Source organism: Gallinula chloropus, assembly GCF_964237585.1.
Source record: "Gallinula chloropus genome assembly, chromosome: 4".
In the NCBI taxonomy this organism is placed as follows: Eukaryota; Metazoa; Chordata; class Aves; order Gruiformes; family Rallidae; genus Gallinula; species Gallinula chloropus.
Window position 1 is genome coordinate 26695107 of NC_140088.1, and position 71304 is coordinate 26766410.

General features: G+C 44.4%; 1 protein-coding gene across 1 annotated transcript; it reads left to right on the forward strand.

Annotated features, from left to right (window-relative positions):
* The first annotated feature begins 4330 nt into the window (after positions 1 to 4330).
* On the forward strand, positions 4331 to 48818 carry RRAS2 (RAS related 2). The gene is made up of 6 exons (XM_084262845.1): positions 4331 to 4502; positions 35851 to 35938; positions 36673 to 36775; positions 39110 to 39218; positions 46971 to 47089; positions 47567 to 48818. The coding sequence occupies exons 1-6, from the start codon at positions 4398 to 4400 to the stop codon at positions 47652 to 47654; spliced, it is 612 nt and encodes a 203-aa protein (XP_084118971.1). The 5' UTR covers positions 4331 to 4397; the 3' UTR covers positions 47655 to 48818.
* Positions 48819 to 71304: the final 22486 nt, after the last annotated feature.

Here is a 71304-nt window from a genome sequence, read left to right on the forward strand (position 1 = left end):
GGGGCATGACCAGCATTTGAGGGAATGTGTGGGGCTCACCAGCCTCTGGGGAATGCTCTGGTGTCATCTCATGCTGAGAGTAAGATGGGTCAGTGGTGACCACAGTAGATGGAAAGAGGTTAACAATGTAAGAGATTGAGGCACCACACTTCACGGTGCAGCACGGACATGGTTGCTAAGCTCTGAGGGCCCTTGCATCTGCTCCAAACTTGCTTTCCACTGCATATTATAACTAGTGGTTGTACCCCTAGTTACTCACTTTATCTGGAAAGAGACCAGAAAAGGCACAGTATCCTTTTCTTGAGCCCAGTAGCATTTACTCAACTAGAAACTGGTGTGTCTGTGGAGAAATAGCTTATCTTTTCTTTCAGTTTCTGGGTGCTCATTGTAAGTGTAAGAAATAGTTCAAATTTTTTATACAGAGGAAACATTACTGCCCATATTATTCTGAATTAGGTCTTACATTCCTATCCCAAGGAAAATCAAATTGTTTATGTCTCACAAGCTTCTCATTTTATGGCTTTGAGAAAGCTGGTTTCCTCCCATCTTAGAGTCGGCGGTGGGACTCACAGCGCATGGATCTCCTTAGGTCACAGTATGCACACTGTGCAAGGGGTGATGTTTAAGGCTCTTTGAGCAAGGTAAATAAACAAGTGCCAGCATTAGGTACACAGAGTCCTAAATTAGTGGAATAACTCAGTGTTAAAATTACCTACTGTGCTGACTCATGTCACAAAGATTTTGTAACTTTTTTTTTTTCTGTGATAAGCCTGGGAACAAGTTTTCTTTTAATTAAGCTATTGTGTTCTCACAGAGCACTTTTTAGCTTTCAATATGTCATGTCTTCTAACCTTCCAAACCCACATCTTTGCCAGGCTGCCAATGTAAAATAAAGTTCTGGATCTTCCCCCCAAGCACTTCCTGAAATCTTTTTTTCCCTGTCATTATATAAAGCGCTATGGTGCTCTTTCTTTTAAGCTTGCCATCTGGATGTCATTCTTGATTTTGCCTCTTTTTAAATACACATATTCAGGCTAGACCTGAAATGACGCAGCTTCTTTCTATGTAACGGTTCTAAAAGCCATACTTTCTTTCCCAGGCATTTCATCAAACCTTTGGTCATGTCTTCATCATCTCAGGTCTTGGTATTTCAAGTTCTTCCTCCCTGTTACGAAACCTTGTGTTTTATACCTCCCCAGGGATATGCAAAATGGTGCTGCAAAATCTGTTTTCCTGACTGCATGGACTGTACAAAGCCTCTTTTGAATCATCTTTCCCTGCTGGGGGTGGGGGAAAGACTTGTATCGGTCACAAGTTTCTTGCCTTCACCTTTTCATAGAATCATAAAATTGGTTTTGTTGGAAAACACCCTTAAGCTCATCAAGGTGCCTCACCACTCAGCCTGTCCTAGGTTAGCTGATCTTGACATGAAACATGGCACATGTTGCATGACATCTCCATGACTCTATTCACATGTAAACCTCCTTGTCTCCTGAAACCATGGCTCACAGCAACAGTGAGTTGTTGGGAGCTTTTTATTTTTTTAAGTAACAGAAGATTGTGTTAATTGTTTTAATCCTTCAACGTATCTGCCAGTGTTGTTTAAAACCCCTGATTTTCTTGTGGAACTCAAAAGATTGGATAGCCACATCTGTAAGAATAGCTGTTTAAAAGGATGTGTAATGAAACAGGAAACTAAAAATAAGATAAGGGAAAATAAAAACGATTACTTTTCTATGCATCTTTAAACCAAGAAATCAGATACCCTGTTGCAATAATTTCCATAGACATTACTGTGTGGTTAAAACTCACTTACAATCTGCTGTTCATGTCGCTGCCATTCCTGACAGGGGAGTTCACAGGTTACTGTATAAACAGCCAACTATGAGACTGTAACTGTATTTTTATGTTCACAACATCCAATACTTGATAAACTATCAGCAGTTCAGTTTCTGATTTCACTTCATTGTAGCCCGCGCTTCGTTTTTTCTTAAGTTGGAGAATGTAATTAAGAATTCGGAGAGCAGACTTGCCCTGCTGGGTCAGCACTCACAGGGGTCCCGACCCCAACCGAGGCCAGTAAGCCATTCGTGGGCGAGAGCAGCAGAACTGGGATGTATGGAAAGTAACTCTCTTCTTGCATCCAACCCATCTTTGGGCTGCCAGCGTTTCAGAAACTTCCCGAGTGAAAACTGCGCTCCTGATCGCCGTGCTCATTAGCTGCTTTAAGCCCAGTGACTCTCATGGCAGTGACTTCCACGGCTCCACGATTGTGTCTGCAGAAAGCAATATCCTTTTTGGTTTTCTCTGTTTAAACTTGTTTCTTCATACTATCCCTGAGTGTTCCTTAGTTCTCCTATTTTGAGACTTTCTCTGTTCAACTTCCTCTGTGCTGCTTAGGGCTTTACAGACCTCTGTTATATCTCCCACTCACTTATGTCTTTTCCGAACTGGAAAATATTAGGCTATGTATTCTCTGCTGTGTGAGTTGTTCCTTATTTCTGAACGACCAGGGCAACAAGGAAATGGATGTGAAGAAGCGGCATATCGCTACAGGAGAATACCAAATCCAGGGCACCTGAGTCCTCTTCTGAAATACTGTTGTCTATCCCAGTGGCAATGTGCATCCCTCATCGCCAGCTCATCCAGTTGCCCCATGAACTCAAAAGGGATCTGTTTGTTTCCTTTGTGTCGAACGCTCCTGCCTTCCACTGAGCCAGAATGCATGTTGAAGGATTTTATTTATGATGTTGGTCTTGGTTTAACAGTTTTGCTTTTTTTAAGCAGAGAAATCCACTGCGAGACCTGCTAAATTCAGCGTGACAGATTAGGAAATGGTAGAATTAAGATTATGGGTACATCATTGATTTACCCCATGTGTGTGTGGTACCATGTTGGTTCTTAATTAGCTCCACAATACGTTATTGCTCTGTTAGTCACTGCATCAAGCAGACAGCAGGTCTGTACAGGGAAGGAGGCTCCTGCCTGTGGGACCTCACCTCATTTGTCGCCGAGCCAAAACATGCATCGAATACAGAAATTCTGGATTTCGTGGGTGAATGAGGGGAAGGGTTGCTGTCCCTGCCTCCCCACACAGTTCTGGTGCAATTTCCTTTGGCAAAGGTTGCATACAAAGCCTCTGCTTCTGTTGGTGTTATTTTCCAGGTGGGAGGGCTGTGCCTACAGTACAGACACATTGGTGTGGGTATGATGTTCAGCACCGCAGTCCCAACTAACTGTCATTCTGTGGTCACAAGAAGCTGTACATGTGTTTCGATACGTAAAAGCTCACAGGACTTTGCCGCTGTATTTCTTTTCTGAAAGGGGAGAGGGACAGCGAAGAGGAGGAATGACCTGGATCTAGGTCTGCCAGCGAAAGTTCTGCTTCCTTCTCATGTGCGCAGGGCCCACTGCCCTAGTGTTTGGGATGTCTGGAAACACGTCGGACAGTAAAGTATTACCAAAACCAGCAGGTGACTGCTGAAAGCAGCAGCCTGCCCTCATCAGAGGTAGTAGAGATGTCAAGGACCAGGGTGATTTTACCCCAGGCTGTGGCCAGAGTGCTCTGACCATGTACGGAGAAGGACGGATGTGGGACTGTGACACTTGGGGGAGAGGGTGGCCTTGGCATGGGTGGGAAAGCCATGGATGCGTGTGGTCCGAGGAGATCCCAGGAGGAACCGGGAAGGGCTCAAGGCTCTGGCTTTTCCCCTCCTGGGGAATCTCCGCCTGAAACCGACGGTGCCTCGGCTCTAAACCCCTCTGTGCCGCGGCTCGGCATCCGTACGCAGGGGCAATGACACCCCCCCTTCCCACCTCGTGGGGATTCGGAGAGGCTCATTAACGCTGATGAAGCACTCGGCGGCGGGAGGACGGGCGCCCCAGAAAAGCCCGTGGGGACACCAGTAATTACTTCTTCAGCGCTGCGTTCGGAGGCAGAGCGCGGGAGAGAGGGCTGGCCCGCGGGCCGCCACAGCCCGCACGTTGCAAACAAAGAGGTGTGGTGCCCAGGAGGCGGATCCGGCCACTCCGCTGCTTGCCAGCGTCTCTCGCACGGCCCCGCCGCCGGGCCGGGCCGGGCCGGGCGCAGGAGCGCGGCGCCGGGACGGTGAGCGGCAGGCCCCGCCCCCTCATGCATATTCTCATTACCATGCCATGACGGGGCCCCGCCCCCCGGCGGCCATTTGTAGCCGCGGCGCCCTGGCTGTGGGGGCGGGTGTTGCTCCCTCCCCTCCGATCCGTGCTGCCGCACCGCACGGCGGGGCGCTGCCGGCGGCGCACAGGGGCGGCGGGGCCTCGGGTTGTTCAGCCCCGGCGAGCTGAGGAGGAGAGCGGGAGGGAGAGAGACGCCGGGCTCGGCGGCGGCGCTGCCGCGATCGGCTCCGCTCGGCTCCCCCATGGCCGCGGGCTGCAGGGACGGCCCGGGGCAGGAGAAGTACCGGCTGGTGGTGGTGGGCGGCGGTGGCGTGGGCAAGTCGGCGCTCACCATCCAGTTCATCCAGGTGAGGGGCCGCGGCGCCTGAGGGGTAGGAACCGGTCCGCCTGGCCGCGGCGCCGGGGCCTGGGCGCTGCCCGGCGCGTAGCGCGGGGGAGGGGGGAGCCGGGGCTGTCGCGGCGGGCGGCAGCTCCCGGAGGCGCCGCGGCCGGCGGCGGCGGGTCTCGCCGCGCTGCCGGGCGGGGAAGCGGGAAGCTGGGGCGGGGTGGTGGCGGCGGCGGCGTGACCTTGAGGGGTCCGGGGCGGCGGTTGAGTTGCGGCGCCCCGGGGCGGTGCGAGCCCCCGGGAAGGTTCTGGAGGGCGGGAAGGGGCGGAACGCCGTCCCCGGCCCGCCGGGCGCCTCCGCCGGGCGGAGGGCTCCGCGGCTCCGGCGCCGCTGGGGTGGGGTTGCGCCGGGTCGGGTCGGGCCGGGCGCGCAGGGGCGCCGGAGGTGCCGGGTGGTCGGGGCCGCTGGGGCCGGCGGCCTCCCGGCGGCGGCGCGGGCGGGGTCCGGCTCCGCGCTCCGCCCGGGAAGAGGCAGTCGCGGTAACTCAGCCGCGACCGCGGGAGCAGTGACACTTGGCGTCCGGCTCCGAAATAGCTGCCCCGGGGCTGCGTCTGGGCCACCGGAGCCGACCCAATAAGGTAGCTCCGGCAGCCCCGCGGTGTCGGAGGGGTTTGCGGGCGGGGGCACGCTGCGCTAGCCCCGGCCGGCGACCGCCCGCCGCCCCTTGAGCTCTTGCTGGTGATGCTGCAACTTCTACATAATTGAACTTTCCTCCCCACCCCCCAATTCATTTTAAGGGAAAAAACAAATTAAACGCAGGATGGAATAGGTGGTACAGAGCGCGTGTGTCGGTGGGAGGGTGCTGTTCCCCTCCCTGGCGCGGGTGCAGCCGTCCCCCCTCTATTTCTTCTGCCCTGTTGCTGTTGGCGTTTCTGCCGCTGGCAGGGCAGCGTTACGAACCCACCTCTCTCCGTTTATGGTGGAAGGAGGAGGCAACTGCTTGCGTTTGCCTTGCTGGTATTTCTGACGGCCGATGAGCAAATCTGGAGAGAATGACTTTTTGTTTGCTCTCCTTAATCCCGCCGAGGAGAGGCAACCCCTAAAATGGGCTGCTTGACAGCAAGGCGGACTTGTCCTTTAATGCTCGGGGCAACGATATTCTCACATAATGGTTTGTTAGAACAGGTGATCTGGTAGCAAATAGACTGTTTCTTTATTTTGGATTTTCTTCGCTAATGTGCACATCCACGTGTTCGTTAGCTGCGCTGTTCTGTGGAGAATTTCAGCTCTGCATCATGGGTGTTGGGAGCTGTGTAGAAAGCCAGGCTTTCAAAATCTGGGTGCCAACTGGATAACTGAATGCTTAGAAGATCCCCTATTGTACAGGAACCTTTAAGGAGAATTAGTTCTTTGGAAAATAGTTTAAACAGTACATTTGAGATGGGATTGAAATCTATGTGGAGCAGGTACCTTGTTTGTCGTGCTGATAGCTGGTAAGATACTGACTCGCTGCTCTGTTTGAAGGTGATGGTCCTCTCTGTGTGGATTAAATTTCTCATTGCTTGTGTACAGAGATAATTTCTGTCATTGACTGAAGCTGGTCTAGAATGCCTTTCACTGTGTGCAGCCTGGATGAGTTTAGGTTCAGTTCTGAGATACTGCTGTCTTGGAAAATGCTGCTGGATGGATCTCTGGAGTCCCTGGTTGCATTAAAGGATTTTGGATCATTTTAACTTCACAAAACCACCAATACCACCACCAACAAAAAATCGTAACATCACAACTGTATTTTCTAGTAAAGTTTTAAAGAGAAGAGAAGAAAGTGAAGCTCACACTTGATGATGCCTTGGTATATCCATTTTAATAGCCATAAGGTTCTACAGAGTAGTAAGTAACCTCAATATACGGGTGCTGGCAGAAGCTCGTTCTTTAAAGTAAAAGCTTAAGCTACACCCCTATAGAAATAAGTTCTGGCTCAAGTGCTGTGAGTGACACTTCCAATGAATATCTGCAAAAGAGGAACCTTTGTCACCACATATATGGATCTCTTCAAATTAATAGCAGAAAAAGAGTGGTAAAGGAACAGCACTGTAACGGTGAACTTTTCAAAATAACTTACTGTCAGATTGTATTAAGTTATCTACATCTTCTTGCCCTCTTGGCTGCTTTATCTTGAGATAAACACTTGCCACCACAAAGTGATGTTTAGCAGAAAATTCAGCCTTTGGAAAAAAAAAACCAAGATAAATAGCTGGGAAACAAAAGACCTGAGCAGAACCTCAGGTGCCTTAAGGAGAGTTTTGTATTGTTTCTGTGCTTGCTAGGTATTTACAGTCTGCGTAGAAATGAGGCTTGGTTAGATACCAAGAGTATCTTCCTGAGCTCTTGGCTCTTAAAGGTTATGATGTTATCAAGTGCGTGCAATGCCATGCAACTGCTTCTGTAGTTTCTGTATGACAAGTGTATTGCTAAATACTTTATTTGTCTTTTTAAGACTGTGTAGAAGCTCCTCCAGATTGTTTTAAAATTGATTATAAACAAGTCACGTGCTTCATTTTTGGAATATTTTTAGGGTTAAGTGACAAGCTTGTAGTTGCCTTCACTAAAACATGGAATAGTACTCATGCTTGCCACACGCCAGATCTCTATGTCAGTGAAGGATTTAAATGCTCTTTTGCTTCTTTACTACTTGTGTTTAAAATACAGTTGTCAACAGCTCAGTTTTGAATCTTAAAAAGGAAAGTTTCTTCTTACTGATACTAGCAAATACTTCCATACTTGGTGTTGTTTTCCTATAATCCAGTATTTGGGTTTTGGTAGATCAGGGTTCGGGTACACTGTTGCTTTTACTTTGGTTGTGCAGATTCCTTTCCAGTAAACCAAACTGTTATGGTGATGGGGTATCATGGGGAAGCACATTCAGTGATTTATGCCCTATCTTTGAAAGGCTAAGGAGGATTCATGTTTGAAAATGGGAAAGCTTTTTTTTTCACATGAAAATAAATGAGAAAAAGAGTAAGGGAAGATGTGGGGAGAACCAGTTCATCGTCCTCCTTTTGCCAGCTTTCTAGGATTTGTGTACAGCATGGGTGTTGGTGGAGAAACAGGTCGCGTTTGTTCTTACAAGAGTAGCAGCGGCTGAGGTTGGGCTCTTATTATGGCAGTGATTGGTGTGTAAAGTGCTCCTGGGCACGGTGTCCTGTGCAGGAGAGTATCAGTTCCTGGAGGTTGTTGTGCCTCAATCTGTGCTGAAACAACAATGTTTTTGTGAGGAGCCAGAGTGAACAAACCCGTGTCATACAATAGAAGCTCTTTCACATACTGGGTTCGGCATCGTTGTGCTAATTAGTGCAGTAGGAATGGTATGTGAGATGTAGCTGGTTGCTTGCATATAACTGCTTGTGATCTTGTGTTGGCTTTTCAGGAGTTCTTTGAACAACTTGGAGAAACTTTAGAGTACAGATTGTCAGGTCAAAGCTTTCGGCTGTTACGTGAGCAGTGTGTTCCTCAAAATTCTTCCTTTGGGGAGATAAACAGAGCTTGGCATTGCTCTGTTGGTGGGCCAGGATTTCATCCTGGAAATATAAAATCATTTCCTTTAAATCAGGATATGATATATGAATTTAGTGCTGTTTAGCCCATGACTGTTAAGACAGGAAGACAAGACGTTTTAATTGTAGAGAGTTGATGGGATCTGTTGTGGCTATAAACTGCAGCAAGACAGCAGTGAGTGATAGTTCACCATTACACCACAGGATTCTGTAAAACTCTCAGTGCTAGAACTAAGCATTCCTTCTCTTATTTAAAACATACACAAATAATCCATCATGCTTGCATCCCAAGAGGCAGAAGACTTCTAAAATGCGTTGCAGGCGGTTAACTGGCCTCTTAGCAGGGTGAGGTATTTGGGAGTATGAGCTGTGCAGAGCACACAGCTGTTGCCACAATAGCTTTTCTCCAGCTGTCATGCAGAGGTCTGTCACAGAATACCCCACATTCCCTTCTCACTCAGCCCTTTGTAATATTCAGGTTTCCTTGCTCAAAGGGAGTACAGCCTAGCAAATACCTAATCACCCTCTGCATGGGTTTTTTTCCATCCTGCAGTTGCCATTTACTTCATGTTGAGGGTGGTTTTTTTTCCTGGTTATAGCTACTTTTAGCAGTATACAGCAAGAAGGCCACTAACGTCTTAATTCTTTAAAATCTGCTCTGCAAAGTAGAGGATGCCTTTGTTCAGAGTTGTTAAAGATACCTGCCATACTGTTTATCCTCTTCAAAAAACCTATAGCTCTTCTTTTGTGACAATGATGTGTCTATTTTTTGCATACTGAGTAGACTTTGGTGGCTTACAAGAACATCTTGGTTAATAAATGTCTCTAGAACCTTCAGATGGTATGGACTGGATGTAATTCAGTCTTGCTGAGTTGAACTTAGTCAATCAGCTTAATGTTGGCTATGGTAATGCATGAATGTGTTTAAGTCTACTAAAACACTTGATGTAATATAACATATATATAGGGGTCCAATGTTTGGGGGTCTCTTTCTGTTTGCTTACTGACTTCACACTGTATTTACAAGCTTCATTCTTACTGCCAAATTTGTAAAATAAAATATTTTTCCTGCTGCTCTTAAAATGTCAGTAACAAGTTCTGATTGGAGCTGTGCTTACTGTTTTACCGAGTAAAAGGAGTTGGATGTAGATTCGTTGACTTTAATGTTAATATCAGACACTTGTCTGAAAGCAAGCATATATGACTTGCAGATGGGTGGTAAGCAGCTGTTCAGATTTTTCTTTTTCTTTTTCTTCCTTTCCTTTTCCAAACTGCTACTTTAACAAGACTGTTAGCTCTCATTGACCAGCAATAAAGCTAAAGGTGGGTTATCTCAAAGTGTCTTCTGTCCCTGATATAGCTGCTGGGTGAGAAAATAGCTTGTGTTGAATTTTATGGTAAAGCTCTAAAAGAGGGTAGTAAAGCAGATTGAAATGCAACAACTGAAAATGCAGCTGGTGTTGGAGCCGGCGTGCTGGATGTTTGACAGACCCCGGTGTTTAGTGTACCACTCTGCCATGCTAGGCTGGGGGGATGTGCAAATCCCCCCCACAGCTTCTGGGTATTCTGAGGAACTGTTGCTGACTGTCACCAAAAAAAAAAAAAAAAAAATAAGGCCTTAAAGTGAGAGCAAAAGAAAGTCAAAGGAATAAAATGCCATGAATTCCAGGCTGCAGATTCATGCAGGGCTACGTGGGGACTGGTATGCTTACATTTTGATAAAGCGTGGGGCCTTCTCACGGTGAGTAGTGCGGTGTAAAAGCAAGGTGACAAAATAGAGTTTAGGAGAGAGCAACTGATCTTTGGCATCTATTGGAGGTTAAAGGTGGGAAATGCAAATCCCCATCAAAACGAAGCACTTGTGATGCAGGTTGTTGCACTTCGTGTGAAACACGAACTGCTGGGCTCCTTGCTTCCTAGAGCACTGCTAACAAACAAAAGATTTGTCTCGCTCGGTTTAGCTTTAGATCAACGGCCTGGGAAAGGTGGTAGATGGCTTCAGGCTTAACTTGCAGGTAGGTGTTGGTTTGCATGTTAGTGGTCTGGTGTAGCTAGCAAGAGTATAATGCAAAGGCATTTAGCCATCGGGGCTGCTGTGTATTACATACTTACAGGGTAGACCTGAGCTTGGTTCAAAAGCTGGCGTAAATTTGCAGCAATGCTTAAATTTTGATATGCTGATCATTTTGGTTTTGAGGCATTTACAGTCCTTTTCCCAGAGCGAAATTCCTCTGAGAGAACTTAAACCATGCTGCAGTCAGAAAGCACCTTTCCATGTGTTAACCCCTCACAGCAGTTGCCTATAGACCAAGTAAATATTGACGTACCTTTTGGTTATCAGGTTGTATTCTGCTGCCACTTGCACAAGGAGTACTGGCACAGCTTCCTGGATTTTATTGGCCGGCATGCCCTTTGCACTTGGGGATGAATAGGCAGCCGCTGGCACGTAGCCCCGTTCCTCCTTCCCGTGCTAGAGGGAGAGGCTCCTGGTTTTGGCTGGAGCTCTGAATTCCAGTATTCAGTAGTGGTGGTAAAGGATGGCTTTTCTAAGTAGAGCCCTTATATTGAGAGAACTTTGAGGGACCTGGACAGCTCATGTTTATATACCTTATGCAACCTGTCTGCTTTTACCGAAAGTGTTACCAGCACTGAAAATGTTGTGACTGAGCTCTTTGACATACATTTCACTTCATGAAGCTGTTATTCGGGTAACAGTCTTCTGGCTAGCTGGTAGGAAGCTAGGTCTTTTGTAGACCTTCCTAAATGAGTCACTCTTTGGGTCTAGACTGGGGTGACACAAGTGGATAATTTTGCCGTTGGGTTTGACGATTCAGGTGGCTGAACTCTACTGGTTTGGTTGGTAGTCTTGTCTTCAGTTACTGCCATAAGCACTGCTAAAGGAAAATGTGACATCCAGGTAAATGCAGTACTTGCATGCTTCTTGAAATAGAACGCATTTATAATAATGCCAGCATCAAAACTGAAATTACAGCTGTAATTGCTCCTTTTTAAAGAAAAAATAAATTGACTATATGTTTTTCATATAATATGTCCAAAGATTTTTGGATGCAACTTTGATCAACCAAGACAGATTTCTGATGAAAGGGATAGAGTGAATGGGATCCAGATTGTAAAGCTTAATCGTAAACAGTGTCAGTAGGCAGAGTTTGACTGGCCAGTGGCTTGCCTTACAGAGTTCATTGGAGCTTTGCTGGAAATGCTGACAGTAGCAGTAGCCTGTTGCTACAAATTTAGAGAGTTGAACGGGATCCCAGGTGAATGGTTTCTGTCTGAGCAATGAGTGAGGCCCTGTTTGTCTTGAACTCTGTCTTTCTGTACTAAGAGAGCTATGCTCTGTGATCAAGAACAATTTATCTTTTTTCTGTATTCTTTACCTTTCTTTGGTGGTTTTGTGTCCTGTCTCACAGCTTAAGTGTGGTTGTAGCTTGGGTTCAGGATAGCCTGTAAGCCACTTTCTTTTTTAGTACCTATTTTAGTACTATAAAATATTTTTTCCTCTCTTTATAACTTAATGACTTGGAGCAGATAGCAGACAAAAAGGATGTTTACATAATCTGTTTGCCTTGTCTTTTCTTACTCTTGTCTGACAACATACCATGCATGTACTTCAGCTAGCCACATCTCAGTGTATAAGCTGCCTGCTACGTAGCACTGCTTCTAGATGGAACTCCCATGAGGAATCCCTTTATTTTTTTTTGTTTATAGATTGCTTGTTTTTACTAGGCTACTTCCAGGAGGGCTGTCTGGAATGCAGTGCATGGAGCTGTTCAGGGATAAGTTAGAGGGCACGCATTCACATGTGAAGTGCTTGATCGTGCAACTAATGAAGCATTGTGCACAACTGCTGCCTGTCATTAAAGTGGGGTCAGGGTTTCTTATCTGCCACTGGAAAGGGAAAGGCTGGAGAATTTGCACTTTGATGTCCTTAAGTATACACAGTCTCAAACCTGGGTGGGGGGTGGTGGGTATTGAGGAAAACTGAAGTTCACTTCTCTAGTTACATGGAGAAGTGTGGTGAGCTCTGCTTACGGATGGAGATCGTGCTGGATGATTAAGTTCTGTGGTGTACAGACATGCTCACACAAAAGCTCACAAAGGGGTGAAAAGGAGAAGATGCATTTCCAGGGGCTTGTGCAGAGCTCCCCAAGACTGCAGGGGAAGGCAATGGCTGACTTTGGCTGTGCTGAAGCTCCTGCAAGTTAGAGCGGCGTTCTGGTGCAGCTGGAGGAGTTGAAGGGCTTTCAGAGTGAGCACAAGTTGATCATGTGTTTGCTTTTTGGAAAGGATGGCCAGAGGGAAGGCATAGGGCTAGGGAAGTGATTTTGCTCTTCAAGCCTGAAGGAACAGGGCTTTGCTGTAGGTGAAGGCTTAATTTCATGAGCTAGTACTACCAGTGAGGAAAAATGCTCAACAGGTCCCTGTGCTGCCACAGCAATTTACCTCTATAGCTATTTACTCCATCCAGTTCACTGAAACTTCAGGAGTGATCAAAGTTAAAAATAACCAGGGAATGTTTTTACCCAGGATCGGTTACCCCATCTGGTTCCCTCTGCAGCTCTGCAAACAACTTCGTCTGGCAGTTGTGCTTGTTTAACCAGACCTGCACCAGCTTCTCAGCCGTGTCCTGAGAATAAACTCTGGTTTCTGGTGAATCTAGATAGGAGTGAGTTCAGACAGTAGGAATGTGTGCAGAAGGGTGCTATTAAAGGTAGCAGAAAGTACTAGCTGCTAGGACCAGTGGACGTTAATAATTAACGAGATGTTGGCATCGACACACAAAAATGCTAGTTTAAGAAAAAAATTAGTGTAATGCTGATAACCAAAATATTCTACAAAGATTTTTTTTAATGCAGAAGACCTATAAGAAGTATTACTTCTCAGCATATTAAGTACACATATTCATAACTACCATGTGTGTCACTTTACTCTTCTAAGCCAGAAAATAAACTTGAGCTTCCATACAACTTCCAAGCAAATTATTTTTCCAGTCCTGTTCTGAATGTTCTGTAATATAATGAGTCACTAGTTATATTTGCTTGGAAAAGGAGAAATTTTAAAATCATTACAGTTACTCTTGTGAGTTTTTTTCTGACAGGACTAACTTGCTCAGCTTATATCACAGAGCATCTTCAGTATTTCTCATTTAAACAGATATAAACCTGCATGCAAATCTGAAAATTTTGCTGCTTATGTGGCAAGCAGACCATTAAATGGTAGGATGCTTGTGATGAATCTGTGTGAAAAATCTGACACTGTTGGGGTGGAAAGAGATCTGCTACATTTCTTCTGTTATTAGACTTACTCTCTGTAAGGGAAGTAAGTGGAATTACAGTAATACATAGTGCTTGAGGTTGGGGGTTTCTAAGTTGCATTTTTCTAATAGTATTTCTGTGTTTATCTTTTTATGAAGTTCCTATATAATGGATAAAAAGCAGTTCTTGATAATACACTTGTATACGTGCAACCAACAGTACTACTGACAAAGATACTGTTAAAAATGTGTAAAATGTTTTCCTCTGAAGACTTTTCACTAAAAAACCTTTGTTAGCAAAGCCTGATAAAGTAAAGGATTCTGGCTTTGGATGACCCAGTATTACTAAGAATGGAGTTATGGAGTTAACTCTGTCTTGCAGTTTCAGTTGCTCTTTAGGATTTTTTCTATCAGTTTGTCTTTGAAGTCCTTCAGAAAAGCACTATCCTTGCCCTTGCATCTTATTCGCCTGCCTCCCCCCAGACCGCAAACAATGTTATGTGAGTCTTGACCACGTGTCCTGACAGAGATTTCCAAGATGGAAATACATGTGCTGTATCATTTTGATTTCCCCTGCTTTGACTTTCCTTTAACTGATGTTTCTCCTCCCTGCTGGGAGTTCTCAAATTTGAGATAATGCTCCGGGTATCAAAAAGCTATGGGTGGAGACAGTGCTGCTGTGCGCAGCAGCACTCCCCTAGTGCTGCAGTGAATTTGGTAGACCTTGTTGCTGTGTTGTATGCCATGATAAACAATTCTCAGACCCTCAAGTTTGAAAGTAAACCTGTAAGGCCAAAATCTTCCTCAGCACATAAACAAGGTAAAACAGGTCTGCAGTTGAGCCAAAGGTGTATTGCCTTGCTGCCTGGGAGTAAACTATGGAAATACATGTCTGTCTCTGTAGCAGGGGTAGGGGTGTGTACGTGGTGGGCTGTCTGTTTCTAGAAAGGAAGCGTTCTGCCTGTGGCACTCAGCTACTTTGAACATCCTGCCTTACTACTGTTAATGCTGTCTCTGAACAGGCTGTCACCAACCAACGCTGCTGTTACTGCTTGGCTTTGGTTTGGTTGCTTGTGCTTCTAGCTCTTTCAAGTCCAGAAGCCTCTTCCCATCAACTAAGGGAAAAGGTACACTAAATCACTGTACAGTCTTGTGTATGGATTAACTACTGCTCTGGATTTCAGTGCAATATTACTTTATACTACTGACTGCTGATGTGCAAAACTTTATTGCAGCAATCAAACAAGCTGAGAGCTTTAACTAAACATCTGAACTGCCTACCATACCTAGATTATTGGAGGATTAATCATCTGGAGGCACTCCAGAATCATCAAGAAATCATCAGAAGGAATAGGGCAGGTCACTAACTTTTTGAGCATGATTTTAGCATTAAATGTAACAGAAAGACATGTCTTTGATAGTAAAAATAGCTTAAGTTGCTTCTGCTTCTAACAGGCCGTTCACAACTTGCTGTTGCACTGCTTGAACCGTTGGGGTGGATGCTGTAAAAAGGATCACAAAAGCCCGGGTAAAACTCCATGCAGGTAACGTGGACTGTCGTAGCTGAGCCCTGTGAGCAGGAAGAGCTGGGGGAGGGATGGCACAGGCAGCAACTTCTGTAGTGGGGTAACCAGCACAGAAGACCTGTGTATAACTACATGAAGCCTTGTGCAACAAGGGAAGGTAACCTGTTCCAGCTCTGTTCAAGATGGAGAATGAAACTTGCAAGTGGTTGCTCTTGGTGTGTAGACCAACCACAAGAAGAGTTGCAAAATGCCCTCTGTCTGTAACACTGCTGAGTGAGTCCTGTTATCCGATAACAGGACGTTCAGGTAAAGTCTCTGACTTTGGACTGTCAGATCAGCTAATGGAGCAAGAGGCTTCATTTCTTTTGTGCTTAGCTGGAAATGGCAAGGTGGCTCTGAGGCTTCAAGCTATTGTGGCCTTCTGACTAGTCTAGCTGCTGTAGGTGCCTGTGCATCTCTGACTGTGAAGGCTAAAAGTTGGTTTACTGCCTGTCAGTGGCTTAGCTCTTTGATCCTCTTGGGTATTAGTTCTGAGAGCACTGCCTAGCGTGCAGGGGCATTTTAAAGTTGAGTGACTTTTAACAAGGATGTTTAAAGTCTGTAAAATTTCTTAATTCCTGTATCTGTGGCTTCAATCTACTAACTACAGAAAATGTTTTGTCTCCTATAGAATTTCAGTTTTGTTTCTCCCTTGCTGGAAAGGTACACTCAAACATATTGATGCCTACACCCCAACTGCTTTGAATCTAAAGAAAATGCTTCAAAGCTTAGCTATTGAAGTAAAGATGCTTTTTTCCTTTTGCTATCTGGAATTTTTTGCACCCATTAGAATGGATACAGACTGTATAAGGTAACTGAAGGATATGATACTGATTTTGTCTGTGAAGCTAATTTTTAGCCATATGTATTCTACAAATGTTGAAATTTGCTAATATTTATAAATTTGAAATTAGTTGGTATGTGTGTTGGCGGGACTGCAGGGGAAGAGAGCCTCACATCTGAAGTAGTCGACTTCCTTGTCCCAATATTATTTGCCTTCTTCCAAGTAGGTTACATTCCACACATTTTTAATAGCGGCTTCCGCTCCTCCATAGCTGCTTTGACTTGTTTTGTGGGAGGACTTGAATGTTTTGACTGTCACACCACAAGTCTTCTCCCAAAAAAGGAAACCGATAATAGCATTGTTCACTTTGAGCAGAATTTGAAAATAATCTGATCTGGGCTGACTGGATGTCTGTTCAGTGGAATTGGGACCTGAGGTTTTAAAATACCACTGCATTAGGGATTTTGCTCAAGGTTTGAGAGTTTGGGATTTTTCTAGTTTAAGACCTAAAACAGCACCTTGAAACTTTCCATGTTCTGTGCATCTATCCAATTTATAAATATTCTGCAGAAAATGAACAAAAGCCCTGCATCTCTTGATGTGATCTCATGAAAAAGATGCTGGCAGCCTCCCTGCGTGAGGGAAGGTGGTGATCTGGAAGAATTTGTTCAGGGTGATTGCAGAAGATGAATAATTTAAGCTGCAGCCACTTGCTTCAGACTAGATAATTGAGACGGAGTTTGCTAACAGCTGAACAGCGTAAAACTTAATGCTTCCTGCGGCGCGTGTGCTTTAGCTATAGCTATTTTATACATGAGTACTTCCATGCCAGTTTGGGTAGCCTGAGACATTGAAAAGTATCTCAGGTCTTCCCCGCTGCTGGTAGTTAGCGTGAGGTGGTACTGTGATTGACTGATGCTGTCCAGCTAGGTATTTATGATCTTTCTGTAGTTTCTTTCTCGAATGGATTCCGATGCATCTGATCTCTCCTAAATCTAGAGAATATGTGAAGTGTAGTAGTGAAAGGCACTTGTGCTACTTGATTCCCCTGGGTAAAACCTCATGTGATTTAGTTCTGTTATTGCTCATAAAGCACCTCCAAGCTGGAGGACTGACTTTTTGTCAGCTTCCACACTAGTGTTTTTAAGTGCTTGGGTAGCAGTGGGCTACCATAGCAATTCATAGGAAAATGTCCCTAGATTTGTCATTAGGTTTTCAGGGTCTGGAAGCATGTAGGATGTCAGTGCTGAAACATATTTGAAGAGGACTTTGTTACCACTCTGCTTGCTTTCTCAAAAAAAACAAAACCAAAACAAAAAAAACAACAACAAAAAAACCCCAACCCAAAACCCCAAAATAAACAGGTGAGCATGGTTTTGATTCTGTTCGAGTTTGTAGTGCATGTGGCCTGTCTCATCAGTTTGGAGTTTTGGTTGTTATGAAAGGTTGCTTTTAACACACTCACAAGGACTGAGTCTAGGAAACTTAGGAATTACTTCAATGTACACCCTAATGCTGGAAGAAAGCTCAAAAGATAAACTACTGCCTTTAACTGGTAGCATCTAACCTTTCCCTGCAAGAAGAGCTTTGTTGCGTGGTAAAAGCTGCCCGAGCTGGGTGGTGGTAACGTTGTGCTCGGAGGTACGCTCACACTTCATGCCAGTTAACCCACAAGAAAAGGTGCACTGAAGGGCTCCTGCTTGTCACACTGATGTACTGCCTGTCCAGAGACTTTGTTGTTTTTGGAAATCTGAACAACACTGAAGAGCCCATTATTCTAAGTGCGATGAAGTTGAAGAACCTGTTTCTGATCTCTGAAAAGGAGTGAGGCTAATGTACTTTCGTGTGGTTTGGGTGCAGAGCGCAGCTTTGCCTGTGCATTCCACGCTCTCTGTTTTCTTCACTGAATGCCCTTACCACAGACTAGGGTATATAATATGGGAGCGGAAATAGCAGTAGGGTTGTGTGTTTTGGGTTTTCTTTTTTTAAATAATTAAAACAACAAAAAACCCCCACCCATCTGATCAAACGCTGTATGCTCTAAAACCACCTTCTGACAGTAAGCAAATGGAAGGTCTTTGCACACTCTGCTCATGTTTTAAACAGGTAGCGTTCATTGTACTGCTACCTCTCTATACCTATTGTACTGCTACCTCTTTACACCTTTAAGCAAAATGTTTGCCTAAGTTCTTTGCTTAAGAAAGCAATCAAATAATGATTTTCTCCATTTATTTGAAGTCATGCTTTATCGTGTGTGCCTGTCAGACCAGGGAAGATCACTGTACATTGGAATTTGAGTTTAGAAGATGCTGTATAGATTATTTTCTAGAAGAGAAAGAGTGCTTGTAGGTGAAGGAGTATTTTCTTTCCTTCAGTACAAGTTTTAAGCAGTCTGCCCTGCTAGGTGTACTATAAAGCCAGTTTTTCCAAGTGCTGCTGTTAAGAGTACCAGAGGGCTACAGTGTGCATTGACTAGAACAAGGTTCTCAGTTCTGTATGTGTTAGGAATTGGACTCGGGTAATTCATTTATTATCTGCTCAGTTTCTATCTCTGTGAACTTGCTCAGAGAGAGAGAGAACTCAAAAATTTTTTGTCTGTTTCTAAGGGTTTCGTCTGGGGATTTTAAAATTGCTTTATTTCATGTTGCCTCCTTTCTTTTTACACTTTGCATGGGGTTGCAAATTCTGTTGCTGTGCCTTCTGTGTGTAGCATCAGCCTCTGCTTGGGTTATGGCCCCCAGGAATGAGGTGGGGAAGGGATGGATTGCTTTGGAGGGGTCCAAAAGGCAGCTAAGAGCAGCAAGGTGACATTTTTGGGAGTAACAGCTCCCTCCTGCAAAGTCTTAGGAGACTTGTCAAGCTGAAAGGCTGTGAACTAGTGTAGTGTAGCCAATTATGTCATTTGATAGTGCAAGTTGTCATGTTAAGATGATAAACAAAAAGTGTCTTCCTTGTAAGTCACTGGCCTGTGTAGAAATCTAGTAACTCTTCTGCTATTTGTTGGATTCATAGTAGTACCCTCTTTTCTGAGCTTGCTACCTGCTGCAAGAATATTGGTGTGAGTAACTTTAAAAGCAAAATATCTTATAAAAGCAAAATATCTTAGTGGTGAATAAAGTACCAAGTTGCTTCTGTGGCAGCGATGGTTCTCAGACTGTCCTGAAGAACATTCTGGCTTCATTGAAGATTTGCTATAAGCTGTTAATCCTAAAATCAGAGAGAGAGGGGCAGGTAATGGAACCAGCTTGTCCTAAGTGTTGAAATACAACTAATGTGATCGAGTTGGTGGGGTTTTTTATCAGCTCTTGGCCTTCCTGGCTTTGATTGTACTTTTATGTACTTTAGGCAATGTTTACCGATGCTTTTCATGACCAATAATGTGTTTACTGATGCTATATTCATATGATGTGCACCTGTGTTTTCCCGATAGTGATGCTTTTCTCCTCAACTGATGTCTGTAAAGGAATATTATATAAAGAAGTCTGCATGTATCCTGTAATGCAAATTAAGTAGCTCATGTGCTCTCTGCTCTGGGCAGGTTCGTGGCAGCCTGCAAGTTTAGAAAACAAGTTTATTTGAGAATTCATGTAAATTCTGTGCAAGAATGAGAACACAGGGGACAGGAGGGAAATCACCTTGCTGGAAACCCCCAGAGCAAATCTTGACTGTAGGCTGTTACTAAACTGAACTGTCTGAATTTGAACCCTTAGTTTTTAAGTTCATGCTTATTAACGAGCTTGAAATTCAGTAGCCTGTCAGTCTTGAGGATGGGATGATGAACTGGTCAAAATGGTGCAATAGAATCAGTAAAGCTTTAAATTTATAGTGATATGCATCCCTTGTTTTCCTTTACAACTTGGAAGCCTGCTAATATACAATGTTATGTTTTATTCAAAACCAGAGCGCCAGGAAGGGGGAAGAATAATTGAATGTCTTCAAGTGAAGCTTGGTGAAGAGCTGTCCTTGAAGGTTTGCCTGGACCTATGTGGGTGGCTCCAAGGTTTAGCTGTGCTCCTTTTGAGAAGAAATGGCAGCAGCAAGCTGGCTGAATGCTGTTCTAAATAAACATAGAAAGTTACAGTGTTGCAAAAGGGATGAGGTGGGGAAAATATTTTGCTTAACTGAATTGAATTGAGATCTGTCACAGGTAGGCTGGTGGTGCTTCTGTCCTCTTCTAGTGGTGACAGGGCATTTTCCTAAAGCAAAATGTATGAAAGAATAAGCTGCCATCAGCAGAAAGGAAAGACCTTTGGCTGGGGGGCAGTCTGCTAAGCAGACTGGGACACCAGCAAAGACAGTACCAGAAATAACCTCCTTGAAAGGTTTGTGTCTCTGCAGGTCAGATGGTTCCTCTGAGATGTTTTTAATGCGAAAGGTAGGTGAGGAGCAAGGAGGAAATGCAAAGAGGATGACTGTTCTTAGTTTTTATGGGGATATGTGTGCTCACAATGGTCTTAAGTTCAGTAAATTCATTTGATAGCCCCCAAAGAGTTTGCTGCTCTGCTGGAGAAGTAGCATTTTGATGATAAAGCTGTATTTGCTGGATGAATTTGTTAGCTAGTTACTTAGCTAAAGCTTGTAAGCACAGTGGTGCTTGACAGAAATAGAGTGGAGAGTCTGTGCTGTGCTATCATGTGTGGCTAGGTTAATTTTTGGAGCACTTGTGCTTCCAACAAGCAGTTGCAACACCCATAGTTTCATGAGAAAAACTTACCTGGAGAGCTCAGGTCTTGCCTGAGCACCTAGTTCTTGAGAGAAAATAAAACTCTTTCCTTCTAGCAGTTTGTGTGCTTCTGAATGAGGCTGTCTACAACGTTTGGTCTGTTTGATCCATCTTCCCCTTAGGTAAAGATGTGCTTTGGGACCTCCTCTAGCACGCTGCTTAGGAGTGTGTTAGATGAAAATACTAGACTTTCCAGTGATCCTAAAATATCACATGGCTCTAGCAAATACTTCGGCTCAAACCATGAGTTCCTTAAACAACAAGGCATTGTCTGTGGATGTAGTATTTAATGCAAATTGTGTTGTGTTTTATCTGTTACTTAAAATCAGCTCCACCATGGGAAGTGATGCTGTTTGGTGTAAAACTGCTCCGCTCTTTAATTTGCCGCCTTTAGTGCTACCATACATGGCCATACAGTAAAAACATTTGTTGACTCTGAGCAGCATTTGATTATGTTGCACCTCAGCTGAATGTTTGCTTGCAGTTTCTTGATGTGGTTCGCAATAGATGTGGCTTTTTGTAGTTTGAAAGTAGGTGTTTATGCATGAAACTGTAGTTTGTGGCCTGATGTACCAAGAGGCAGACCATAAACATGAGAGAACCAGTCTGCTAACGCTTGTCTTCAGCAGGCTGTCGCTGGGGTTCTTTTAATCTAATGAAGATGGTGCCTTACAGGACATGTGTTTAATTTTTTTGCCCATAGTTAAAACAACACTTGGTTTGGGGGTAATTGTATTCTCACTGAGGTAAAACAGTCCATGCTCTTAAAATAGTACATTCGGTAGAAGGCAGGATTACCACATAACTGCTTAGGTCCTCTAGCTCAGAGGTCATATGAAATACTTTTCTAACATCATTTAACACCTATGGCATTAATAACATTGGTTATTCCTGTATTTTCTATTCCACATGGTGTCTGCGATAATGCCAAGCAAAAAGCAAACTCCCTCTGAGTTTCTTACGTGCTTCCCTGCCCTATGAGTTGGGGTGATGCTGACTAAGAGTGGTACTACACCTGCAGGTGCAGAGATGAAGGGGAAGAAACAATGTGGTTGGTTTTAGTATAAGCAAATGTTTTGCTGGTAAATATGCTTTTTTTAGATGGAAATTGATGCTTACTTAAATATGTAGACTGAATACTGAAGGCAAAAGCATTTTTCATAAATTTTGAGAACATAAACATGTTTCCATTTGACACTCTTTTGGCTTTTCAGCCTCAGCAACGAGATTAACTGTCACTGCTTAAGAGCAATTGAATTCTGCTTATTTCTGGGGCTTTAGGATGAAGAGACCCTAACACCCCAGAATTGTTTTTCCCCATAGATCAGCTACCAAGCAAACTTTATGAAGATGGTGCTCATAACAAGTTGTGTGCTAGGAAATCTTGCTCATGTGTCAGGATTAGCAACTGTAAAACCACTCCATAGTTTCTGGTTCTTGGAATTTGAGTCTGTACACATTTCCCCATATGTAAGTTGCAACAATATTGGTTGTGTTGTGCTTTTAGAGTCTTTAAGTGGGAGGGTGAGGCCACTCAGGAATTGACTTTGTCAACCTGCCTTGTAAATGTTCCTGTTGGGAATGATTTGGTTTGAGGTGTGCCGGCATGCGGCCGCCGGCCTCGTGGAACAAAAGGAAGTGCTGTCTGAGCATCCTCTGCCAGGAAGGCATCTGTCCTGGCTTGTCGTGTGATTCTGACGTTTATATGACTCTGTGCATGCTGCAAAAATGATTTGGGTAACATAGGTAACGCTTAGTTTGGTACTCATGAGCTAAGCATCAGCAAGTGTGGATTGGCGGTGAAGTACACAGAAGATCTAAGGCTGCATGTTTGGCTTCAGGTGCCATTCCTGTGAATTCACTGATTCTGAGCAACTTTGTGCCACCAAGGTACAGATCTAAGTGTAGTGCAGGCACGGGCACAGGCCTCAAAGAGAAACAAAGCCTGGGCCCTGAGGGGACTGCAGGGTGGTGTGTGTGGGTTCGCTTGTGGGACAGAGACCTGTGGAACAGGAACTTTTCAGTCTTCCCAACTGTGAGTCTGGTGGTTTGGGGATTTCTGCTTGTTGTTTTTATTTCTCTTTAGGACACATTTTTCTGTTACCCCTTGATTTCTTCTAGGAACTTAAGCTAGCTGTCTCTGATGTAAAAGTTCCAATGTGTGTGGCTCTGCTTCTGAAAGGTTTGAAAAGAAATGCTGAATATCCTATTGTAAATAGTCTTTGCACACTGTACTGCAGTGTACCAAATTGATGAGAAAACCAGTCAGAATTACACTCTGTCAGATATGAAGGAGTAATAATAACCTTTGATCTTGAAATCAGCTGCTGCTTGTAGTAAGAGGCTATGAAGACTTTCTCCAAGGACATTAAGCCTTAACTTCTCTGCAAGCACTGATAAGGCTGGAAAGAGGAGTGTTGTATTCTCCTGGTATCTCTGATGGAAAATAATGTTACTTTTTTTCCAAGTGATTTGTGCAGCTGAAGCTTCGTTTCAGTTCACAAGTCCACACTGAAAGTTCCTTGAACTTTACATGTTGGTTTTCTGATCTTCTATTCTTAGAGAAACTTGGAGTTTTTAAAAATAGTGGTATTAACTTGAACCACTGCTTAAGAAACACTAGGGTCTATGTTCTTGAGACTAGCCTGTGTTTAAAGTACTTGTGCTTTTCAGCAGACATGGTGCCTCATGGTGATTTCAGGTCAGCCTGCATCACTGAAATGTGTCGGGTATCTCACTGCTGAGATGGGGGAGAATCTCCCTCTCTTGATTCAATGAGTCTGTTCTCTTTTTAGTCTCCTCTGTCAGGATCAGATCTGTCTAATGCTGTGCCCAAGCAGTTGAATAAAACAAAAGGATTGCTTGTGTGCTGGGAAGATCTGAACACGCTGTTCCTAATGTGAAAAGGCCTACACAGCCTGCCCTACCTGGGAAGAGATCTCCTTCCCTTCTTTTCACTCTCACAATTAGGCTGGTTAACCTGACACCGTAGGCTAGAGACAAGGAAAAAAATACTCTTAAGCTTTTAACTGTTTGTCTCTGAACACCGAACTGAGGTTATGAGTACTTTTTGAGGTGTCTGGGTTAATCCTGATGCTGAAATGTCAATCTCGTGAAAAAATTTCCTTTGCAGAGGGGACATTAAGGCTGCTGAGTTTATTGCTGGACTCGGGAGTGATTGGCACCATCTGTGCTTTGCTCTCCTTTGTGGTCCCTGTGGGAGCCCATGCGCTGTCCCTGCCAGGAACTGCCGAATCTGATAGTACAGGTCATGTGGAAGAAGCACTTGTTGACCGGTACAAATTCTCCCCCTATCTGAGGTTTTACTGCTTAGCCACAATGCTTCTGCGAAATTGTTTGGGAGGCAGAAAACACATTTGCATCTTAAAATATAGTGTGATGGCTGATAACGGATGTGCAGAAATATACCTGGTGTTGGACGTGACAGGTTGGACTGCTGAGCTGCCACAGTGGATGGGACTGTGGTGTGGGGCTTGTGTGTGACAAGTCCATCACCCACCTTTTGGCATGGCTTTCATACAGGGTCTGATGTGGTGTCAGGAAAACTTAAGGACCTGCTGTGTTAAAAGTGCATATTTAGTCTGTTACCACCATGTAGCATTTCTAGTGTGAACTTTTTGCTGATAGCTTGGTACTTGCAAGCTGTTCAGATACTAGGCAGCTTCCCCTTAGAAAAGGGTGTGTTTTCATTTTAATTGATTTTTGCCAATATTTCATAAGTAGGCAACAAATTATTTCACTATAACTTAAAATTTTCATGACTCGGACCTAACTGGATGAGGGTTTTGGGAAAGGCTAATAATTACTAGTGAAAATATATGGCTAAATAACATAACTGCCACTTAGGCATTGTTGGCACTTCTGATTGTGGCACTTCAAAACTTAAAGATTATAATATAAGTCTGCAAAATGAGTCTAGACAGTCTAGTCTCAGGCCATAAGGTTGGACTTAGATAAATACATAACAGCTATTAGAACTGTGCTTGTCTTCTGACACATTGTGCTATTTTGTAGGGGTTTTTTTATAATTACCCTCTAATGATAATTCAGTAAATAAAACTTTAAAAGTAAAGGACCCTAGACTTCACTAATGAAACTGAATGTTTTCATGTTGGATGTTGTCCAGGCTGGTGTTCAACAATTCTATGGGATTAACTGTGGCAACAGGAAAAAAACCCCGACAGAACAGGAACTAGTATATTGCTATCTATGAATACAGTGATCTCATAGTATTAATGAGGTGTCTTACTGGCTCTGAAAGAGTTGTATTAACTTTTAATTACGTATGTACTATGATTCTGTGTCTCTTAGAACAAATGTTATGATAACTTCTAGAAGTTTTTACTCCTTTGTTTCAAATCCTGCTTTGGCACTTCTATAGAATTTGTTTATATATACATATACATATGTATAAAGTAAAAAAGGGAGGGGACATCCTGTAGTGATATGCTGTGAGCTTTTCTTAAGTTTATGGATATTTAAAGGTGGTTGCAGTTGGACAGGGGGATTTAGTTAGCAGCTTGAGCTGTCTGGTGTCCTGAGTGTGCTGCTGCAGGCAGCAGGGAACTGTGGCAGAAGGTCAGGAGATGGGATGACAAAACTTCCCTCTTCCACCGGCAGGAAGTCGCTAATGTGCTTCAATTGTATTGTGAAATACTAGCCTACAAATATTTAATCCTAACTTGAGTTGTTCTGGAAAGCTGTGGCTCTGGGTTTAATGGGCTAGTTAACATCATAGAATCACAGGATGGTTTGGTTTGGAAGGGACCTTAAAGATAACGTGGTTCTAGCCCCCTGCCATGGGCAGGGGCACCCTCCACCAGACCAGGTTGCCCAAAGCCCCATCCAACCTGGCTGTATCTCTGTGTTAAATGTTTTAAGAGGAAGAGTGTGGAAAACTTACCTTTCTCAGGCTTTCTACCTGGAATCTTTCTGCTGAACTGTGATCCAAATCCTCATCTGCTCCCATGCTATTACAGGCCTACAGAACTGACAATAGCATCGGGCATCATAGAGAACTGAAATGTAATAGTAAAGCTAGGTAAAGGTTTTTACCACACAAGTCAAACTTCTGCTTGCTACTTTCAGTATAAGAAAGGTATTAACTTCAGAAATGTTTTACCATAGCTTCCTGTGTAGTCCTAGGGCTCAAACATTGTGAGGTACTTTAAACGTGTAGTAACAGCTAACATTACTAAAGGTGTACTGGAGTTACTGAAGCAAGGCTTAGTTTTACTACTTGGTTTGGGCTAGAAGTACTTCTTACTGCATAGCTGTAACTGTATGTGTCCAAATATCCATAACCTAGGCTGGACCATCTTGAAAAGTCTAAGTTAACAAGCAATTGATTTGCAACTTCAGTGTACTTTAAAGGTTCTGATGTGATATGAGTATGTGCATTCTGCTCAAGAAGTGGGTAGTTTTTTCAGGGAAGTAACATTTCCATTCTGTGTTTCAGTACTTCAATACGTTGCTCAGGGAGTTAGGTCTTAAACACGAGTCTCCTCATAGCCTGTAACCTGAAGTCTTTTGCTGACTGTGCTTCAGTTAGGGTTAAGTTACTGAAATGAAGAGCTGTTTTGATTGTAAGTCTTACCCTATTACTGTACTTATATTTATAAATCAAAACCTCTTGTGTTACACCATATATTTTGAGGTGTTCTAATGATCTGGTGTATGAGAAAATGTATGCCAGAAACTTGCTTCTGCCTCACCAGGGGATTTTTTGAGTAACCTTACTTTCTTTTTGCTCACAGCTATATCCCCCATTATCTGGTTATATGCATATCCTAAAATCAGATAATAGTCTTTTTAAAAGATGTAATGGGTGTTTTGAGGTAAAAAAACCCTGAGTTCATCCTCAAGAGTTTGTGTGAGCTGCTATGTTGAAAACCTGATAAAATTTAATGGGTGAAAAGATAGTACATACTGATTTTTTTTTTAACATTTCTTGAATTGCAAGTGGCCAAGATCAGGAAGATTAAGTACTTGTTGTGTTCACAGTTCTTGCACATGAAACAAAAATGAAATTAAATGAAATGAAGACTCATCTATGCTTGCAGTATGGAGTACACTTTACAGTCAGACATGTTTTGACTTGAGAAAATGCATAGCCGCCTTCAAAGAACTTTGTAGGTACTTACTGGCATGAAAGGGCATTAATTCAAGGCACTGTGAAGAAGTCTTAACAGACAGTGAAAGTGTACATTCTCTGATCTTGAGTAATGGAAAAATGCATCACCAGAAAGTACTCAAGAGGCCAAAGTTTAATGCATGCATTGCCTAAAAAAGGTCTGAGAGTGCGCTTGGTGTGGTTTGATTTTGAGAAATTCTAGAGTTATAAATCAGAGGCAAATGCTCACAGGACGGTGAGCTGCTGATACTGAGCTGATGTGTGGTGTAGAGAGCTGTGGGGTAGGAACTGGAAGGATATGTAAGAACAGTGTGGGTTTAGTTTGTGCTTAAAAAAACCCCACAGTTTTCACCTTTTCAGAAGGTAGTATTTAAAAAGATGTTTGCAGACATTTAAACCGATTATTAAACACATCCCCACCCCCCCCCATCAGTATTCATGTTATGCATGTAACCAGTACCCACTCTGTCCATATTTCAGGTGTTAAGGCTGGGACAAGTGTTTACAACAGTTACCTCAATGGTATGTTTAATCTTGGCAGGATGTTAGCAGAAAGGCATGCAATCTTTTCCAGTAAAGTAGATGTAGCAGTTGTTCGCTAAACCTCTGTGACTGGAACATGGGCTGGGAGGCTGCCTTAGTGATGTTTCAGAGACTTTTCTCCAACTGAATCAGCTGTCTTAGGGCAGATTCTTGGGTTTTTTCACAGGACTGTGTAATTATCTGTTTAGTAGTTTAAAAACTCTCCAGATTTCTACCTGTAAGCTTGTGCTGCTTTGCAAGTTGTGCCTTGGGTGCCAGGTTTGAGAGAGTAAAGTAGTGAGGCTCTTCCCTGTGCTGCTGCAGCAGTCCAGGAGAGGATGGAGAAGGTAAGGCTGCTTTATTTTAAGTAGCAATTAAGGAAAAGCCAAAAACTAACAGGCAGGGTTTTTTAGCAGTGTTGAAAGATGTAAAGAGCTATTGGATGCTCCCTTCCAGAGCATAAAAGTCAGTCTGATTTCAGACTTTCTGTCTGTCCTACTCTTGGTTCACTCAGACCTGCACAAAAAATGAATGATCTGCAACTATGGTGACTCTCAAATCCCTAATACCACTCAGTCTTTCTGAGCTCTGCGTGAAGTCTGGAATTACCTAGCACACAGCTATCTAGAGGAACATCATTAGATATGACTGTGTATGAAGTTCAAGTATTTGCATAGGAAGTAGGAAGGTTGAAGGTGCACAGACAGAATTCAGGTAACTGTATTAGCCTTCAGATTGAAGGCACTTCAGCCTATATACCCTTGCCTTGCCCCCATCCCAACTCATGTTTCCCAACACCTGTAGGGGGAAAAAGAGTTAGTTTTGTTTTTAGGTACTTTGGGTAGTAACCACAACAAAGAAAAGAACTGCTGTTAACAAAGTATAATAAATATGCCCATGCACTCAACACAGATTTCTTAAAAGCTTGATTTTTTTCTGTGCTCCTTCAATGGTCACTGTATATGGAGGAGTAGAGAGGGGGAGAGAGAAGAGTATGTGAGTGACTCATGTTTTGCACAGTGCCATGCACTCAGACCAAGTGCAATCTTTGAGTTGCATAAAAAAATGTTGAGGAAGACTTACTTATACTTAACCTTAAGTCGGGTGTTTATTTTTGCATCCTACCATATCTTAATCAGAATTTTAGACTTGTATCTTTTTCCGCCTTCAAATTATGTGTTGAGGCATAATCTGGTGGATGCTGTCTGATGCTGCCATAGGTTATTCAAGAATGTTGTATTCCCTGTTACAACTTCTTCAACAGAATCGTTAAGATTTGATTGAGGATGTACTTAATCACAAATATCAGTGTTTTGTGTGTTTGTAATACTATTTGGAAAAAAAAAAAACCCTACCCCTTCTCAATTTGTATATGAATCTCCAAAGGGTTTGGCTTCTATATGGCTCATAGCATCCTTCTTTCACTGTAACTTTCTTCAGTTTAATTCTCTTCTCTCTTTGTGTCTGTTTTCACTGTTCATGAGATTATCAAGTGTTTCACATCACTGGATAATTGCAGTAATTGTAGTTAAAAATGACATCTGTTTCCCTGGATAGCCATAACAACGCTGGCAGTATACATTAGAACAGTGGGAAGTAGTGTAAATTGAGGGGAGCGTCATTGATTGCTTACAAGCACTGCTTATCTTTTAATTTATATTTTTCACAGGAAAGGAACAGGTGCTCTTACTGTTTGCATAAAGTAACCTCTAAAGATTTGTGTGAATATGGGATTACTGGAGGAGGATACACCTGGCCTTCTGCAGTATGATCCAGTTCTGCAGCCTGGTCTTTATCAGCACAATTCCAGACCTTTGGTCTCCCACTCTGCACAGTATTCAACACAAAATGCTTCTCATTCTGCAGTGCATGACTGCGCTGCTTATGCCAGCTGAGTGGCTCAGTGCTGTCCCGAGCACGTCTGTTTAAAACGATGCTGGGTTGTGGTGGGTGGCTCCTGCAGCCTTTCTGGTACAGCCCTGTGCAGGACCCAAGCCCTTCACAGAGCTGGCACTGCTGGCCATGGGCTCCAGCAGCATTCATCTCCCGCTCCACCAGTACCAGCTAATTAGACCTGGCTGGAAACATCAGGTTCTAGTGAGCCACCTGCTCTTGGAGAGGTGTATGTTGAAGAGTTTGCCTTTCACAAGCTCATTATCTAATCAGCTTTGTATGTGTTTGGCTTTTCTGTGACTTGAGTACATGGGGCTCTGCAAAGCACTAAACTGGTATGTTTTCCTGTGTCTGTTCCCATACTCTGGAATGCAGTCTGGCTTTAAGCTTCCTTCCAGAAGTCAGTTTGGGTTTTTTCTTGCATGTTTTCCGTGTTTTCTAGCCATCCAACTGAGATGTTTTCTAAAGAAATGACCTCTAGAGTCTCCTTTTGTTGTGTGAAAAGGAGGTTCTTTGGTTAATCTCTTGAGGTGCTGAGGCCCTGGCAGCTGCTTTGCTTCATTACCTGTTCTGCTGGGCAGGTCTGTTCTGGGTTGGGACCAGTGTGGTGCTTAAGCCCTTGAAGAACATCTCTGTGGTTGACACTGAATCTGTTTGTGCTCCTCTAGTGACTGGGATGGGAATGTAGATTACAGGTCCTTGAAATGGCCTCTAACCTCCTCCCCAGCCTGGAGGAGGACACAGTGTTTCACCAGGGTCATTTTAGTACTGACACATGTCACTCTTCTGAGGTAGAAGAGCTAAAGGGAGAGACTAAGATTTCCATGGGTGGCAAAGCAGTGAAGTCTATATACTGATTTGTGCAGCCAGTCTTTTAGATCTTAAATCACGGCTCAGGAAAACTTTCCCTGTGTAGCTGAGTACCTCAAACAAAAAGGTTTTTGCTTATGGTCCTACTAACTGGCCAGGGCACTGTGATCCTGGTCTTAAACTCTGGCACTTTGTCCGTGACTTGGAACAAAAGTCATAAACACTAATTTAAATGAAGAAAGGTGGTTATACTAGAACTTGGTCAGGCTTGTTTCCGGTTCTGGATTAAATGTTTTTGATGTAATCGATGCAGTGTGTGATAGGGCTGTAGCTGATACTGCTACTTGTTCTATGCCAACCGTGTGAAGGTGTGCCACTACACATCCTGAGTTGGACTTTACATCCCTCAAGCAGGACAGGAAGGAGCAGACAAACATTATTGATGAAGTGCAGAGGGAAGTGGAAAGGAGCTAGGCAAGAGATGTCGAAGGGTTTTGGTAGTCAAAGGAGAAGCTGCCAAAAGAAACACTCTGTCAAGTAAGACTTACAGCCTAGGAGATGTCTTGGGATCGTGCATTTCAGGTATCTGGGGATGTACACAAGTCTGCAGCTGAAGCTTTGGTATGTAGCATTCACTGACATGTGTAAATTCTGACTTACAAATTATAGCTGGGAAGGATTTTGGGGCTGTTTGCAACACTGAAATTGTGGGTGTTATTTAAATCCAGAGCTGGTCTGTAACTTTAGCTGGAGGGTGGAAACCCTCCTATTTCCTTGCCTCCACTGGGTTAAAACCAAAAATTTAAACATGTGGAAAAAATTTAAATAAGCAACTAGTGACTCTTTGAAACATTAGGTGTATATTTAGTAAATACAAAAGGAGATTATAGACACAGCGAGGATGAATATATATTGTGGCCTGTGCCACTCCTTTAGCTTGCTTTCACAGTGCTGGGCTGCCTTGCACTGCGTGCCCTTCAAGCTTTGTGTAGACATAAAAGGAAGAAGGCTGTGCAGCCTGCCTCTGGACTGCAGCTTGTGTCAGCTCTCTGTTGATAGTGTCTGACTTCTCTCTCTCACCATAAAACTTCAGTGCTGGTGCAGAGGAAGGTGATGTGGTGCCTTTCCAGCTTGCGGGCTGTTGATGACCATATGATGAGTAAATAAGAAAAACTGCATAAGAGCTGTGAAACTTCACGGGGGTTCTCCATCGTTCCATGAAAAGATGTCTTTGCTTCAGTAATTGTTTTTATTAATTTATGAAGTGGGACTCCTGAGCTTGTAAGTGAGTCCAGCTAATGGAGGAATTCCCTTATGTGTATTAAAAGCAGCATAACGGGGGGGGCGGTGGGGGTGGGGGGTATGTGATGATAAACTGAAAGCAGATTTTTCACACTTTCTCCTTGCCAAAAGACTTGATTGCAACAATGATTTAGAGATTACTATTACCTTAAATGGAAAGAGCCTGCTAGAGCAGTGTTTGGTATACTAGTGCCATTGTTCCTGAGCACCACAAGCAGAAATCCCTGCGAAGATGGGGAAATTGTGTTTGAAATACACAGTTGTCATCTTAAAATATATAGGAAGGGATTGTGGTGGTGGTGTGCAGCCACAAGTGATGTGGGTGGTGTCAGCATGGGGGGGCTTGGGGTTTTTTTTCCCCCCTCTGCAAAAGAGTTTGCATCCTTGGCAGGCTTTTCCCTTTCTGGACTTGATTGCCTCAGCAGTCTTAGAAAGAGGAAACCTAGAAAACCTGTTGCATAATATTTTGGATAAATTGAATGGTTGATGAGACTCCTGGGCTTGGCTCATCGTTTCCCTACTAGGAGGTAGGTGGAAAGAGCCTTGATCTTGCTAGTGATAAAGGTAGTGGTGTAACACAATAGCATGTTCAACTTACTAAATCTCTTCTTTGAAGATAGTTTCTTATAATTATTTCCTGCATGCAGTGGCCAGTTGTGGTGGAGCTGGATGAGTGAGGCTTACCTCCTCTGATTGGTCATAGAAACCCCACTGATCCTAGAAGAGCAGATCTGACACACTGGTCTGTGCCGGGTCACCCTGGAGAGTGGCCCAGTGTGGTTTGTACCAGCTGGCATCTGAGGCACCTGCTGTAGCCTTCCAGTATTCTGTAGCTTAGCAGAGCATCTGCTTTGAAGTATTAGATGTTGCTCAAACAGCTTTCGCAAAGGAGAGGGCAGGAGGCAGGCCTGGGTGTTCGAGCGCTTGTGGCATCACACAGCACTGCTGCACTAAGCATGCACGTGCTCCTCTGATCTCTCTGAATGTGGCATCAGTTTTTAAAACCAGGAGGTTGGCAGTGGTTTGCATCTGCTGGTGTTGCATTCCTGTTAGTCTCTTAAGCAGTTCTGCCATTAACTCCTTGCCTTCTGTAAAGCAGCTCACACTGGTGTGTGTGGTCCTGAGCTTGCTGGCTGTGCTGGCACCTGCCCGCCGTTGCAGGGTGGCACTCACAAGTAAAGGTTTCAGGATACGCTCTGCCATCCCATAATTCTGTCAATGCTGACTTTACAGCAGCAGGAGGCTCCATTTCTGCTCGGATTGATAAATACTGCGTCTGCTACACCTAATTGTCCTAATGAACCCTGACTGAATAAGGCCTGCGAGCTGTGGTTGATGCGCTCCCTGTGGCAAATAGTCCCTGTGCAATTTGGGAAGACTCCTTCAAAACCAGCAGCTATTTCAGGCACATTAGTTTTGTCCAGTGCCTGGAGGTAAACCACAACGCTAATTGCCTTGCAAACCTCTCCCATAGTGGCTGTGACAGCAGATTTGGCAGTGCAGCTCCATGGGAGGGAAGAAATTGCTTGTAAGAGGCCTGTTAAATGGGGGAGTTCTGGCATCTGCTCCTTCTGAATTTGAGATGTGGCTGATGCTGGGTCAGGGCAACTCATATCCTGTTACCTTTCTTGAGGGAGGAACTGTGTTCCACGTTTCTGTACCTGGTCTGGTGCTCTCACTTTGTGTGTGATTTCCTCATTTTTTTTTTCTTTTTTCTTAAACCCCCAAAACCAGAAAAACTAAACCAAAACAAAATCCCAAAAAACTAAAATGGGTGGAGGGAATGACAGCAGTGCCCTGGAGATTACAGAACGTGCTGGAATTCTTGGTCCATGGACAGATAATAAGGAAAATATGAAGAATCCCTCTGAGGTTGTTACGGTTTCATTTTTTTGACCTCTCTTAATGAAAACTGTTGTCCATGTTGAATATAAACTTGCTGCTTTAGGTGGTCTACTAATGCTGATTCATACATGTAAAACAAGTTTATTCCAAAATCTCCTTTTTATTTAAAATTTGGAATGCTTTAACACTTTACTAGGTGTAAGGAGTCAGTAACTTTGACTTCTGCAGGATAGAGAAATGAAACTTTGAAGCAGGAAAGTAACTTTAGAGTGAACGCTTTCTCTTCCACATCAGAACCCTGAATATCTAGATAACCTAATAGTGACACCATATTTTAGTAGCCTTTTTTAAAAATGAATTCCACTTTCTGTTTCCTTAATGAAACATGGGACTTAAATTCCCTTCCTTGCGGTCTTATCTTCTAAAGTCAGGTTCTGTAAATTATTTTATTTACACGTATGGTCACGTAAGTAAATTTGTCTTCCATCTTTCAGAGTGTTAAAGGCCACAGAGGACTAGAGACCTAATTTAGTATTTATTAATAAATTTCTCAAAGTCTGTTCTTGTATTCCTGCATAGCACTTTTTTTGAGTCATGGATGCTGGTAAAAGACAACAGTTTTGAAGGCTGGGGCTTTTCTTTCTTAAATCTTCAGAGAAGCAAGGTAAATGGTCAACTAGTAGGTGGAACAGCATCCTCCAATGGGCTTGTTCTGCTGCCTGCAAACAGGTGCTCTTCTGGAAAGCTTGATGTTTGATTGTGTGCTTCATTTAGGATCACATGCCTGTTGGGTTGCTGGGGATTGGTTTAGTTTTGTGAAGGTTTCATATTGGTGGGGATTGGGGTGGGGGTAGAGAGATTGCTTAGCTGGGTAAATGCTCAAAAATCTGTGAGAAACCATTTCTTATCCAGAAATCAGTAACTTACACAAAAATACTGTGGAAGAGGAGTGAGTTAAATACAGCATCTTGTGTCACAGGTACCTCTGGTGGGACAGATTGTTAGGATTTTATCCTTCTCAAAGAAGAATGTAGTTGTTTCTACCTTTATTGCTACGAAAAGGTAGCGGGTTACACAGTGGTGCTGTTGATGCAAAGCAACTGAGACTGTTGTGTAGGTGCACCCTGAGAGGACAGTTTACTGATGTCTAATCAAACTGAAGGAGATGGGCCGAGCTGTGCAGTGTCTCTGCTCTGTCTCAGCAGTTTTTCAGTGTGGTGCCACATACAAATGAGTGGATACTCTTCCTGTAGCCATCTGCATGATGGCAAGGTTGTGGTGTGTGGGCATGGGTTATATATCATAGACGCAGCTGGTAAAATGTGCAACAGTGGTGAGGTGTTCCTCCTAAAAAGGCAGCCACAGCTCAGGTTGAGCTGTGCTGGGGGATCTGTGTCCATGCTCTTAAACCAGAAACTTGGCATGGATGTGTGGAGTTAGTGCTGTGCAGCTGAGACCAAGACACAGTACTGCAGCCAGTCCTTGTCAACCCTTCCCCACTCAAACTGGGCAAGAGCAAATGCAGCTGCATTAATAAAGCCATATCTGCAAGAACAGAGTTAAGTGTTCTGCACCTAGTGTGGGCTAGTGCACCTTGTCTGTGGGTTAGTGCTGGAATTTCAAGTTTGGTTGTAGGTTTTTCCTTGTTCTCCCTCCCATGATATCTGTTACCTTGGCTTTGGTAAGCTTAGAGGGAGAGTGATGTCTTGTTGATACCCTTGAATTTGTGACAAGTAAAGATACTTCAATGCGAACTATTAATTTTTACACTGATAGGGAGATTCACCCTAGTTCTGGTGATAATATCTTAATGGAAGAAAACCCACACCCCCTTTTGCTTCCTAGGAGCTGTTACATAGCTGTAAAACATTCTTATTTCCTTGCTGGCTTACAGAACGGAGTATTGCACACAGGTAGTAGTCCTTCAGTTACTGTGGCATGAATCTGGGTGCATAGGTGCCTGGAGTGCTTTATTTCCAAACAGTCAGGGTGGTGCCCGTCCCCAGTGCCCTGAGCACAGAGGGGCAAGAATTTTGATCAGAGTTCAGATTTGTTGTGCCAGTCAGTGTGCTCTAATTTTGGGTGAAGAAAACTTTGCTATGGCTGCATGTAGTCTAGAAATTCATCCTTTGAAACTGAAACTTCTTGTCTTCAGTTAGCATATTTAGCCTGGTAACAATTCACTATCAAGGCACCCAGTCTCTAGAAAGATGTGCCAGAATGTGCATTGCTCTGCAGTTTGGGTGGTAAGTGATTCTGGTGGAGCCCTGTGCTTAGGCCATGGCTGACAAAGGTGTTCCGTGGCTCATCTTGTTTCCAGGAGTTGTCTTTTTGGCAGGGGTGTGTGCTCGAAGACACTGAAACCATGAGAGAAATCCTGGGAATGAGGATGATTCACTAAACTCTATTCAACTTAGAAACTAAGGGTCGTTTGTACTGCATAGAGCTGTTACTAGAAACTGATACAAAAACTGCTAGAGAATGCTAGAAATAGCTGGGAAAATCCTGGCACTTCCCAGAAGGTACTGGCTATGGGAGTGGGGGAGGAAATCCTGGAAGCTTCTGAGAATTCAAAAGAACCTCGGAACTCTACCAGAAGTTCAGAGAAGCTTAGCAGTTTCTAGGGTCCATAAAAGCTGCTAGAAACTGAAGTTTCTAGGGAGTCCTGTGGGGAAATGGTAGGAGTTACCATAAGTATCTAGAAAATGCTAGAAATTTGGCAGGAATACAGTAAGTTCAGTGACTCCGATAGTAACTTCTAGAATTGTGAGTGTTTACTGGGAATGGGACAGCTGCTACCTGCTGTCTTTTTGGATGAACCGGCAAACAGTTGTACCTGGATAAAACCTGCCTGCCTTCCCTCAGCTGTCAAGCCTACAGGTTTAGCATCTTGCTTGGTAAGTGCCCTGTATGTGGCTTGTCTTACAGACTCGTTTTATTTTCTACAGTCCTACTTTGTTACGGATTATGATCCAACGATTGAAGACTCCTACACCAAGCAGTGTGTGATAGATGAGCGAGCTGCGCGCTTGGACAGTAAGTAGCCCAGCTAGAGCCTGGTACTAACAGCCTGTAGCTGTCAGCGCCCGTGTTTACATCCATACGTGTAAATGTAACGCAGGTAACCAGCTGTGCAGCATGTGGCTTTTATGTAAGTGTGCAGCTGACAAAAGCTACCTATCTTTTGTTTTATTAATGAGCTACAAGGATCTCAGATGCTTATGCCTTATGTATGTGGAGGTGCCTCTCTTTAAAGTAAATTGGACTTTTTTAAAGAATGATTCCCTAAGCCCTAGTGCCTACAAAACTGCAAGAATTTGTATAACTCCTGGCAGTTACCTGGGTGACATTGTGGAATGAAAAACACATTCCTTGGATGTTGCATGCTGCCTCTCCCAAGTGCAATATAAATGCTTTGCTTTAAAAGTTTCAGTTCTCCCTTGTCGGTCATTTCTTTAAAGACAAACGAGCAACCCTCCCATCCCCAAGTCTCTGTAAGCATTTTCCAGCTGTTTCAGCTGGTTGTGAATTAGCCAAAGCCCACTGAACTTTGTTCAGATTGTTTGGTAGGTCTTGAATTGATCAGTCAGTCCAAGAACTTGTTAGGAATCTTAGCAAAAAAATCCAGTAGTATCTGTAAAAAGGCATTTCTGCTTAGCTGTGATGTAGAAGGAGAGGCTCTCGCCATATCCAATTAGTAAGATTTTTTTTTAATCTGTCTATACTTTAAGAATATGAACTGTAGTAATCATTGTTTTGCTTATGTTCAGTTCTGGATACAGCAGGACAAGAAGAATTTGGAGCCATGCGTGAACAGTACATGAGGACAGGGGAGGGTTTTCTGCTTGTTTTCTCAGTCACTGATAGAGGAAGGTAAGCCTGATGTCAAGTTTTAAAACGAGCTGTAATTAATCATAGATTGCTGCTTATCCTTTATTGAAGCACTTTATATATATGTTAGAGATTGTATATTCACTCTTAGATCCTGTGGGTGCCGTTCTTTCAGCACTGATGAAAACCTGTTTGAAATCAGTCACCAAAAGTATCTGTCTCTTGCAACAGATGACTTGAAAGTGCACACAAAATAATGACAACTCTAATTACAGTCCAGAATACTCGTTCCCTGGAAATGACAGAAATGTAAGGGGGAGGTGCTATGATGTCTGACCTGTTCTTAGAAATATCCCCTTGCTGTGTGCTCATCAACATCAAGTGGCTGGCTCTGGATTTCTGAATGGGTGTATCCAGTTCACGGTGTGTTTCTGTATTCTTTTGAAGGCAGTACTCTGCTTGCTTCCATTAATTGACTGGAACCTGCATAACTGATTGACTGCAGAGTTGAGATGAAACATAGCTGTTTTTAGAAGCTTAAGGAGCTTGGTCAGGTAGCTTCTGGTCATTGTGAAAGTAGGAGACTGCCGTGTTTATACAGATGATTGTTTGATATTTTGGCTGTAATCTTCCTCCACTGAGGTTATCACATATGTAATAATAAAAGAGAACGGCTTAGGGATCTGTCTATCCGTTTGTTTTGAGTTGCAAGAGAAGAGCGATAAAATTACATCCCCCTAAAAAGAAGTCTGATTTCCCAACTTATAGCTTAAATCTAGGTTCTAATAAGTTACTTCTGATCTTATTAACAGGTCTATAGGAGGATTAAGATAAATGTTCTGCGGAGCATGAGCGTGTTTTCGTTGGATCTGTATTTTACACTTCAGCATTTGATGCTGTTAAATGTATAAATTCATCTTGATGTACTGTCAAGAAGAGATTCTTACACTTATGGCAGAGATCTGGGTTTGTGGATTTAAGACATACTGAATGCTTGTGTTTAGCATAAATATTTTTGCTACAGAGGAATATAGTTGTTTTTTAAGTAATCATGTGAACTCCACTGTTTGTCTAAAAATCTTAAGTTTTTGTTTGCTCTTTTGGATAAGGGTCTGCTTTGATTTTGAGCAGATCTTGATGTATTGAACTTGCATATCACTCTCCTCTCTGAAATCCTTCACAGACTTCTGAGGATCAGAGTTTGCATTTTTCTGTTCTGATACCATTTGATTCAATAAACCTGCCTGTCATTGAGCTATCTGCTAGCAGTGTCTGTCCTGCTTGTATGGTGGAAAGTAATAAAGAAGCAAGGAGAGTTATAAATGTCTTAGTTGGCACCTTTCAGATCTCTTCCTCCAACTGTTGCAGGCTTCTGAGCAGAGCATTAAACCAGCATATTGAAATGGAGGTCCAACTATCCTTGGTGGCATTCCTTCATTCTGCTTTGCTGTTGTTCTCATGATTGCTCTGTGTGGGTGAGGTAGATTGGCATTATCGTATCTATGTAATTTTTTTTAATGCTGTTTTCTTACTGATGTTCGTCTCACTTTTTAGATTTTAGTTTGCAAATCTAAATGTAAATGTCTTTGGACTGTATACCTGGAATTAAACACAGTGCTTAAGAAGTATGTCCTCCAAAGGACATGCAACTGTCTCCAAGCATCTGCGCTGAAGCCCCTTATGTAGGGATGTAGCTTTAGCAGTGTTTTCTTGAAAGCAGTGATTTATTTCTTAATCCTTGTGTAGATCAGAACTAGGGTGTTGGTTTTTTTTTTAAATGTATTGTCCTTGGAGAATATTTCTGGTTTGCTCACCATCCCTTCAGCACTGCTGGAATATTCCTTACTGCTTGAACAGCATGAGTACCTGATATAACTTAGTTGGTAACTGGAAAGCTTCCTGATCCTTGAGCCCTGCTGTTTTTTGGTTCTTCAAGAAATAAAACTTTCCAGCTTTGATAGCTTCCCTCCAAAGTACTAGAACTAGTTGTGGAGGTTGACAGCTGAAGTACTGATTGTGCCAGGGTTTCTAGATTGTAGTTTGAATATTCTAGCCAGAGTTGAACTCCAAAGTCAGTACTTGTCTAGTGGTTGCTTGATTCTGGGTCCCTCTGGACTGAGACAGGCTTACCCTGCAGCCCCACCTAAGCCTGGTGCGTAACACTGTGTGAAGTTGAGGATTTTTTTGGTTTGAGTGTTGAATGATTCTCTAACTGGTCATGCTGTGCTCGTGAACTCCTTGGTGGAGTGCCTGCAGCTGCCTGCTGCTGCGGCTCAGCAGGGCAAGTCCGAATAGGTGACTCATGGTTTCTGAACTTCTGCAGAACTTGACAATCTGTGAATTAATACACTGATGGTCTACTTTATTCTTTTACAGTTTTGAAGAAATCTATAAGTTTCAGCGACAAATTCTTAGAGTGAAAGATCGCGATGAGTTTCCTATGATTCTAGTCGGTAATAAAGCAGATCTGGACCACCAAAGACAGGTAATTAATTTGCTGTTAGTTACTACTCACTTTCTTCTAGAAACTTCACGGGTTTCCTTCCGAAAATAGAATGGGAACAAGACACAAAGTGGGGAAAAAAAATCATGTCATACTAATGCCAATGCAAGAAACATAACTGTACTCAGTTTCTGTACTTGAAGAATCTTAGCAGCATGATGGCATTCCACATACAGCACATCTGACTCAGTGGGGTTATGTTGAGACCAGATCTCTTCCCATACAGAGTTGAGAGCTTTCTGTCATGACTTAATTACTCAGGCATGAACGTGTCTAATTCCTCCGTTTTGTTACTCACCATATTGCACTGTGCCAAGCAGAGTGTGTTCCAGCACCAGCCCTAACGAGCCTGAAACTGGCGCTTTTAACATTTGCTGGTGTTAAGTGGCCAAAAAGAAAACAGGAGAAGGCTACTCATTCATACTTATTTCCTGTGTAACTGACTTAAAGCTTTAAAGCTGGAACCACAGCAGCATAATTACTATTGTATTTATGTACCTTAGATTTGAAACAAGTAGACTTTAGCCTCACCTCTAGTTGTAAGAGCTTAAAAGATTTTGTTTAGAATGATTTGAAGGAGTTTTAAATCCCTATTTACTCTTTATATTCAAATCACACTGATTTGATCTGAAATGGGAATACCTTTGCTTCATCAGTAGGAAAGTATCAAGTGTCAAACTTATATTCTTCTTCAGCAACTTACTTCAGAAGTTTTCTATTTTCTTCTAAGACAGTAAGGTGACTCTTAAAGCTTAGTAGCAAACACATGAATGATTTTTATCTAAGTGTAAACTAAGTGTCATTAAAACTGCTGTGGTAGCTTTAGAATTTCACAAGGAAAAAACATCTTTAACAATAAGATATTCTCACATTTGTGTACTGGGACACAACTTAATTCCTATCCACAAGTACTTACATAGGTTTTTGTTCTTTGCTAAATAAAATCTTTTTTCCATCGAAAACCAGTGGAACAAGAAAAAAATCAAGCTCAAAACCAATAACCTGAAACAGTTTAGTGGGTTAGTACCCACTAAATTAATTTCTTGAATACTAGATAAAACCTTCAGTAACAAGATGCTCCCTTCATTGTCGCAACCTCTTTACCCCAGAATGTGAATAGAAGTGATGACAAAATGAAAACCCATACTGAAAGATAATGTCTTAAGTTTTCACAGAACTAGTGCTCAAACTCATCAGAAGTAAATTCATGTACTTGCATGTGCACAAAACTCTCAACCTGTCCCTGAGACAGCAGTGAAACTCTTCCACTTTCTAGTTACCATTATGTCCCCAGCAAAATTCCCAATTTAATCTTGCAGGTCCTGGAACGTAATGTACTCTCGTGCATAAATGTTGGTGTGGAAACCATGTAGGTGAAACTCAACTGTTGTGCAAGATGTAACTGCTGAAGGACAAACATCCAGATGCTTTGAGAGGGGAAATAACATCATTGCTATCAGCCTCGGTTCTTAGAGGGTACCTGCAAATGTAGTTATGATGCCGTAAATCTGTTTCTAGAAGCAGTTACAGACTTTGTTCTCTCTCCCCTGCACTCCTATTGCTGTTAGGCTGTGTCTGCGTCTCTCTTAAAAGAAGTGGTGTCTGTTACCTGTCCTGATGGCCCCTCCATGCCTGATTCCTGGCTGCTTTTTCAGATGGCAGTGGGCAGCTACACATTGAAGCTCAAAGCAGCTGTGTTTAAATTGCTTAACTTTACAGTTTTGCTGCTTTTATCTGAAGACAAATAAAGAAGGGATCATGCTTTTTGCTTTTTATGCCTACATTAATTGCCCTAATTCATTAGATGCTGACAAGCATAACTTTTGGTGCTATCACTCAGAATTTATTTGCAAATTGGTAGATTTGTGACTTCCATCATAAGTTGGGGCTTAGACAGCCTTTGTAGCTGAAATAGCACTTCTAAAATTGTTGAAACAACTAGTTACATCGTCTTAACTCTTCCCTGTCACATGGTGTGTTTCCAGTTGGCTGTAAGTCAGTCTGAAGGAATGGTTTGGGGATGCTGAGCTGACAGAGTCCCCAGAAGGGAGATGCTCTCCTCCCTCTTGACTTCATGTTCCTGCTCTTCCCTTAGCTTGACCCTAGCTCTTGCTTGAAGCACTTTGTGAGTTGAATCATCTCTCTAGGCAGAGAGGAAAACAGACGAGCTGGAGTAGCTTCCTGGGGCCTGTGAGAGTTAAATCAGCTAGCGGAAAGATTGAGTGCCAGTGCTCGAAGCATGGGGAGGGGTGGGACTGTGGCTCGGAGCTGAGGAGGGAAGAATTGGGTGGGAGGAAGAAAGCGAGACCTTGTCTTTTGGCAGCAGCGAGCGGTTAGATGTTATCAGCTGGATGTTAAATGCAACCAGTCTCTGCTTGTCAGTGGGGTTGATTCTGCTGTATCATGTGAACTCTGGATTCAGGCATCCAGTCAGTGAGTTGGACCAGTTTAGTGATCTGGCTGAAAACTAGTCCTGCCACCATCTTGCCCCAAGTATGGATAAACTCCAGCCTGACAAGCGAGGTCATCCTGCTCTGGCTAGAGGTCTGCTGCACAGACAGCTGTGATGGGAGGACTGAGGACAAAGGCAAGAGTACTCCCTCGCCTCGGTTAGAAGTGCTGGGGTGAGTGGGAAGTGTTGGGCTGTCCCTGGGCTGTAACTTGCAGGCAGAAATGTGAGAAGTGCCAGTCCTCTGCATTACTGCCTTTTTAGCCTGCTGGTGTGACAGTTGTCACTTGAGTTAGACTTTAAAGCTGGTCGACCAGGCTAGTGTGTCACGCTCTGGTCTGCTTTCTTATCTGGCAGGTCTACAAGAAGCCATCTTTCTCTTTTAGACTTGCTTAATCACAAATGTATACTTTTCTGCTTCAACACCTACAGAAATTCAGGAAGGTGGGTATGAGTTTTTGGAGCAAAACTGTACTAGGCATCTGTCATCTTTTTCTGAAAGACAGGAGGCAACCCTGGGAAATAATGAAGAACACATGCTACCTCTGAGCATGTAAAACTAAATTCAAGTGATGTAGTGAGAGTTAAGATCAGCAAATGATGCTGGATAGAATTAATGCACAAATCTTCCTGGAGCCGGAAAGAGTTAAACTTGTACGAAAGTTTAGGATGTCTCAAGGGTCTGACCACACCTTTATGCAAGTAACTATATTTTGTAGTTGAACACAGTACAGAGTGCTGTCATCACGATACTATAAATTTGGAAGCAAATGATGCAGAACTAATAGTCCTTCTATGGTAGTAACTGGTTCTCAGGAAACACGTGAAGTGCAGAAGTGCACAGATGGTAGTATGATCTTGCTGAAGTGCTAGGAGCATGCCAAAGGTGTAGTCTGAAATAGTGGTGGCAGTAACACGCTGTAGGGTCAGTGCTTGGATGTTTTTGGAAGAAGGGAGGTAAGAGGATGCTTAGAATAACACAGTAGCTTACAATAGCTACAATAACTGTGTAAATAGTTAAGCAGACTTCTTGTAATTTTACGGTCTTTGTGGTGTGGGAGACAGTGCCTGTACATAGGTTGACAAAGATCAGTAAGTTGTTAGAGGATGAGCCAGCATCAATGTGCTTTTAGAATGTTCTTGTGTTGTAAGGAGTAGATTTACCAGTGTTTCTAGATTCCCCAATCAGGCACAAGTTGGTGCCTGTGAAACCAAATTGCAAAATGGAAGCACCATCTCTCATTGCTCTTTCATTAAAGTAAGTACTGCATGGTAGTCCTTATTTCAGATGTGCTTGTTCTGTACAGCTTGAACAATGCTGGGTTTTTCTGCAGCCCGGTAGAGCACCAGATGTTTTATTAGTAACTACAACTGACAGAAGAGGAGACTTGTCCATGCAGGGTATGTTTGTCTTTTTGTAGGTAACTGCTAGCTTAAACTGGGTCAAGGCTGATTGTTACTCAGGTGATAGGGTCTTGAGGAAAATTCAAGTTAGAAGAAGTGATTGCTTGTGTTTTGTTAAATGTTAGTTTTTGATTTTGCATCATGACTGAATTCATACAGTGACTTAGTGCTCGGGTCATCTTGGTGCGGGATGCCTTCAAAACAAGGTTTTGGAGGACCATGTGACTTCAGTTTTTGCATAGACAAATGATGAGTGAAGCTGACGATCCCAGGTGAGCAGCCTCATGCTTTGATCTCCATCAGCATCAGCCAAGATAGTGGCAGACCAGCAGTTAATATATTGTTTTTTCACAAACAGGTAGGCCTAAAGTGGCTTATTTCATGGGGAGATGGGTGCAGGGACTGGTGTGGTGGCCTATCCAAATTCCATTAACATTTTGATTTGGCCTTTTTCTTAGCTGTTGAGAACTCTGTATGAAAGTGTGACAGCTTCTCAAGGTAGTAGATTTTATGGCCATACACAGTTGATGCTTCAGTTATCACAGATGGATAGTACCTTCAGGTCTTCCCAAGGCTTGCCTGATTTTGGACTTTATAGGTACTGTGTTAGATGCCTTACTTGAATACAGCAAGTCAATCTGTTTGAACATATGTGAGTGCTTCATAGCCACAGTTTGGGTGTACCAGAGTGACCTCTTGTATGAGGAGACGGACAAAATAGAATTGGTGGAGAGTGAACGACCCCTGCGGGAAGGCAGTATGGTAGCTGACTGTGAGCACAAACTCACGGCACTTGTGGCTGGGCTGGTTGGGCAGATAATCAGAATGAGGGACACACTTCTCAGGACTTCTCAGGAGTGGTGGAACAGGAAGTGGATCTGTGCAGGGAGCACTGTGGGGTGATCACACGGAAGTAGGAATGGACTCCTCCCAGGTGTAAGGAAGCACTTAGCCTGCTACCTGCTAAGGCAAGTACAGACTGTGTTACGTATCCAGACAAAATACAGATGCTGTGTTACACTTGGCAGCCTTGTAAGGTTTCTTTAGGTGGAGGAAATAACAGAAACTTCAGAAATTAATTTATATCTGATGGCTCTCAGGTACAGAAGTGAAGAGGAAGCACTATGTGAGGGGCGTTTCACAGGATTCTTGTGGAGATAGTCAGATGGAAGCTATTTCAGTAAGATGACTGTTACTTAAGGAGTTGGAGAATTGGCTTTTCCAAGTTTGACTTGCTCACTTATATCTTCTATAATGGCATATAATTGGAAAAACTTCTACTAAATACTGACCAGCATGAATGAATGACATCCCAAACCAAACTGTACAATATCTTAAAGCAAAGAATAAGCATTTTAAGTGACTCCTGTTCATATTCAGCCTTAAGCTTACTAAGATATCTTCACTGTAGAATTAAGGCACGCACAGAGTTACTACCAGAACATCTGAGAGTTACTACCAGAACATCTGTGACTCTTCTTCTGTCAAAGTAAAATGCAGTGTTGTTTAACAAGGAAAAAAAAAGAGGCTTTTATTTTGCTGGTGACTTCAACAAGCCATCCTATCCTACTTAGTGACACAAGTTTGTTGTGCTTAAGGGAGAGAGGGAGAACATGAAGATGTAAGTTCATATTTTTCTTTTAAAGTATTGCTATGATTGTACTTGCTGCATTTCCCTCAGCTATAAAAATGGAACTGGTATGCTCTAATTTACATCTTGGGCATTGCAAATGCTTCCGTAGCATGCCCAAAATCAAGTAACTGCTTTTTGCTGTGGTATGTTTTTTTGCTGTGTTTGCTATTGCTTTGTGGTTTTTTTTTTTCTTTTAAACTGAGGTCACCAAAATTGACCACAAGCTATATTTGGTATATTTGTAGGATTAACAAAGGGATTGATTTGTTATTAAGCAATTGCAGGTCTTGCAGCAAATGTGATAAGGGTTTTAATGTTGAGTGTATGACTTCCTAAATGCAGAATAGTATGGAAGTGTAGTTTATCACAATGTTAGACAGACTTGTACTTCTAATGTGCTTTAGATAAAATATGAAAAAACTAGTAACTTTTAAAGCCTGGGTTGTTTCTCCTCAGGACAGTACATTTCTTTCCAGTTACTTGTTTTTATTAGACTTTAGTCATCATTTTCTGGGACTATACCAGGAAAAGTAAAGGAGGAGTGGGTGGTGGTGTTGGTTTTCCAAACACTGCCATACCCATATGTTAATTTGTTTCTGTCTGGTGAATGAGGCAGAGATGCATAAATGGTTCTGGAGATCCTAATACAAACTTTGAGAGATTCTGCAGTGTCATTGACATGTTAGAAAACAGTTGTGGGTTTCTCAATGTAACTTTCATAAGCTCTGGAATTAAGGATATTTCCACATACAGGGCTGGAAGGTGGAAGTGGTTTTCTTTCAGTTAGTAGAGCAAAAGTCTTGAATGTCATTCAGTTTTAAGACACCAATGGAGAACTTTGTTCCCTGCTGTTTCATAGATGATTTTGGGCTGGGGTTGTTTCTGGGGGTGGTTTCTTTTGGCTTTATCTGAACTAAATGTAGTGTTTTGGTGAGTGTTTGAGATAGCAGGTGCATCCTGAGTTACTCCAGGTACTGACAGGGTGCTGGGGGTGCTCCTTGTACTGCTGCATGGAAGTTTAGTGGAAGCTGCTCCCAATTCAGCTGTAAATGTATGAATGTACCACAGAGGAATCACACATGTTAGATGCCATGCGTGAAGGCACTCAACCTGTGTGTAGCTTGTTAGGAAAGTATTTTGCAAACTAAAAAGTACTTTTGGTACTGTGCACTATGCTGAGTGTTCCCAGTGGTGCTTTTGTGTCCCCACCTATTGCTGTTTCTGTGTAGATCTCGAGTGCCTTTCGAAAGCCAAATTGCAAGAACCCCTTTTTTGTTCTTGTTAGTCCTCTACGTGCTGGTTTAACAATTTTCTGTGAAAACACTGTAATCTTTGACACTTCTTCCACTAACCATTGTCTTGGCAAGATCTGTTGTACTTCCGTTCATCACTGTGAGCTGCCCTTTCCTGCCTGGCCCTGTGGGTGACCTTCCCGTGGAAGCCCCGCGTGCCTTGCACTGCTCAGGGTGCCTTCTGTTGCCTGACCTCGCTGCTTTCTACTTTACCCAAAAACATGCAGCGATCTCCTTTGGTTTTGCCCTGTGACCAACTTACTCCTCCTCTCTATAGTGGTCCATGAGCTTCCTGCCTTCTACCTCGTTGCTTTAATTTTAAATACCAGCTCTTCATGACAATCATTATTTCCTCTTCATCTCCCTCTTCTCTGTTGTCCCAAGGAGTCAAGAGGTAGACAGGGTTTCTTGCATATCTCTGGATAGCCTGAAAGCTTCATGGATTTTTAGATCTCTTGTAACTTAAGCTATGTTTAAATCCAGTTATAGTAAGGTTTTGCTATGTCACATCTTTAATGGTTTTTATAAAGATTCAGAAGCTAAACATCTTACTCTCTAGATTTAGCTAGGACAGGGAAAGGGTGAATTTAGCAATAGCATCTGCAGTTCTGTTGGTAATCTATCTGATGTGGACATGCTTTGAGGAGGAATGGGGGACTTATGTAAGAACGTGGTCTTGTTACACAGAAATGAAGACACAGCTGCAGCAAGGGAAATCCCTTAGAGGGTCAGTTTCTGTCTATCACAGAAAGTTGCTTTAAAAAAATCTTCACTTGCATTTGAAGAGATGCATTACATGGATTTGTTTTCCAGTTGTGTTGTGCGGATGGTGTGGGAGCTATTCTGTGGCCAAACAAGCATTGTTGTGTGAGGGCAGCAGACCCCAAACATGTATTTGCAGTGTCTACTGATGAAAGTGCCTGCAGAAGGCTCTTAGTGATTGCTGTCTGTTACAGGTGACGCAAGAGGAAGGTCAGCAGCTAGCGCGGCAGCTTAAAGTAACGTACATGGAAGCCTCTGCGAAAATCAGATTGAATGTAGACCAAGCTTTTCACGAACTTGTCAGAGTTATAAGGTAGGATAAGACCAGGTAATTAATACCCTTACACTAATGGATAGGTCCAGCAAATGTATTGAAATTTAGGAGGAGATGGCTGAGAAAACTCTGCTTGCTGTTACCTGTAAAGTCCATCCAACCAATGCTCTCGGTTATAAAATATTCTGGTGAATTAGGAAAAAGTGTGCATTAATGGAATACATATTTGAAATACGATGGTTTTTGGCCTGAATTTCTCAAATTTTATTGATCCACCAACTAAGTAAGCCTTATGAACTAAACCTAAGCCTTCTGTAAAAGAAAAAAAAAAAGGTGTTTGTTTAAAAAAAAAAAAGTTGCACCAAAAAAACCTATCACTCGTTTGATCAGTGGTTTGACTGTGAAAAGTAAATACATCCTCTATGCAAGTGTAAAGCCAGGAGCTTTAAACACGGTATTTATTTTTATTGAACTGCAAGTGATTCTGTGAATTTAATTTGAGCTATCTATTTCCAGGAAATTTCAAGAACAAGAGTGCCCTCCTTCACCAGAGCCAACGCGGAAAGAAAAAGACAAGAAAGGCTGCCATTGTGTTATTTTCTGAGAATCCCAAGAACCAAGCTATCAACTGCCAGATTATTTTTTGTTTTCTTTCCATCGTTTTACATCATTTCTGGTATTGGTCTAGCCTTACATGTGCATGTCCTAAAAGTGGTCACCAGAATAGCCTTAGTCCAAGAAGCTGGCAGAATAGTTCTTGAAGAAGACTCAGTCATCCTGGGGCAGACTTCAAATCAAAACACTAAGGCTGCTTCTTTAATACCACAGTTCCTTCCTTCTCTCCCTTAAGAGCTTGCACCTTGTGGAGTTTTATTCGCAAAGGAGATGAAACAAAACCGTGTAGGACAAGGTGTTGAAATCATGCATAAGTTGTCTCTTGTGAATTAATTTATTTTTACTTAAGACGTTTCATTTGCTATTTCAAAGACCTATATTGAAGTATAGAGAATACTTAGAGAAAAAAAAAAACAACAGTGGATTGGCCTTTTTTTTTTTGCCCTCAGTTAAATTAGACTTGAGTATTCAGCTAGCCTTAACAAACCTACACTGAATTTCATTGTCAGCAAAAATTTTCATCTCACTTATGCTGCGGTTTTATTTCAGTGGCCAAAAATGTCTACTGTATTTATTTTATGAATCCAGAACAGCTACAGGGTGATTACTACTACTATTAGGATATGGCCAAATGCCTGAGCTCATTCTGGATTTGAGGCATTTCAGCTTATTAAGAAATTTCACATCATTTGTTTGGAAACAAATTGTGTCTTCCTTTGTATTTCTGGGTAAGGGATTAAGGAAAACTAAAATTGTAGCCGTTTTTGTTTCATGTGATATAAAAATGAATTTGATCTTTCCATTGTCAGAGATGATTAAATGTTTTTGCTATATACTTTTATACATTATTTTCTTATCAAACTAGTTAACAAGTATTTTTATATGTTTGTAAGCAAATATGCTTTCACAGCATAACTTGTGTATATGTAAAGATGAGTATTTAATTCTCACAGTTCACTTTTAACTGACAAAATGTGGGATTTGCCAAACTGTGGTAAACTTCTCCCCTTACTCCTCCGGATGTACCCGAGAACGGCCAATTATGTGCCTGCCCAACACACCCATAGAGTAAAATCTAGTGTTGTGTTTAATGAATTTCAGTATCCCTTACTAAAGACTGACCATTATGTGAATTAAACTGTAAGACTTTTAACTGATTGTTTAGTTAAACTGTGGATGGTTGTTTAATTTTGAGTTCTGTGGATTGTGTTTAAACAATTCAAGAGTATGTTCCCTGATATTGAAATACTGAGTGGTATTGCACAGTTGTCACCTTACTGAATGTGTCCAACAGTTCTTTGAAACTTGATTATTAAGCAAACCCTTGTATAACTTCAGGTGCTAGAATTAAAGATGATCTAACCATTATCGGGGGGAAAGCACATCGCCTCTTTCTGACTTCTAAAACTTGACTTTTTTTGGGGGGTGGGGGAAGGAAGAGGGTGATGGGACCTGGCTAGGAGAGAGGCGAACATCTGCATGACCTTTCTTCAAGCTTGGAAGTAAAGGAAGCCACTGCAGTTTAAATTGTGATAGGTGATACAAGCTGTTGTTTGTTCTGAGTTGCAATACATAGTCAGTGGTCCCATCAACAACAACTGTGTTTTCAGGCTGTGCTCGCTGTCATGTGCTCCGCTATAAATCTCTCAGTGTCGGCTGAGAAAACAGCACTTAAGCTTCCTTTACTGCAGCAAAGCATCAGACAGCGGTAACACTGGTGTGCCGTGCATAGCAAAGGAATCAAATGTGTTTTTTCATGTGACTTAGATGAGGTGTTGTGCTACTGTTTTGAGAGAGCGGGTAGGTTCCCTCCCCCCTCGCTTTCCAAGCTACTGGTTGATAAAAGTTGCCTCTCAAATGATGTGTAGAGAAGTTAAGCAAGAAGTTACAGCAGAGGTATGTTTGCGAGATGGATTGCGTTTTTCAAGCCAAGTGTCAGAAGTTACAGCTCGAGCAAACACCATGTTTTTTCTTGAGTATGTAAAGCTCTCTGGAGTTGAGGGAGCAAATGGCAGCGTGTGTGTTGAGAGAAAATTCGCGAGGTGCAAATACCTTTTAAGTTTCATCACTTTATTCTGTCTTAATTTTTCACTCATGATTTCTTTTCAAATAGCAGGCTGCTACATTGGTAGGTCTTTTTGTATGAAACTAATTCATAGAGAAGAGGGAGAGCACCTGACAGCAGAATAGCGCTGAGGTGCCTGATGCTAAGCAACCAACCCCTGTCTTTTAAGCCACACAGTAAAGTTCATAACAGAGTTAAACTGAAATGGCACCACCAGCTGCAGCTATGGATGTCTGCTGTAAGTTTATTAATTAAATATCTTCCTGTGCACAAGTTTTCAAGGCTTCTGCTGGAGAGAAAGTGCAAGCAGGTCTTTATGTCATAGCATGGTCTCTTTGTCAGGCTGGGTCATAGATTGTAAGGAGCTGTTAAACCTATGTGTTTTGATCCTACTTTTCAGACTTAAACTAAGCATTCAGAAAAGCAGTGTGAGTTTTTTGGCTAGCACTGGTGCCCTGGGTGGTTGTGAGTTTGAAACAAGGTACTTCTAATTAGTAGCTTTTCTCATTATTGCACATGAAGCACTTGCATCTCTACTTCAGGCTTGCAAATTGCAATAGGGACCTTGTTAGTCTCAAAAGTAGTAGCCTCCATCTATGTGTCTTGGATTATTTGTGAATTTACAACATTGCCACCTTGCTGTAGGATAGGAGTTTAGCTGACAACCTGAGAGTTTCTTAAACTTTGCTGGGCAGAGGAAATGCTTAAAGGTTTGTTGCTTATATTTATAGTTACTTCAGTTCAAGGCCACATCCATAAATCATTTAAATTCAAAGTTCAGGACTTTGGGGTGTTTAAAATGTATCCAGAAATGACCTCCTGCTCCTCTTAAGCACAGAAGGGTCTGGATCTTTGTTTTGAAGCACAAAACTCACCTCTCTGAAATCTCACACTGCTGAGCCAATTGCTGCAGCAGATAAGGAGGGTTCACCTGCTTGTGGGCAAAAGCCTTTGTATGCAATTGGTGAAGTCCTACCCAGTGGTCCAGAATGAGGGAAGAATTACTTCCATGCAAGTACCCTGTGGTTCCTTCTGTCTGCTCCGGTTAATGCATTTGCTTTCTCTCAGTTAGCAACTCTTCTGCATCACTCCACGTGTACTGACATGTACAGGTGAAGGGTAGAATTTACAAAAGTATTACATCACCTCCTCTGAAATCTGGTCTCTCTTGTGATGGCCTGTTGAGGGGATACAGAGGATAACTATAAATTCACCTTGATTGTGCAGAAAAGAGGAAAGTATTAGGTCGGGCTGCTTGCAGTGTCTCGCAGCATGCAGGATGTGCTGTGCAGTGCACCCTGGCAGTGCTGTACCTCTTCCTGCAGGACATGGAAGGCTCCTCTGCCACCTCCTTACATGGACCTATCACTGGCCTTGTGGAAGTGCTCTGTGTTCAGGCTGCTGGGTGAGAGGCGATCAGGTAAATGCCTCAAGCAAGCCTGTCTTAGCCCAGTGTAGGGCATGGAAGGAGGTGACCTGTTGCAAAAGGGTTAATAAAGCAAAATACATTTAACACCCGCTTATAGACACCACAACTGACTTCATGCATGGCCTTATGGTTAGTCATTGATGTTCAAGTCCAGATTAAAACAAAAATACTGGCTGACAATCTTTTGACATCAATATATGTGACAACATTTGACCTGTGGCACAGCTGTAGCCATCGCTGACTGGTCTTGCCACGTAGTCTTGTTACAGACTTTTAATGACCTTATTCCAACCAGAAGATTCTTCAACTTAGTTGCCACAAGCCAAACTCTGCCAAAAGCTGCTTGGGAAAGCTATGGGAGCTGTTTAACAGGGAGTAGTATGTTTGCGTGATTTTTAGGCATAGATTTTTGGGAGGTGCTTACCCTCGTGTTCCTGAACCGTGACAAAGGGCCGCTACAACTGAGGTGAGGAGAACACTCACGCTAGGATCGCGGGGGCACAGCGGTGTTTTCCCGGGATACTCAGCTGCCCCGCTGGAGGGAGGCAGTCTCAGCTGAAACCTGCAGGCTTCACCTAGCCGAGGAGGTTTCTTGCTCAGAGCATCCCGAGGGGTGAGTGCGGCGCTCGCCGCTTTGTGCATGGAGCTCCTCTGCCGTACTTGTCTCGTTCTGTTGGGCAGTGAAGTTAAAATTGCAGGCTTGAAGCGTGCTCCAGGTCTTAAGGAAGTAGATGCTCAAGTAGAGGTATGTCTGTGTGTTGTGTAGCGCTTGTTCTATGGCCAGAAAACTTGTGATTGGTAACTTTGTATTCAGATATTCTCATAGAGCTGTGCCCATGGGAACAGTGGGTCGAGAGGAACTAGTTTTTGTTCTTAGCACTTTGTAGCTGTCCAAGCAACTTTCTTGATCTTTCTAGGCTTGTTTGGGCTGTATGAGTAACAGCAGAAAATGGGGAAAATCACCACTGAGTGATAATGAAAGGAAGGAGAAGGAAAATAGCCTTGGTATTTCCTATGTTCTAGCCTGAGTGCCTGCGACAGATGGGGTGTGCAAATGGGGATGGGCAGGGCTGTCTTAGTAGCCTTTAGCTGGGAAGGTAAAGAGCTTTCAGTGAGATGGAGCAGGTGTGGAAGAGAGCATGGATTACACTACAAGGAGAGGATAACACCCAGAAGCAGTGTCATGGCTGCATGCCATGTTTGCTTTCTGTAGATGTCCTACCAGACGTTTAAGACTGGTTATTTTGGAGAGTTTGAGAGACTTCTGTGAATCGTACGTAAAGGGCAGCTTATGTCCCACAAATGGTGAATCGCATTCATGTGTTATAGCGTCATCAGCTACATTCTGGGCCAGCCAGCAAGTAGTGTGCAGAACTAAATGCATCGTCTTGCTGCTGGAAAGCAAGTACTAGTCTGTTCAGCTCCTTTTTAAACTGGATTCTGTGAACTGTGTCAAGATACAGGGCATTTGGTACTTGCTGAACTATAGGGACAGGATGATTCTGACATGGAAGTGTTATAGAGGGAGAAGTTATCATAGCAAAGTATGGACACCAACAATGAAAGTAGATTGTATCGTGATAGCACAACCTTTTGGTTCCTTGTCTCTTAGTCCTGGGCATGAATTGACACATTCTAGAGGCAGGTTTATTTCACTTGAACTGGACTACTGAAGAGTGATAGTGCTGTAATAATCCTCCTTGGAATGCATCTTGCATTTCTCGTGACAAATAAACTTACTCTGGTGTTGGGATTGCTTATACGCTTTAAAAAGTACTTTGTAAAGCAGTGTTTTGAGACCTATCCAGCACTGTATATCCAGGCTGCTGCCATGCAAACACAAGATGAGTTTGGAAAAAGCTGTAACCTGAATAGGTGAGGCTGGACCTCCTAGAGATGATGGATCTCCCAAGAGCCCAGGGTGGATTGTCTTTTTTACAGAATCACAGGATGGTTGGGGTTGGAAGGGACCTCTGGACAATCATCTAGTCCAACCTCCCTGCCAGAGCAGGATCACCTAGATTAGGTCACACAGGAAGGTGTCCTGGCAGGTTTTGAATGTCTCCAGAGAAGGAGCACTGGAACAGACTGCCCGGAGAGGTTATGGAGCCTCTGTCACCCTCTCAGTGAAAAAGGTTTCTCATTTTTGTTGTGATTATTTGTAAAGCAGTGGACGTGCTAAGCAAGGGATGGCAGCTTGCAAAGAAAAGTGGTGGTGAAAAGCATCTTGTGAACATGAAGGTATCAGGAGCAGAGAGGGCTACAGCAATCTGCTGACAGTGGCCATGGGCAGTTCTGCCAGAGCTGCAGCAGCCCCTGGGTGCTCACCCACTGCTCCCCCAGCTGCTGCCGAGCGGTGCCGTGTCCTAAAGGCCTCTGGGGCTCTGCAGTGGGCTGCCACTGGACTGCTCTGGCCCTAGAGTGGGGCTGGGACACATCCTGCCGCCGGTGTGAAATGCACAGGGAAGTAGGATATGGACAGCCACAAGATGTCACCACCGGTAGGCAGGCGCCTGTTGCCAGAGGGCTCTCACCGACACCCCTGTACAGAGTTAACTTTTTTTTACGGAGGGGCAGGAGTGAAAGGCGAGAACCGTAACAAAGCTGCCGGTCTGTAATTAAACGGGGCCATGTGTCAGCGCTATTTCGGAGTATTTTGTTCTGCAAACTCCCTACAATCCGGATGGTCGGCAGCTCGGGGAAAAAACAATGATCTATAAATAGCAGTTCTGAAGAAATGTGTGTGAAAAGCAGGAAGGATGCTTGCAATCGAAAACATCAAATCCATCTTAATTACGTTGCGGTACAAATACTGGAGAAAAAGTGATATTTGTGTATCATTAATAATGTACCATTTCCAGTCAAAAAGCGACGTGTAAACACTTTGTGGTCAGCTAAGTAATACATCTAAATGAGGATTAGCCTTACTATGAGAAAAATCCAGTTGTTCTCATCTAGGCACCAGTCCCGATGTTTCTCTGCAGAGCAGGCCAGGCTCTTGAACGTGACCTTTGAAACACATTTCTAATGCTTTTCTCCTCCCTGTTGCAACTTTCGGGCAACACCTGCTGTGATTTTTAGGCAGTAGAAGTTCATGTCAGCTCTGGTATCTCCTGCAAACTGTAAAAACCTCCTGCTCTTCGTTTACCTCTTGGAAGAATGTCGTGTTCCTGAGCTACTGGCTTCTTGTCTCACCATAAAAGGCATTCTGTCCGATCTCTTTCCTTGTGAGACTAAGCCATCCTGTGTCTTGAGCTGATTTTTATTATTCAAAAAATAATCAAGTGACTTCATATAAGTATGAAGTACCACAGTGGCACTGTGACTTGGTACCTCTTCTACTTATACAGCCATCAGTCTTACTTGAAAGGCCAACTTTTGGTCATGGAGGGTGACTACTTCAAGGTTTCAGAAAGCATAATATGCTTGATGTAACTTTCTGTTCCTCCCTAATCCTATTTTTAAAAATACACGTTCACCCAGTTATATTTCTGGGAAACAGGAGAGAACACCACATCAGTTCTGTATGTGCAGCTGCACACTGATGTTGCTCACTGCTCTACTCCAGTTGCCTTTATGAATTTTTTTTTTTCTCTTAACTTTTTGGGGTTTGGGTTTATTGGTGGGGCTTTTTTGGGGAGGAGGGGGAAGACCAGGGTGCTTTTGTTTGGTTTGGGTGTTTTTCAGATTAAAAGGAAGCATGACCTATTCTAGTTATCTTTCTCTTGACCACCTTGAGATCATTCAAATACTGGTTACAGTAGCCAGCTGAGTGATTGCCTGGAGTCTAATACCACACTCTGTTGGGTTTGTAAGGTGTCTGGGGAAGGGATCTGGCGCTGCCAAGTCCTAAGGTCTGGGCTGTATCAGCACTGACCTCTTCATGCTGTTGCCCTGAGCTGCCCTGTGAGGACTTCTTCCCAGTAGTGTTATTTCTACCGTCTTTGGAGAGCTCTGGATATACAAATAGAGGTCACACACGTGTGGGCCACTCGTAGCACCAGAGCAATCTCTCAGTCCTGGCAATTGCTATTTAACTTCTTCATATTCCTAAGACTGAATCCAGCTTATTTCTCCAGACTATTTACCAATTAATGTGCTGGTGGGGATTCCTCACTGGTTCTGCCTTTCTAGAGTTGTGTGTGGCTTGCTGAACAAGGAGGACAGGGCAGGGGACTTTCACTGAATGGGATGAGTGATTTTGTGACAGTGGGCATAGACAAGGCTGAGGTACCCAGGGACTTCATTGCAGCAGTCCTGAGTGTTTCCCAGGCCTGAGTGATTAGTGAAAGGGTGTGATGAGAAGAGCCAGCAGCAGTGTCTGGGGGTGGAGGCAGGGATTACTTCAGAGAACTCAACTCGTACAAATTCATGGGCTCCCTCCAAAGTGGTGGAGGAACCAGCTGATGTCCTTGCAAAGCTGCTGAGTTGTCTTTGTCTTTAATGGGAAATTCCTGATGACTGAAGGAAAGCAATTGTTGTACTCAGCCTCAAGCAAGGCCTGCAGAGCAATGTTGGGAGTCAGCCTGTCCCTGGCAGTCCCACAGTGAGTCCTCCAGGAATGTGTTTCTGGGCACCTAAGAGAAGCGGCACATTCCTGTGGGCTGTTCCCCAACCGCTTTACCAGGGTCAGTCACACCTGACCAGCACAATTGCCTTTATCTAAGGGGCTGAATCCGTGGGTCAGGGGAGAGCAGTGGATGTTTATTATCTCAACAGAGTGAGACTTCAACTGCTTTCTCCTACCCTACTTTTGTATCAAAGGACCTTGCAGTCTGAGTGGATGGACAACTAGATGGGTAAAAAACGTGATTGCAGGTTAGGCTCAGAGAGTAATGGCCTGGTCTCTGGGTAGAGTACCATGACAAGAAGGTGCTACAAGGATTTAGCCTGGCACCTGTCGTTTTGCCATTAACCTGAAGGAGACAACTGAGTGCATTCATTATGTCTGGAGGAGACAGCTGGGGGCAATCAGTTGGTAAATTGGTGGAGCTGTCAGCCAGAGGGACCCTGACAGGCTGGAGGGGTGGGTCAGCAGGAGCCTTGTGGAACTGAACAAAGACAAATGCAAAGCCCTGCACCTGGGAACAACACTCCCCAGTGATGATACAGGCTGGGGTTTGCCTGGCCAAAGAGGAACTGGGTTCTTGGCGGACAGCAAGCTGGACATGAGCCAGTAGTGTGTCCTGGCAGCAGAGGCAGCCAACAGCACCCTGGCCTGTACTGACAGGAGCATGGCTGTTAGGTCAAGGGAACTGATTTAACATCCTTCCTTTTCTCTGCACTTGTGAGACCCTGTATAGAAAACTACACCCAGCTTTGTGCCCTCTGGTACAAGAAAGATGTTGATCATCTGGAGACAAGCCCAAAGGAGGGCAAGCAAGGAGGTCTGGGAGCTGGAGTTGTTCTCCTGTGAGGAGAGGGTGAGGGTCTTGTTCAGCCTGGGAAAGGGATGGCTTTGGGGGGAGGTGGAGGCAGGGAAGGAAACAGCAGCTTTCCTATACCTCCAGGGAAGTCAGTGAGAAGACAGAGCCAGGACCTTCACAATAGTGCATGGTGAGACAAAAGGATGCAAGATGAAATGAGAGGTTCAGGCTGAATATAAAGAAATATTTTGCTACAAAGACAGGCTGCCCAGAGGGGCTCAGGTGTCTCCACCCTTGGAGGTGTTCAACTCCTTACTGGATAAACCTCTGAGCAGCATTGACTGATGTCACAGCTGACCCCAGTTTGAGCAGAGGGTTGAATAACAGACCTCCAGATGTACCTTCCAACTTGCTCTGTTCTATGATTTTTACAGAAGACCAGCATTAGAGAAAGGTAGGTACTGTGGAGCAGGAATTCAGTTTGAAAGGGAAAAAGCTCTCCCAACTAATCTGATGATAGAGTGGTAATGGCTAACACATGCTCTAGTCTGTGAGGGAAATGGCTGGTGACTCTCATTTTGACACTTACGGGAAAGTGGGTAAGCATATTATAATCAATGTCCTGCAGAGGTGTCTTTAGGATGAAGGATACTGGCTGGACTGAATAATGCAGCTGCCCTGAACCTAAACTGGAAGAACCCTAGATGCATATTGGGGCCTAACCTGGACTGTGACAAGCACCCACCATGTGTTACCTTTGGTTCAGTGTGTGTGTGTGATTGTACCCCCAACCACTGAAACTGAACCTGACCTGCAGTCTGAGCTCTGAAGTGTACACTTCTCTCACCTGACTGCAGGTGTTGGCCAGATGTACAGCAGTGCTCCTGGAGCCTTGGTGGGAAGTCTGCCTGGTCTCCAAAGAATGTTCTTGAGGCAACTTTTAAGACCAGAATTTTCAGTTAAAGCAGCTTATTGTTTCAGCAGATCTTAGTGCCTGTGCCTAGTTCCAGTGTCTGGCTTGCACTCGTGCATGTCAGGAAGCATGCAGTTGCACCAGGACATGGTGATGGCCAAGGGCATGCCAGGCTTGCATGGCAGGCTTAAACTCCTCAGAGATCCAGAAAGGGGCAGCTAGCAACTAGAACTGGTGGTTTGTGCAACCAGTGTGTGTCTGGGGGATAAGCAGGCACCTCCGTTACATTTTTGAGTCTGTTAAATGCTGCTCCCCACTATAGAGAAGTCGTTTACTGGCAAGAAGTAGCTTGTTGAGAGGGATGGCAAGGAGATGAGCGGTAGCAGTTGGCAGCTCAGGTTCAGACGTTTTTTAGGTGACCAATGAAACAGGCATTGTAACCTGTGTGTGGAAGGGCAAGGTACTTTGGCCTTTAATTGTGAGCTGCTGCTTAAGAGTGGGAAATCGATACATCACGAGGCTTTCGGTTCAGTTTCCATCTCTTCTGCTACTCTACTACCCAGATACGGGTCCCCTGAAATCAAGGCCCTGCACAAGAGCAAACCTCTGCTGTGGTTTTTATGACCTGGTGAAGGACTTTGCAACACAAAATTCTCTTCAGAGCAGGATCAAGTGGCTTTTTTCCATATCTGGAAGTTGTATCACTCATGTCAGGACGACATTAAAAATCCAGGAAGTGTAATTGGGCTGCATGTGTCCTCCAGCATGACATCTGTCAGTGCTCTTGTACCAACCCGCTGGGACGCGGTAGGGCCGGCAGCTGCGTGGGGCCTTATTGGAATGTTTTTGTCAGTTCTCCTGAAGATGCCATTGGAGGTGTGGCAGCCACCTCATCTTTGGCTTTGAGACTGTACTGATGTGGCACAGCTCCTGCTTTCTAGCAGAGGGAGGGGGCGGGGGCTGAGTTCTGTGGGCATGTGTCCATCTGCATTTGGTTGTAAAATATCAAAGTAACATTTTGATATTTTTATGTACTTCGTGTTCCGTTGTCCTAAAGTAACCTAAATTTCCCATGGCATCTTAGCAACACAATTTCTTTTCTAAGCTTTAAAAAGTAATTTTTAAAAGGGCAAATTGGCTAACTTCTAACTTGTACTTTTTTTTTTGCCCTCTTAGATTCCAACCTACAAAAACCTGAAGAGCCCAGTTTTAATGCTCCTGGTGCTGAGTTTCTTCTCTAACAAGAGAGAGTTGCTTAAAAATTCCTGTGTTGAAAGGCAGACAGGGGTGAGCCCTATTACTGCCCTGCTTTACGGACAGGGCTGCCTGGCCAGCTCATCTTTCCGCAGTTTCTCGTAGCTGGAGCAATCTGCAGGAGTGTCAGTGTTTGTGGACATGGCCAAAGGAAGGGTTAACAGTTTGCTGCTGATTCCTGGGACATCCCCGACGCTTGTGTTTGCCTCCTGCTCTGGAGCTCAGTCCTAGCAGCAGGGACAGTATTGGGTTTAATTAGCCTGGGAGATGGTGTGTGCTAGGCGAGGGCTGGCTGCGAACTTGCTGTGGGAGTGCTCAGTACCCATGGGAGCTCTGGGGTTGAGGGACAGATCAGGGGACAGCACGGGCACTTTGCTTGGCCGGGGCCAGCTGAGATCAGCACCTCTCTTTGCCCCTGCGTTAGGAATACGCTGAGCTGCTGTGTGCAAGTGCTGGGGCTGAGTGCTTGGGCCGTGCTGCAGCGAAGGCGTTTGTCTTTCCTACTGCTTGGGTCTTTCCTGCTGTTCCTTGCAGATGATGCATGCTCCCGGGGGCACAGTCACGCTATTGAGGCTTCGTAAAAATACAGGTATCTTTAAAAGCTGCCCTGGTGGTACTGGGCATGAATTCCTGCTGGTAAAGCTGGGAATGCCTTTCACAGGTACAAGGATGCCAGTCTGGAGGGATGACTGTAATATAAAAATCCCCCAGCAGATGGGGACTGAAATAATCTTTTCTCTTTTTATTGTTCTGTTTGGGTTCCCCCCCCCCCCCCCCCTTCTTTTTAAATTAAGAACAAAAATAACTTCAACCCCTCTCACAGTCTCCTAAAACTCAAGATTCTGATGCGGCTGCTGGACTTGAGTAGTGCTTTGGGATCTCCTATTACTGACCAGCCCCTTTGCGCATGGCTGCCTGCTGCAGTGACACGCCTTTCCTCTCTGCTTCTCCTGGCCCCCCCCTTATGCCATTTTTTGTGCTCTCCTCACGGCTTCTGTCTACTTTTAACCCAGCTTTTTCCTGTTGTTGGCTGGTCTGCATGCACGCTCAGAGCTGCGTGAGCGGAGCACAGCCTTCTCCAGCCGTGTGCCCAGGTACAGCCTCGCACTGTGAGGGCCTCTGAACCGGTGGGGACCAAAACTTAAAGGGCAAAGCCTGAATGTGGCAAGCACCAAGGGTAGATGTGCTACATCAGGGCCCTGTGCCTTCTCCCACAGAGTGGAGCTGTGAGACGGCTCCTGGGGTTCCCCAGGGCTGCTGTGAGCTTCTGCAGCCCAAGGTGAGCCCCGTAAGAGGGCTATGCTCTGAATGTGGGATCAGCATACAGAGCAGCATTGTATCTTCTTTGACCCAAGGAAAGTTCTAAACATTGAAAACAATTTCTACATGCCATGTTTTACTTGTATTAACGGAGTGATGCTTCCCTGAAAGCTGCTATAACCAGTGATCTGCCCGAGTTTGAAGCTTTCGTGCAGTCCTCTCGGTAACATGCTCAGAGAGGAGGTCAGTGGCTGCTGAGAAACACCAATCAGCCCCCTTGCTACTGTGGACTCCCTCTGGTTTAGTTGTTAGGGTATTTTCTATACAGTAACCGTATAGCATACATATAGTATCTGTAGGAAATAGAGTATTTTCTAATAAAGGATTCAAGCTCTTACCAGTGCAACGCCAGTTCCTTGTATTTGTAAAGAGAGGGACTTTGAAACAATCATGGAATTGCATGGCCACCAAGAAGGATGACAGGTTTCTAGATGCTTCCAGGCAAGATTATCAGAGGATGGCTGCAATCCTGTGTGTACATAGGACTTGGAGGGGGTTGCAACGTTTGTGGTGCTGGAGTGGGGCTCAGGAGACCACAGGCAGCGTGGGTGTCTGCCGTGGTTTCTTGGTTGCTGCTGGGAAAGCTGTGCTACTTCAGTTTCCTTTCTGTAAGATGTAAATAATGCTGCTGGCTTCTCCACAAAGCACTTGGGGACTGGCGAATGAAGTTGTTTATTATGCCGGGTGCAGAATAAAGTTATAATGACTCTTGGCGGGAATTTTTAGAAGCTGCATTATCCTTTGAAAGGAAGATGAAATACCGAAATATGCCAGATGCTCTTAAGGATGTAAATACTCTCTTTTCAGACAAAATTGTTGAGCCCAACTTTCATGAGCTTTACTTTGGCAGGGTAATGTGAGGGCATGTGGAAAAACAAACATCAGCATTCCCCTTTCCCTAGTTCCCCAGCATAAAACATTATTTTATTCAAGGCATTGGTTTATTAGTCCCTGGCACAGACCTTAGGTGGCCTGGAGTCTCTGCGGCTCGTCCCATTGGTATGCATTTCTCCTCATTACAGCTAGATGGTCTCCAGCAGCACAGATGCTTTTATGCTGTTTTCTTCTGCTGTGGCAGGACACAATGTACCTTGCAGCCTGTCTTTGCTTTTTGCTTCTTTTTTTGGTTTTTTTTTTTTTTTTTGTGGTAAAATTCTGTAGTCTTTTTTCACAGGCACCTTGTGCTTTAAAAGCAGCAGATCCCTGTGTGAGGAGGCAGGCTCTGCGGCACCATTCTGCACCCGTGCCCCCATGTATAGCATCTGGCACTGCTACTGACCAAGTGCCCTCAGTGGCCAGAACAGCAAGCAGTGCTGACAAGTGACTGAAGCCCTTTGTTCTGAGGTCTGTCAGGAGAAGGTATGATAGCCTCATGGCTCTGCTCCCTTGCTTTAAGGACCTCACTTGGGGGTTCTCTTAAACCCTGGGGATCCCTGTGTTTGGGCTTCTGTATAAACCTCAGTACTTCCCGGTTATTTATTCTGCTGGGGGATGCAGGAGCATTTGCCCAGGTGTTAGAGGTTTGTAACTGTGTTTTCTTGATGCTTTCTTGTTGCTGTCCTAAAATCTGCCTGGTTATTGAAGGAGTTTTGTTCAAGTCAGCGGAGTCTCAAGCTGACAAGCAGTTTGGGTTGCAATAGCCTCCTGCTGGTGTCTCATCAATGTCACCCAGGCAGCGTGCCAGAGGCAGCGGCTGTCTCAAGGCACGCAACAACCGTTTTCTGAAAAAGCCCATATTCACACCAGTGCTTTGGAGGGGAGATCTCTGCTTGCGGTTTGGAGTTGTCCGTCCTCATGCTGCTTGCTTCACCACATGGAGCATGGCCACCATGGGCTTGAACATGGGCAGCCTATGAGGAGGCATTTTTTTGTCAGAACAGAGAAGGGGGCTGTTACTCCTCTCCTGCCTGGGTGAAGGTCACTGGCTCAGGGCATCACCTCCAGACCAAGGAGCATCATCTGCCCCCGCCCCCCTCCACACACACACACACAAACACACCCCTAAGCACCATCAGCCCTTCTGGGCAGCAGCCTGAGGGCTTGCAGAGATCCTTGCTTGCGTAAGCACTAATTACCAGTGCTGAAGGACTCATAATCTCATTGAGGAATTTTTTGTGGCTGTGGCTAGAAAACACCCTGGCAGTGCTGATGGGTGCAGCCTCCAGCCCTGTCTGACAGGGAGGGAGATCCTGGCAGTTCACTCACTGGACATGCCCTCGCTGCTGCTGGGTTTCTGGAGCAGGGAAAAAAAATGCCCCAGTTGGCTTTGGCCAGAACCTTTCTGGCTGGACAGAGTCTGTCTCCCTCTCCAGGGCTCACCTCGGACTCAGGCTGGGCTCTAAGAGGGGGTTTTGCAGCTGCAAGCACCTGAAGATGGGATGGGTGGTTGGTTGTGAACGTGATGTTTTGCTGGAAAAGCTTCAATCCAGGGATGCCAAAAATGTACACTTAAGCCTCATATTGTTTCAAGAACACCTGGGAGATGTTCTGTGGTGGGGTTTTTTGACTTTCCACTGTTAAAAACTTTAGGCACCATCCAGTGACTCAGCAGCTACTTTGTCATTTGTTTGCAGCATGCTGCGTGCCAGCATGCAAATGCAGGAACAGTCTGCTTCCACACTGCTGCCATTTTAACCTTGATCTTTCAACAGCTCAGACTAGTGCTGCAGATCACATTTATTTGGGTGATAAGGTCACTTGGCCATGTACAAAACACCTGAAACAAGGAAGAGCTTGTGCTCCCACAGTGCTTGACTCCATGCTTTCCCCCAGCCAGCTCTGGGATGGTAGCCCTGTGGTCCCTCTCTCCAACACCTGTAACAAAGAACTAAAATTTTATTTCTGCTCAGGCGTTATCATGTTGTAATCCAGAGGTTTAGCCTCCCTCCTCCCCCTGGATTAAACACCTCTGCTTTGAGGTGCCCCTGTATCTGTGGTGGTCAGAGGGATCTCTTGAAACAGGGAGCAGATGTGACTCATTTTGGATGTGTGTAGATGTGCCTGTGCACGGAGATGTGATGTCACATGCCTTGTGGTGCTTCTATTGGAGCACTGTGAGTGGCAAGGAAAACATTTCTGTGGCTGGCTGAGCTCCGGCATGGGTCTGCTTTGTGTCTCTCCACTCTGCACAAGCTTGCACTTGCTTCACCTTCCCCATCAAAGCTGCTCTGGAAATTTCAGGTTTACAGTAATACTGCCAGCAAGGCAAGTGCTGGGGTCAGATGGCAGATGAGAGCCAGGAGACTTGTATAAGGAAGGTGCAGGCCAGCAGGAGCTGTTGATACAATTAATCCCAGGCAAAGGCTTCTCTCTGTCAAAAATAATAGTTTTTGCATTGAATTAGTGACATGGGAGTTGAGAAATGCCTGTGTGGAAAGGTTGGGAGGTTTCCACGTGCTCTGCTTGGGGAGCCTGCCATCCATGTGTGGGAAGCAGGGAGACACCATCTCCACCCAGAGTATTTTCCCAAGGAGTCTCAAACTTGTCCACCTGCAGTGCAGCAGTGGAGAAGTCACACTCTCTTTTGTTCTGGAGCATCTCATGCCTGAGGATGTGTGTGGAGGGATTTCCTGAAGGAGGCGTAGCCAAGATCTCAAAGCACCCGTTTGCCAACATCATACTCTGTATTTGGAGATCTGATAGGGGGTTTGGTGTGTTACTTATGCAGAGAGGCTTTACTTGTCCTGAGGTTTGGCAGGGTCAACAGAAAATTGCCATAACTCCTCTGCCACAGCATGCCAGGACAGTTTCAGCTGATAACAGCATAAGGAAACAAGGCTGCTGGGACAAGGTGACTCTGTGCATACAGCTGTGTTTCTCCCTGTTGCAGCATGAGCTGCCATGGTTGATGTTCTCAGTGCTGTGGTCCAGGATGAGTGAAAAGGAGCTCAAAGTGCCAGTGAGCTCTGTTTCTGGTGGGGCACATGAGGAGGAGAGGCAGTGCTGGCTCTGGCAGCTGACCTGTGCTCCTCTCACTGAGGTGCCTTCAAGTGTTTGCTTCTGAAGAAGGTTTCCCTGGGATGCAGGCACTCATCAGAGTGATTTTTCATCTGCTCCATTGTGCAAAATGTTGGTCTGAGTAATCCCACAGCCAAGTAAATGGCCAGGTTTCAGTTTGCCCATTTACAATTTTCTTAGCTTGAGCACAGCAGCGAGCGGATGTGGGTAGGTGGAAGAGATGTGCTGTGACTAACTCTCTGCTTTCCAGACAGTTTGTTCTGTCAAGGGCACTCCATGCTGGTTATAAATGAGATACATGGGAATGCGCTGTCTATGTGTAACAACAACAACTCCTGTAACAGGAGTTGGGAAGATAAACATTACAAGAACAGGGCTTGGGCCTGGGCATTTTAATTGCCTGGATGATGTTTTCCCTGCTTGAAAGAAGCGTGGCCAAATATCACCCATATTCAAGGAAGGCTTGACTGGATTAAAACTGCTATGCAAAAAAGCTCTTTGGTTGTTTCTGTCTATGCTGATGTGAGGGGATTAAGGGTTTGGCCCATTCACCCTCCCAAAATAAAGACTGGAAACAACCCGATGGATTGTGGGCATTCAAGGGAAAGACAATTTAGCTTTAGCTAGAAGTACCAAACTGTGAAAGACCAAGTGGATCTCAGAAGCCCATAAATACCTTTGAGCCAGAAACAGGTCTGTCTCTGGCTGTCTGCAGGGTGAAGCTCCATGAGCTTTAGCTACCTTCTGGAGCTCCAGGAGTTTCTGGGAGCACTTTCAACCATCAGCCACTGGAGCGTCAGCATGAGACCACTCATCAGATATGGTTGATTGTGAGATGAAAAACTGGGTCTGATCAAACCAAGTCCCAGTCCTTATTTATGTGTGTTTGGGATTTTCAGTTGTTTCTACTGGGAGATCTTATGGTTAGGAGCTAGGAGTGTGTCATATGGCTTAAGAGCAGGGCTGGGCACCCAGCTTTATTGGGTTTTTTTTTTGTAAGGTTGTTCAGTTTGAACTACTGTTGCACAGCACAACCCCCCCCCCCCCCCCCCCGCCCAACCCCTACCCCATATGGAAGTTGTCAGAACTGATCAGAAAATATTCAGTGAGCAACCAGGATCTGACTCCTGCTGGTGGGTACTGGGGACCAGAGAAAACCCTGTGCTGTCTGCAGCTGGTGGAGGTGAAAAATGCCTCTGCAAGAGACCCACAGGCTGCAACACTGACTATTGCTGATCCCCACTGGGGAGAGGCGGGTGGGAGCCATGAAGCACAGCTTGGCTCTTGGTTCTGCGTGCGAGACCTGTGCTCGGAAAGAGCTGTGTCCAGTCTGGGCTGATGTCATGCTGACACCCCTGCTCTGGGGCAAACTGGGGCTGTGTGCGGTGCAGAACCAGTGACTGAACAGGGGTATGCGACGCATGTTTGCTGTACTCAGAGTGACTCCTGAAGTTGTCTGTACAGTGGCCTGCCAGGTCCCTGGAGGGGAGGGGATGCTGTGCTGCTCCTGACCCCGGCCAGCTCCCACTGCTGCCCCTGCACGCAGGGGGTATGACCACTGTCTGCCCGGGAGGTCGGTGAGACCCAGGGACCTGCGGCGGGGTGGAAGGCGGCTGATGTCAGAGCAATGGACCCGTATCTGTGGCAACCAGAATAAATAAATAAATAAAGCGTGCCTGCTGGAGCAGGAGGCGTGTGAGCTGCTGCGCCAGAGAGCAGCTTCGCCGAATATCTCTTAAGCAGCTTAGCACCCTTGCTCCAGTTTATTACCTGAGCGCCTTTGTGTCTGCCCGGAGGCTGAAAGCATCCTGCCACCGGTCCCCTCGGCAGGGACCCCGGACCTTCCCCCCTCCCTTCGTCCCTCCCTCCCTGGTGAGGGCAGTGGTTTGTTCCGTGCATCCAGAACTCGATGGGAAGCTGCCACTCAGCGGTGAATTTTGGCCCCGCTGTGCAAGGCCGGAGGCATCTGTCCGCATCCCCGCAGTGGGCCCAGCGTCAGGCAGGTGTTTGACTTCCAAGCCCGGCAGCCGGTGTCTGTGGGAGACAAGCGATGCTGGAAGTGCCGTAGCCGAGCCAGAGATGGATGGTGGCAGCAACAGGACCATGTCTTACAGTAGATGGAGTTACAACAGGTATTGTCTGGTTTGTTTTGCTTTGCTTTCTTGGGTTTTTTTCTTCTTTTTTCCCTCCTGCTATTGTAAATCTGACGAGCTGCTTGCATAAACCCAGGTGGAGAGACCTCTTCAGAGCAGCGTAAGCCTTGACTGCTCTTACAGTCTGAAAGACACTTGAGGCACCCCAGTTTCTCAGTGACTGGGGCAGCGGCGGTTGCTGCTGTTGGGCAGGTGATGGACTGGAAGGCAGGGTTGTAGCCGTGCCCTGCGGTGGCAGGAGCGGGGTGCTCCCAGCCCCAAGCGCCACGCGAGGCTTTCCCTGGCTCTCTCCTCTGAGCAGGGCAGCTGAGGTGCAGCAATTACCTGAGTAGGTGCCAAGATTTGTGAAAGGTGATCACTAGTGACTGCTGCTCAAAGACAGCACCTGGGCGTTCTCTGCAAATACAAAGTAAAGCTCGGGAAAGGAAGGGGCTGGGAGCCAGGAGCCAGATAAACACTGATATTCTCAAGCAAAAGCTGTGAGAAATCCTGTGCACAGCCCAGGTACCAGAGAGCTGAGGGGGCTGAAGTCGATGGCTCATTGAGACAGCTGAAATATTCACACTGTGTTTCATATGAAGATGCAACTGTGTGTGTGTTTTTCCTCTTCTGGGGAGTGGGAAATGAGTGCTGCATTAGTTTTGCTTTTATGCAATTCATGGTTGTGAGTGACAGGTTCTTTGAGCCCAGATTAAAATAAAAGGGCAAATTTCACACTTTTTCGCCCCCTCTTCCCACCCCCCCCTCCACTTTTTGTCAGTGTAGATGTTACACCTGAAATGGAGCCAGCTGCTGAGCAGTGTTAGCATCTCACTGAATCACTGCTGCAAGCCACCACAATATTCTGAAGAAATAACATTTGGAAGCGCTTTTTAGTGCTTAAACACATATTCAGTGTCACCCACACTCCCTGGGTGCGTGGGTTTATATGGTTTATATGTGCATCTACAGAGTTTTGCTCCTTGTCACTGCACTCACAGTGCTGAGGCAGAAAATCTGTGCAGATGCATACAGTGGTGGCAGTGGGAACAATGTCTTCTCTAGAAGATGTGTGTGTATTTATGTACGTGCAATGCTGAGTTACACAACAAGCCAGGTTTTTATGCATATATTCTCCAACACAGAGGATGCTTTCTATCTGATGCCCTGTTCTCAGAAACCATGTCACTGAGACCCCATAGTGCTTCAGGTCTGTCCCATACAGTCCAAGTTTGCAGTAGTTTTGATATCCTAACCACACAGTAAACAGTCCAGACATGTCACAAAACCTCCTTTTGGATGCTTTCTCCCAGTGCTATCGCCTTTGGATTCAGCCTGATGTATTGCTTGTGATCTTTTTATCCGGTTTTTGGTCTTCCTTACCGTGACAGAGAAGTCTCTGGTTACAAGCCTTGCCCAGGGAGGTGCTGTGCTTGTGAGCCTTCTCTGCTTGGTGTTCATTTGAAATGCAGTATTTCAGCACCCAGGTACACTCTCCTGTCCTCCCACACCCCCGCGTGCCCAAGCCCATGGCAGGAGAAGGCGCTCTCTCCTTTGTATCCATAACCCCGGTGGCTGCCGCTTGCGGTTGGATCATGTTTGGGGCCCCGTCTTTGGTCTCGCTAAGCAACAACAGCAAAAAGGCTCTGGGGAGCTGCCTGCCAGGGAGGGAAGGAAGCAGAAGGTGCTCATTCGGAGCATCTCTGAGCATCTGCGGTGTGTGCCGAAGCCTGGGGACGTGGGCTTTCTCTGCCTGGCTCTGCTCTAGCTGGGCTCAGGATGCCTTTCTGACCTGTGGGCTCATACGAAGCCTCTGCAGGCTGATGACCTCCCGTGACTACCTACCTGGCTGTCAGAGCTCAGCTGAGAACGTGAAGTTATTGCAAGGTTTCATCAAAGTTGTGCTCCGGTGTTAGTGGGCTATAGGAGCCTTGCTAGTCAAGTTAAATAACAGAATTTGTTCCTTCCTCAAGAGATGCTTGCACCCTGTGGCAAGAAGCAGTGCTGCTTGCACAGCAGGGATAATGACGCTTGCCTCATTTACAGGACTCCTGTGAAACCAAGTGATAACGCTTGGGTTATCCCTCCTTGCCAGTGGCCACACAAGGTCACCGCTGCTTTTCAGGTAGCTGCCTGTAGCAGAGTGGTTTGGGCCAGGGTTCCTCCAACATCAGCTGGCTGCAAAGAGAACACAACTGATCTTTTGGGGTTTATAGAGTAAGAACATAATATTTACAAGTCTTAGCTCTATTACTCATGGCCATATGACCTGCAGAAGTCACTGTGTCTTTTGCTTTTGTTTGTGTCTGCACCCCCCTCTATTTCCCTGAAAGCAGGAGTTTAGACACACGCCTGGCTGCACTGACACGTGGGGCAGCACTGTGAACAGCCAAGAGCTGTGCAAAAGCTGACAACTGCTCCGCTGGATGCACACCCAGATTTCTCTTCTTGGTGTTGGCCTCCATGAATCAGCATTGCAGTTACAGAGGGCCAGGGCTGATGGAGTAGGCCCCACTTCCCATAAATACAATTGCATCATCTATCATTTCAAAAATGCCTATTATCAGCTAAATCAGATTAAGGGAATTAGACAGAGGTTTTGGCCTCTGGATTCTGTAGGATGCATAATGGTAGAAACCTACAGAAAAGAGGGCAGTTGGCACATTGATGTTTTCCTACAGGGATTTATCCGACATTCATTGTTTATCTCAGCATCTGGGCCCATGATTGTGGCCTTTCCTTAGACTCACTGTGCAGGACTTCTCTATGGGAAAACCACTGCTCAGTCCTGCAGGTAGTTTGACCACTGAAGAGCAGGTCCAAACACTGACTGCAGAACTTGAGGTGAGGGAACTCCATGCAACGAGAAGAGGCTGTTCAACAAAGTTTGCCTCAGCTGCTCTTCTAATCAAAGGAAAGCTTCCCCTCCCACCAAAGAAGAACAGTGCATATGTGAAAGAGACAGGTAAAATATGATTTGGTGTGGTATCTGGACATTTTACTTGTTGTCCTTCCTGAAAGGTTGGCCTTATCTTGGGCACATCTTTGCCTTCCTCCCATTTCAGTGCTGTGGCAATTTCCTTGTCACTCTAAATTGCTGCCTGTCCTCTGCTTTTGTCTGGCAACATTCAGACAAAAACTGAGGATGTTTTGAAGGTCCTAGAAACACTCAAGACTTGTGGAGTCAGTTGGCTAATTCCTAGAGTAAGATAGTGCCACTCTTTCATCACCTGCCCTCAGTGATATGCTGTTCTCTGGGCAGCTACTACTCATTCCTACTTGGTGTCTTCTCCGCCCCGAGCAGCACACTACCTGCTCACTGGGTGTACAGAAATGCTGGAGCAGAGCCAAACCTGCACTTTGTCATGTTCTTGGTTTTCAGTGTTGTTGCAGGTTTTGGCAGCTGGGCTGCTGCTTATCAACCCTTGGTGCCTCCCCCCAGCTTTGTCCGGGGGCTGTGCAGCACTTCACTCTTGGGGAAGCTGCACAGGGACCAGCAGAACGTTTCCCAATCAAGCAAGCTCTTCAGTGAACTGGGATTGGTGAATATTTTTCAGATTTCAAATGTCATTCATGTGGGCAAAAGAGCCACCATGTAGTAATTTCTTTGGGTTTGATGTGTTCCTGTTAGGAGTTCATGGTCTGTACACAGAGAATTGTGCTTTTAAGGGGCTCTGCTCTGTGATGTGGTGGTTGCTGGTGGTACCCAGCACCAAGCTGAATGCTTGAATGCTGTGTGAAGTTGAATTCCTCCAGGCAACTTGCAGCAGGCAGTTACTGAAAACATCTAGCATCAGGAGTGAAATGAGCAGCAGAAGCTGGGGTATTCAGAAGACATTTCATCCTGGCACTTTCTGGAAATGGAGGTGGCAATTGGAGGTATTCCATAGTGCTTTCTGTCATATCCAGTGCAAATGGAAGCTCAGAGAGAAGAGTCATTAATATAATAGGAAGGGGGAAATGGAGAATAGTTTTTGGTTGGTATAAGACTGAAGAGCCGTTCTTGTGAACTGGGACACCAGTTTCCTTCATGGCACTTCCAGCAGTTGGATACCAGATAGACAGAAAATTAACTCTCCACAAGGCCACACAAATTTAACCACTGTAGTTCAAAATGATGCTAAGGAAGGCTTGAGAGAACTCAGGACATGGTCAAATCCAGGTTTGGGGAAGGCACAACTTGGGAGAGTGTGCAGAATTCAGTCAGCCTATGGACGCAGGAGGCCAGTTTGAAATCACATTTATGGGAAGATGGGGATTCTGTGGTATGAGTTTGGAGAAACTCTGCAATGCAGTGGTGGACTGCAAGGTTTTGCAGGGTTTTTCGGGTGTCACTGTACTCCACATAGCTCATATGATGAGGGTCACAGCTGAATGGCTAGCACAGAAGGGGTTTCTGCAGGAGCAGTAGAAAGTTTTGCAGCAGCAGGAATGGGTATCCTGTAGGTCATCAAAAATGTTAGAGCAAAAAGCCAGCTGTGGAGGTGGTAAAAGCCACATTTTCTTCCCTGCTTCCTCATGTTTCTTCCCGAGACCTATACATTTGCAGGCTTTCTCCCCTATCCTCTTGGTTTCATTTCCATATTTACTTTCTACATTTTTCCTGCAGTGTTTTAGTGCAGCTATGTCAGGTTTGTGGATTACCACATTGTGATTAACGCAGGGTTTATATCCTAGCATTTGGAAGTATGTTATGGGACACTTACTCCCAGGATGTTTCAACTGCTAGAGACAGCTGAAAACTTTTTCCTATTGATCTTGGTCTATTCTGGATATCAGCATTGTTTGTGGCTCCCTTTTGAAGCTGCTGTTTCTGTTTTGCCTTTTTTTTGTCCTCTGTTGAAAAGCTGTGACTGTGTATTTGGGTCATGGTGTTGGAAGGTTTTGATCTTAGATCTCATTTTGGGGGGTTTTTATACTCCTCTACCTTGATCTTTTTGGGGACATGCTGTCGTCAGTGAGTAAATTGGGGCTGTCCTCCAAACTTCATCCAAAAGGGATTTCTTAGGAAAACAGTAATTTCAGCAGCTTCAAAGAAGAGAGGGAAGGTGTGAGCTATAAAAACATACACAATTGTTAGCTCCCTGCACTTGCTAGTTTTGAGTACCTTGAAGAGCAGCTCCTCTCTCCGTTCAGAGCAGAGCCGTCTCCAACCCTGGGTGCCAATCTTCGGTCACAAGACAGATGGCATGGGATATCCTGA

Bases quoted from the DNA above. Each gene is read 5' to 3' on its own strand.
- RRAS2 (XM_084262845.1), top strand. From the start codon at position 4,398: ATGGCCGCGGGCTGCAGGGACGGCCCGGGGCAGGAGAAGTACCGGCTG. The intron at 4,503-35,850 runs GTGAGGGGCCGC...TATTTTCTACAG, and splicing joins TCACCATCCAGTTCATCCAG to TCCTACTTTGTTACGGATTA. The intron at 35,939-36,672 runs GTAAGTAGCCCA...GCTTATGTTCAG, and splicing joins GCGAGCTGCGCGCTTGGACA to TTCTGGATACAGCAGGACAA.